This window comes from Sphaeramia orbicularis, chromosome 20 (assembly GCF_902148855.1).
Source record: "Sphaeramia orbicularis chromosome 20, fSphaOr1.1, whole genome shotgun sequence".
Classification (NCBI taxonomy): domain Eukaryota; kingdom Metazoa; phylum Chordata; class Actinopteri; order Kurtiformes; family Apogonidae; genus Sphaeramia; species Sphaeramia orbicularis.
Window position 1 is genome coordinate 40,846,277 of NC_043976.1, and position 72,089 is coordinate 40,918,365.

A 72,089-nucleotide genomic window follows, 5' to 3' on the forward strand; every position below is an offset into this window, starting at 1 on the left:
TGTGTGTTTTTCTGCAGGTTCTAACTGTGTCCGCTAGATGGGGCTGCTGCTGCATTTAATAAACCTGATGTTTGGGTTCCAGCACCTTCACTAAAGATTTATGCAAATAAAAACAAGGAGGAAATAACATGTTTAACAATAAAAAGTTCATGTGCAAAAAAAAAAAAAACCTGTAAAGAGAGGAAGAAGAGAAAGAGGAGGAGAGGAAGAAGAAGAGAAAGAGGAGAAGATGGAGAAGAGGAGGGAAAAGGAGACGAGGAGGAGGAGAGGAAGAGAAAGGAGGAGACGGAGAGGTGGAGGAAGAAGAGGGAGGACGAGGAGGACGGAGAGGAGAGGAGGAGGCAGAGAGGAAGAGGAAGAAGGAGGAGGAGGAGGAGAGGAGGAGAGGAGGAGGAGAAGGAGAGGAAGAAGAGGGAGGAAGAGGAGAGGAGGAGGAGGTGGAGAGGAGGAGGAGGAAAAGGAGAGGAGGAGGAAGAAGGAGGGGGAAGAGGAGAGGAGGAGGAGGCAGAGAGGAGGAGGAAGAAGGAGGAAGAGGAGGAGGAGAGGAGAAGGAAAAGGAGAGGAGGAGGAGGAGAAGGAGAGGAGGAAGAGGGAGGAAGAGGAGGAGGTGGAGAGGAGGAGGAGAGGAGAAATGGAGGAGGTAGAGGAGGAGGTGGAGAGGAGCGGCAGTGATGTGGTCATCTTGATGGTTGTGCAGTTGCTCTGATTTGCTTCGTATGTTTCATGTGTGATGAGTCCAAGACCTGAACCTGAACCTGAACCTGAACCCTAGAACCCTGGTTCTGTTCCTAACCCTAACCTGGTTGTTTTTGTGTCTAACCCAAACCTGTGTGTTTGTCAGACTGACCTTTGACCTGGTGCCTTGTCATGTGATCCGTTGAATGTGTAACGTGGACTCACTTGTGTGTTTGGGTTCAATCTGTAAATGTCGCTGCTTTGTCACATTCACACCCTTTGTTTTCACACAAATATTTAACTCTGTACTAGAGTGAAAACTAAAGTCCACTTCCAAACCCCACTATATAAACAGGTTCACACTGTCTCTGCTTTTTTTCTGATTTTTTCATCGATAACAAATGTTTGGTGTCTGCGGTGTTTTATTTATGTATGTATATATGTATGTATGTATGTATGTATGTATGTATGTATGTATGTATGTATTTATTATCAATCTCAGATGAGTCAGTTTGGTTTTTTATACTTTTTTCTGCATAAATCTATTAAACAACTTCAGTCCTGCTCAAAACTACCAAACATTCAATCATTTAAGGATTTGAACCCTTGAAATGACAGTTTAATTACTGAAGTCACTGAAAAATATACAGAAAAGGACTTCTTTTCTAACATCTACAAACTGTCCTTTAAAAAATGTGAATAACATGAACATCCTGAAATTTCTTTAAAAAATAAATGCAGTTTTACCAATATTCTGCCTCAGTTACACATGTACAGTAAAACGAATACATTAATTTGTTTTATTCATTATTTTGTTCATTTTGATGGTTATTGGGTTCATTTTATTGATTATTTTATTGATTTTAAAGCTTATTCAGTTCATTTTATTGATTACTGAGTTGATTTTTGTCCATTTTTATGTGTATTTAGTTCAATTTATTGATAATTTGGTTCATTTTTATGCTTATTTAGTTAATTTTATAGATTATTTGGTTAATTTTGATGCTTTTTCATTTTATTGATTATTTGATTTATTTTGATGTTGATTAGTTCATTTTATTGATTATTTAGTTCAATTTTATGCTTATTTATTTCATTTTATTGATTATTTGGTTCATGTTGATGTTTATTAGTTCATTTTTATTGATTATTTAGTTTATTTTGATGTATATTTGTTCATTTTGTTGATAATTTGGTTCATTTTTATGTTTATCTGTTCATTTTATTGATTATTTGCTTCATTTTGATGTTTATTAGTTCATTTTATCAAATATTTGGTTCATTTTGAAGTTTATTTGTTCATTTTATTGATTTTTTTAAAATTGATTTTAAAGCTTATTCGGTTCATTTTATTGATTATTGAGTTCATTTTTGTTCAGTTTGATGTTTATTAAGTTAATTTTATAGATTATTTGGTTCATGTTAATGTTTATTAGTTCATTTTATTGATCATTTGTTCCAGGTTGATGCTTACCTTTGTAGTTGTCATTATCTATAGTTTATGATGTTATTATTTTACTCAGTGTGTGTGTGTGTGTGTGTGTGTGTGTGTGTTTCCAGTGGTAAATGTGTAACTGGCAGCAGCTCAGTGTGCGTCTGAATCCATAAACATTAGATTATTTACCGTCCTGATGTTCCCTCCCCTCGTGTCCACAGATGTGACCTCTGTCTGGGATATTTCCCAACAGCCCCTGCTCCGATCACGTGCTCCATCCAATCAATAACTAATGACGATGGCGTCGTACGTCAACGTGACCTTCGCCTTTCGCTCTCACCTCAGACGACATCTCATTGTTCCTGATAAGTCGCAGATTGTGTTTTTATCTGTGGCTTTTATTAACAGCAGCCCAGTATGTGTGATTAGTGATTATACATCTGAGGGGATTTTACATCTTAATGACCTTTGACCTCTGCACTGGCACTGGACAGGACATGTAAACTCCTCATATTGGCAATTTAGTTCATTTTATTGATTATTTTGTCCATTTTGATGCTTATTTAGTTCATTTTTATGCTTACTTTGTTCATTTTATTGATTATTTTGTCAATTTTGATGCTTATTTAGTTCATTTTTATGCTTATTTTGTTCATGTTACTGATTATTTTGTCAATTTTGATTCTTACTAACTAATTTTATTGATTGTTTCGATCATTTTGATGCTTATTTAGTTAATTTCAGTGATTATTTTGTCCATTTTGATGCTTATTTAGTTTATTTTATTGATTATTTTGTTCATTTTGATGCTTGTTTTTTTTTTTTTTTTTTTTTTTTTTTTTGACAATTTTGATTCCGGGGCCCTTTGCTAAGGGCAGTCCGGTCCTTGTATGACCGAAGCAGGAGCCTGGTTCGCATTGCCGGCAGTAAGTCAGACCTGTTCCAGGTGCATGTTGGACTCCGGCAGGGCTGCCCTTTGTCACCGGTTCTGTTCATAATTTTTATGGACAGAATTTCTAGGCGCAGCCAGGGGCCAGAGGGGGTCTGGTTTGGGGACCACAGGATTTCATCTCTGCTTTTTGCAGATGATGTTGTCCTGTTGGCCTCATCGAACCTGGACCTTCAGCGTGCACTGGGGCGGTTTGCAGCCGAGTGTGAAGCGAGCGGGATGAGGATCAGCACCTCCAAATCCGAGGCCATGGTTCTCGACCGGAAAAAGGTGGTCTGCCCTCTCCGGGTCGGTGGGGAGTCTTTGCCCCAAGTGGAGGAGTTTAAGTATCTCGGGGTCTTGTTCACGAGTGAGGGAAGGATGGAGCGTGAGATTGACAGACGGATCGGTGCAGCGTCTGCAGTGATGCAGTCGCTGTACCGGTCGGTTGTGGTGAAGAAGGAGCTGAGCCGAGAGGCGAAGCTCTCGATTTACCGGTCAATCTACGTTCCTACCCTCACCTATGGTCATGAGCTTTGGGTCATGACCGAAAGGACAAGATCCCGGATACAAGCGGTCGAAATGAGTTTCCCCCGTCGGGTGGCGGGGCGCACCCTTAGGGATAGGGTGAGGAGCTCAGTCACCAGGGAGGAGCTCGGAGTAGAGCCGCTGCTCCTCCGCGTTGAGAGGGGCCAGCTGAGGTGGATCAGACATCTGTTTCGGATGCCTCCTGGACGCCTCCCTGGGGAGGTGTTCCGGGCATGTCCCACCGGGAGGAGACCTCGGGGAAGACCCAGGACACCTTGGAGAGACTATGTCTCTTGGCTGGCCTGGGAACGCCTCGGGGTCCCCCCGGAAGAGCTGGAGGAGGAGTCTGAGGAGAGGGAAGTCTGGGCGTCCCTGCTTAGACTGTTACCCCCGCGACCCGGCCCCGGATAAGCGGAAGAGAATGGATGGATGGATGGATGGATGGATGGATGGATGGACAATTTTGATGCTTATTAATTCATTGTATTGATTATTTTGTCCATTTTGATGCATATTTAGTTCATTTCATTAATTATTTTGTTCAGTTTTATGCTTATTTTGTCCATGTTACTGATTATTTTGTCAATTTTGATGCTCACTAATTAATTTTATTGATTGTTTTGATCATTTTGATGCTTATTTAATTAATTTCAGTGATTATTTTGTCCATTTTGATGCTTATTTAGTTCATTTTATTGATTATTTTGTACATTTTTATGCTTGTTTAGTTATTTTTATTTTTTAATTTTTGTCAATTTTGGTGCTTATTAATTCATTTTATTGATTATTTTGTTCATTTTGATGCTTATTTTGTCATTCTGATGTTTTTTTTTGTTGTTGTTGTTTTTTGCATTTTATGGTTCTTTAGATAATTTTTTTTGATTATTTAGTCCATTTGGATTATCATGTAGTTCATTTTATTAATTACTTGGTCAATTTTATGCTTATTAATTTATTCTATTGATCATTTTGTTTTCCATTTTGATGCTTATTTAGTTCATTCTATTGATTTTTTTTTGTTGTTAATTTTGATGCTTACTGATTAATTCTACTGACTATTTTGTCAACTTTGATGCTTATCAGTTTATTTTCTTAATTATTTTGTCCATTTTGATGCTTTTTTTAGTTGATTTTATTGAATATTTTGTTAATTTTTAAGCTTATTTGGTCATTCTGATGCTTATTTTTTGCATTTTTATGCTTCTCCAGTTCATTTTTTATTTAGTCCTTTTTGATGATCATTTAGTTCATTTTATTGATTACTTAGTTCATTTTGATGCTTCTTCCTTTTCATTTTATTGATTATTTTGTCCATTTTGTGTACTTTGCAGCATTAATGACCTTTGACCTTTGTGCTGACACTTTTTAGAAAATGTAAACTAATGCAGGACACAAATCCCTTTGGCCACAGCCTGTGACGTCGTGCTTTATGTTTATTTTTTGCCGGCGGTGCATGTGTGAATGTTCCTTTTCATGGGCGGCGGTTGCGGTCGTGGCCGCTGCATGTGTATGTTCATTCATGGCGGTTGTGTGACTGTGTGTGTGTCCGTGCATGTGCGTTCTCTGCTTTGTCGCTGACTCTGCAGCTTCTACCATAGAACAAAGTTTAAACAGACACGTTGGGCCGCGGCTCGGCCTTTATCTTATGTCTACTGTATATTCCTCCGCTCAACCCCCACCCGTTGACTTCCCATGAGCCTCGGCATCGACAGAGAGACCCCTCCCCCATTTACCACAGGGAGAAACATTAACAGGAAACTCAGCATTTACAGACCTGCTCTGCTGGTTCACAGCTGAAACTAGAACCGAACTGTTGAACCCTCATTCATCACTGTGGACGGTTTAGTCCATTTTAGTCCATTTTAGTCCTCTCCATCTGCATCCTTTAGTCTGTGTTTGTGAATATGACACAATTTATTATAACAAAGTCTGTCTCTGGAAAAAGTTTAGCCCATTAAGACCCAGTGCTACTTTTGTGGCAGTTCTCAAATGAATTTTTGTCTCTATTTAAGCTACCTTAAGTGTTTTATCTCCATTTATTATAACATTATCTTCTTTATTTAGCTTTTTTTTTTCAGTGAAAAATAGGTATTTTCTTATACATAATTTACTGATCATGTAGATGTTCATAAAAGCTAGTTTAATTGATCATTTTGTCAATTTTGATGCTTATCAAGTTCATATTATTGATTATTTTGGTCTTTGTGTTAATTTTGATGCACATTTAGTCCATTTTGGTTCATTTTTGTGCTTATTTTGTTCATTTTTTGTTCAGTCTGATGCTTATTTAGTTCATGTTATTTATTAATTTGTTCATTTAGTTGATTTTGATGTTTGTTTAGTTAATTTATTGAATAATGTGCCCATTTTTGTTCATTTTGATGCTTATTTGGTTCATATTATTGATCATTTTAATGTTAATTAATTAATTTCATTGATGGTTCATTTTGTTGCTTATTTAGTTTGTTTAATTAATTCTTCTGTTCATCTTGATGCTCATTTTGTTCATGATATCAGCTATTTTGCCCATTTTTGTTCATTGTGATGGTTATTTAGTTCACATTATTGATCATTTTGATGCTTATCAATTCATTTTATTGATTTTTTGTTTATTTGGATGCTTATTTTGTTCATTTTAATGATTATTTTGTCCATCTTGATGCTCATTTTGTTCATATTGACTATTTTGCCAATTTTTACCTCTGCCAGGAGGTATTGTGATCGCTTTGCTTTGTGTGTTTGTTTGTTTGTTAGCAAGATAACTCATGTTATGGATGGATTTTCATGAAATTTTTAGGAAATGTTGATACTGGCACAAGGAAGAAATGATTAAATTTTGGTGGTGATTGGGGGGGGGCACATCTGTCTTGGTGGAGGTCGGCGCTCTCCGAGTGCTTTTCTTGTTGTTCATTGTGATGGTTATTTAGTTCATGTTATTGATCAATTTGATGCAAATTAATTCATTTTATTGATTTTCCATTCATTTTGATGCTTATTTAGTTCGTTCTAATGATTATTTTGTCCATCTTGATGCTCATTTTGTTCATTATATTGAAATGTATCCATTTTTGTTTATTTTGATGGTTATTTAGTTCATATTATTGATCATTTTAATGCTAATTAATTAATTAATTTTATTGATGTTTTGTTTGTTTTGATGCTTTAGTTCGTTTTAATGATTATTTTGTCCATCCTCATCCTCATTTTGTTCATATTATTGACTATTTTGCCCATTTTTGTACATTGTGATGGTTATTTAGATTATATTATTGATCATTTTAATGCTAATTAATTCATTTTATGATTTTTGTTCGTTTTGATGCTTATTTAGTTTTTGACTATTTTGTCCATTTTTTTTTTCATGTTGATGCTAATTAAATTCATGTTGTTGATCTTTTTAATTTCTTGTTCTTTTGTCATGTATTTTCTTTGTTCATTCTGTGTTTTATTAAAATCTTTTTCCTCTGAACTCCTCTGTCAGTTTGTCTTCTTTTCATTTCCATCATTGTGTTTTCTGTTATTTCTTGTCATATTCAGTCTGTGTGTTGTGTGTCGGTGTTGGGCCTGGTTCTGCTGGTTCTGCTGGTTCTGCTGGTTCTAAGGGTCTGGAACCTGTTGCGTCACATTCAACCCTTTAACCCTTTCCACTCCGGGTCACGTGACTCGTCTTCCACCGCCCCGTGCATGTGTTTCCGCGCCGCGCTCGTGCTTCCGGGTTGTGGACTTGCATCATCCGGGAGGGGCGGACCCGGGACGGGGTTTAGACCGGATCCAGAGGTACCGGGAGTCCTGGAGAAGTTCGGATTAAAGTCCGTCAAACAGCTCCTCCCCCCGCTCCTCCTCCTCTGGGTCGATGCCGGATCTGTGAGTCTGGACTCTGTGGACTGTGGGGGGGGAAGTGGTCTACGGCGGGTCCGGGTCTCTGTTTACCGCGGAGCAAAGTGCAAAGGTCCGGTCAGACCCAGATATGAGCCTGGATCTGCACTGAAGGACTCTGACATCCACCAGAAGCCGAGCTCACCAGACCAGGACCAGGACTAGACCAGGACCAGGACCACAAATAGACCGGGATGTCCTGCCTGTTGAGGGGAGTTCTGCGGAGGTCAGTCCCACCGGTCCGGGTCCGGATCCGGATCCGGGTCCGAACCGGTCCAGACCTGTACTTATCAAACTTTACCTTAATCTGGGGTTTATTACCTTTAAAACAACAACAACAACAACAACAAAAACTCCAAACTTCACAAAAACTAATGAAAAACTTCACAGATGAATGTTTTTTCTGCATAAATGTTTTATTTTTATGTTCAGTTAATGATATATTTGACTGAAATACTCACTTTTTCTTCAGTTTTCTCAGTTTTTACTTAAAACCTTTGAATTTACTCTGAGCTTTAATGAACATCTACATGATCAGTGAATTAAATATAAGAAAATATATGATTTATACTGAAAAAATGCAAAATTCAGAGGGTAATATGATAATGTAGAAAAAGAAAAGTTTGAAAAATGGCACAAAGATAGTTCTATATAGTTAAGGCTTAAATTAAACTTAAGTCAGTTTGTATGACTTAAAATACATATCTATTAATGTAAATTTAAACTATAATATTGAATACAGAATAAAATCCAGTTTGACAAATGACAGTGGATGGAGACACTTATTTTTACGTTCAGTTAATGATATATGTTACTGGAAAAGTCACTTTTTCTTCAGTTTTCTCAGTTTTTACATAAAATCTCTGAATTTACTCTGAGTTGTAATGAACATCTACATGATCAGTGAATTAAATATAAGAAAATATATGATTTATACTGAAAAAATGCAAAATTCAGAGGGTAATATAATGTAGAAAAAGAAAAGTTTGAAAAATGGCACAAAGATAGTTCTATATAGTTAAGGCTTAAATTAAACTTAAGTCAGTTTGTATGACTTAAAATACATATCTATTAATGTAAATTTAAACTATAATATTGAATACAGAATAAAATCCAGTTTGACAAATGACAGTGGATGGAGACACTTATTTTTACATTCAGTTAATGATATATGTTACTGGAAAAGTCACTTTTTCTTCAGTTTTCTCAGTTTTTACATAAAATCTCTGATTTACTCTGAGTTTTAATGAACATCTACATGATCAGTGAATTAAATATAAGAAAATATATGATTTATACTGAAAAAAATGCAAAATTCAGAGGGTAATATGATAATGTAGAAAAAAAATGTTTGAAAAATGACACAAAAAAAGTTCTATATCAATAAGGCTTAAATTAAACTTAAGTCAGTTTGTTTGACTTGAAATACATATCTATTAATGTAGATTTAAACTATAATATTGATTAAAGAATAAAATCCACAGTTTGACAAATGACAGTGGATGGAGACACTTGTTTTTACATTCAGTTAATGATATGTTTGACTGAAAAAGGCACTTTTTCTTCAGTTTTCTCAGTTTTGACATAAAACCTCTGAATTTTCTCTTTCTCTCAGAGCTTTAATGAACATCTACATCAGGGGTCTCAAACTCATTTTCTTTCAGGGCCCACATTCAGCCCGATTTGATCTGCAGTGGACCGGACCAGTAAAATAATAGCCTAATAACCTATAAATAACGACAACTCCAAATTTTTGTCTTTGTTTTAGTGCAATAAAACCCCCAATTAAATATATGAAAATACTTACTTTTATAAACTCTCCAAACAAAAAAGATATAAATAACCTGAAAAAACTGAAATTTCTTAAGAAAAATAAGTGTAATATTAAAAATATTCTGCCTCAACTCATCATTTTTACATCTACGTTATGGATCGGATCTACAAAGACACTAAACACTTAGTAACAGGCAGAAAATTGTTAAAATTGTGCTTAATTTTCTTAAGACATGTCAGGTTATTCACATTTTATTGTTACAGGATAGTTTGTAAATGTAAATATTTTCATAATTTAATGTTATTTTTTGGACTAAAACAAAGACAAAAATTTGAAGTTGTCATTATTTATAGACATAATGTAATATTTTTTTCACATCAAACCCAGAAGAAAATATGGAGTCATTATTTTTTGTAGGATATTTTACTTGAGATCATATTGGTCTGTATGTGGAACCTGAACTAAAATGAATCTGTGGAATTTTTGCTCTCTGCAAATTCATCCCATGGGCCGGATTGGAACCTTTGGCGGGCCACATTTGGCCCCCGGGCCGCATGTTTGAGACCCCTGATCTACATGATCAGTGAATTAAATATAAGAAAATATATGATTTATACTGAAAAAATGCAAAATTCAGAGGGTAATATAATAATGTAGAGAAAAAATTATGTGAAAAATGTCACAAAAATAGTTCTATATAGTTAAGGCTTAAATTAAACTTAAGTCAGTTTGTATGACTTGAAATACATATCTATTAATGTAGATGTAGTAAAATGTAGTAAAATCAATTTGAAAACTGGCACAAAGTTAAATCAGAGTTAAGTCCGTTTTTCTGACTTGAAACTTTACTTACAACTCATTATGAATGAAAGTTTAAACTAAAATATTAAATAAAGAATAAAATCCACATAGTTTGACAAATGACAGTGGATGGAGACGTTTGTTTTTACGTTCAGTTAATGATATATTTTACTGGAAAAGTAACTTTTTGTTCATTTTTCCTCTGTTTTTATGAAATAAACTTTGAATGTAGTCTGAGTTTTAATGAACAATTACATAATCAGTGAAATAAATATAAGAAAATATACGATTTATACTGAAAATGCTAAATTTAAAGGGTAATATAATAAATGTGGAGAACAAATTTATTTGAAAAACGGCAAGAAAAGTCTTAAATCAGACTTAAGTCAGGTTTTATGATTGAAACTTGACTTAAAATACATGTTTGTGAATGTAAATTTAATTTAATGAACATCTACATGAACAGTAATTATAGGAAAATACCTGATTTGCATTGAAAAACCCAAAATTCAGTGGGTGATATAATAACATAAAGAAAGATGGAGAAACACTGCAAAACTGGTTGTATGTCTATAAAGCTTAAATCAGACTGAAGTCTGTTTTTACCCCTCGTCTAACTCTGACCAGAGGAGTGTTGTATAATCGCTTTGTCGTCTGTCTGTCTGTCTGTCCATTCAATGACGTAATCGCATTATCTGAAGAATGCATTGAGATATCAGTACCAAATTTATCCTGTGGATGCATCGTGTCATAGAGCAGAAGGCTGTTGAAAACAGGTGACCTTGACCTACTTTTTCAAGGTCAAATGACATGTCTTTTCAATTATCTAAGCGCTATATTTGGCCGAGGGGTATTAAAAGTGCACAGCATGTTATGTTTATTACATGTACATTAATACAAATTTAATGTAAAATATTAAATAAATAATATAATCCATATAGTTTGACAAATGACAGTTGATGGAGACATTTGTGTTATGTTTAGTTAATGATATATTTTACTGAAAAAGTCACTTTTTCTTCAGTTTTCCCTGTTTTTACATAATAACCTTTGAACTTACTCTGAGCTTTAATGAACATCTACATTATCAGTCTCCCAAATACAAGTACAATAATGAAGTAGAACATTGTGTGAAGTTGCACAGCTTTATCTGAGGTTTAATGTGTAGGTTTTGTTTGTTTTTAAAGGTTAAAGTCTGTACGTTTAGGTTTAAATGTCAGTTCAGTTGATGTCACTATTGTTATTTAAGAAAAAATACACAAAACATTAATTATTTTCCATTTAACAAATGTTATATTTCTTTGTATTTTTTATAGTCGTTTTTTGGACGTGGATATTTTTGTCCTGAATGACTCTAGAGGGTAGGGTTGGGAATCTTAGTTGTAAGGCCGATACGATACGTATATTGATACGGCATCTCCGATCCGATATATTAAAGGTACGTGTGTGGCACCTTGCAATGTGATACAATACGATTCACACCTAAATCATGACACAGAGCGATTAAGCACATTCTGGTTCAACAGATTCATTCTGGTAAAAAAAAAAAATGCAGCGCAATTCAGTGAGTCCAAAGAGTTTTCTCTCCATGATTTATTTTTTTTAAAGTAGTTTTTGTATCTCTTACATAGTTTTTGCTAAATCTTTTGCAGTAGTTTTTGTGATGTTGCTTTTTGTATGTAAATGTTCGTGTTGTTTTTTCTTCCCCATAGTTTTTATTTTATTTCATCTTTTATGAATTTTTTTGGTCTTATTTTAACTAGTTTTCATGATTGTTGCATCTTTTGTAGTAGTTTTTGTTATATAAAATTTTGAGTATGTGGATGAAATTCACCCTGAACTATTACTAGTGATGAACGGAGTCGGTGACAGGAAACGCAGGAATAACCCGGGGAGCATCATTCCAGCTTCTGACACACCTTCACACTGATGGGCCAATGGGAGGACAGCGGCGACGGCCACGCCCCCACCCCCGCCCCAGGTGGCGGTATCAAAGCGAACATGTGCACACGTGTAGGAGAACAGCGTGTACACACAGGAAACACACCCCGGGTTCTCAGCAAATACAGGCCTGATGAACGGCCTCTGAGGCAGAAACACAAACAGAACGGACAGGACGTGGACACGGCGCCGTCACATGACCCCAAAACGCAGCGGCGTCCACCCAGACCCCAGAGGACGGGTTAATGTCCAACACACATGGACCGGGTCAAAGTCCAAGTAGTTTCAACCGACAGGAAAAATAAAAACTCACTCAAATCAGAGCCTGGCGTTACACCAAACTACTGAAAATAAGGACCCCCCCCCCCCAAAAAAAAAGAACTACATAAAAGATGGAACAAAAATGTCAAAGATGCAAAAGCTACTTCAAAGGCACAAAAAACCCCCAAAAACATTACGACAAAGACTTAATGCAACAAAAACTATGTAGAAGATAGAACAGAGAACACACAACAAAGTGAAAACTACATAAAAAGATGCAACATCATAAAAACTACTTTAACACCCCCCCCCCCCCCCAAAAAAAAGAAAACTACATAAAAGATGGAACAAAATAAAATATATGGGGGAAGATAAGACAACACAAATATTTACATAAAGGATGCAACGTCACCAAAACTACTGAAAAAGATGCAACAAAAACTACTTAAAAGTTTTTAAAAAATCATTACGACAAACATTTCACAAAAACTGTGCAGAATAAATACATAATAAAGATAAAACAACTCAGAAACTACGTAAAAGACGCAACAAAGTGAAAAGTACATAAAATAAGACAAAAAAAAAAAACTCATAAAAGAGGGAATAAAATAAAAACTATGGGAAAAAAAAACAATACAGACATTTACACACAAGATGCAACATCACAAAACTACTGAAAAAGATGCAGCAAAACTATGTAAACGATACAAAAACTACTTAAAAGTAAAAAAAAAAATTACGACAAAGGTTTAATGCAACAAAAACTACATAGATGATAAAACAACACAAAAACTATGTAAACGACACAACAAAGTGAAAACTACTTAAAAAGATGCAACAAAAACTACTTAAAAAGATGCAAAAACACAAAAACTGCTTATAAAAAGCCCCCCCCCCCCCAAAAAAAAAAACAATTATGTCAAAAATTTAACACAAACTATGCAGAATAAATGCATAATAAAGATTAAACAACACAGAAACTATGTCTAAGACACAAAAAAGTGAAAACTACTAAAAAGATGCAACAAAAACTATGTAAAAGATACAAAAACTACTTAAAAAGTTTCTAAAAAATCACTACGACAAAGGTTTAATGCAACAAAAACTACAAAAAAGACACAACAAAGTGAAAACTACTAAAAAGATGCAACAAAAACTATGTAAAAGATACAAAAACTACTTAAAAAGTTTTTTAAAAAATCACTACAACAAAGGTTTAATGCAACAAAAACTACAAAAAAGACACAACAAAGTGAAAACTACTAAAAAGATGCAACATCATGAAAACTACTTAAAAAGACAGAAAAAAATCATTATGACAAAAAGTAAGCAAAAACTATGCAGAATAAATACATAATAACAATAAAAACAACACACATATGCAGCTGCAGTAGCAGGAGGTAATGAAGCCGTTTCTGTGTTTGTTGCCGCTGCGACCATAATGCAGCTGCTCGTAGCTCTGTTTCCCACAATGCACGTCGTCACAAATTTCCGAAAATGCCCGAGTGACCTACCAGCTCCGTTTGTAAACAAATAGTTTGTTTATGGTGGAGTACACTTCGAAATTGTTCACTGTGAGGGAAGAGATTCAGGTGAGTAATCATGGAAAGACTTATAGATTCGTGATACTCAGGCTGTGATTCAGGTTTTACAAATTTGATGAAAAATTGGTGATGAAAGTCAAACACAGCTTTAAGGAGTTTTTGTTTTGTTGCGTCTTTTTTGTGTTTTTAGTCTTTTACACAGTTTTTACGTTGTGTCTTTTAAGTTGGTTTGTGTTGTTTTGTGTCCTTAATGTAGATTTTGTCTTATTGTTTGTTTTGGTTTCATTCTTTCACTCTTTTATATATTTTTTTTGTTATGTCCTTTATGTATTTTTTGTTTTGTTGTGTCTTTTGTGTAGTTTTTGTTAAATTTTTTACTTAATCGTCCTGTGTCTTTTAAAAAGTTTTTTTGTTTCATCTTTTCTCATATTTTGAGTCTTTTATGTAGTTTTTATCTTCCATCTTTAACATTGGTTTGTGTTGTTTTGCATCGTTAATGTAGATTTTTTTCTTCTTGTTTCTTTGACGTACTTTTGGCTTTGGGTCTTCTACGTTGTTTTCATGTTGTTGCATCATGCATAACCATAAATAACCGTCTGGTTTCGTCGTCTTCTTTTAATAATGACATTTATTGTGACACTTATCAGTACTTCTTGTCCAACCACTGACAGTGAAGAAGGCCTAAAACATTCCATTTCTGTGGCATGAAACAGAGGATGCATATGAAAAATAAGACAAAATTGTAGAAAATTGTTATTTTAACTGTCATGTTTGGCTCAGAACTGATGATTTATGTATGTATTTAGAAAATACCTGGGGAAAAAAATGCAAATAAATCCACCCTTTGATTTGATTCAACACATGAACGTCCACGTCTCTGGGTGAAAGTTGAAACGTCAGCACAACGTTTCAGTTTCCTCACCGGTAAAAGCCTGTTCACGTCATGAATTGGAAGCGTGTTGGAGCTCATCAGCGGCGGGGGATGGGAGGCGGACACAAAGGCATCATGGGATGAAAGACCACAGGGGCAACCGGGGTCAAAGGTCATGGAGGTCTGTGTTTCTGAAAGAGGCGTCCTGTTGGAGAGAATGAAGCAGCGAAGGACGTAAACCCTTTGATTCCAGGTTTTAACAAGTAAACAATGGTTAAAAACCATCCTCATGGCGTTAGAGTTAATACCCAGCATGCCTCAGGAGGTTTGGATAATTAAAGACACGACTCATCTCGCCTCATATTAGACTCACAAAGCGGCTTCAGGGTCAAAATCACATGGTATTTTAGTTTAATGTAGTGAGATCATCTTCAGTTCAGGTTCAAGTCCAAAGCCTAAAATATCACAAGATAATATTTAATCATATTAAATATGATTAAATATTAATCATATTAAATATTATCTATGTAGTTTGTATTTAACCTGTTGAATCCTGGTCCGTTTGTTTCCAAAAGGAGTCTGTTCTCATTCAATACTGATCCAGTAAAGTGTCAAATATGAAGAATCTTTCAGACAAAACAATACATTTGCGTAAAAAAACTGTAAAAAGCAAAGCGTGAACAATTCTAATGGATCACATGTAGTTTTCTAATACTAATGGTCCTAATTTAAACCATAAAGTCAAGGTCAAAAAGAAAGTAACTGAAAGAAGATCAGATTTTTTTAGTGTTATTTAAACCCTGGGCCACTTGTTTCCAGTGGGAATCATTTAAATGTAACACAGAACAGTGGAAAATGTAGCTGTAAAGTGGTATATAAGACATAGCAAGTTGAAAAAAATGAGCAAAAATTAACAAAATGATGAACAAAATAAATAGTAAAATGAAGGAAATAGTGAACAAAATGAAGAGAATAATGAAGGAAATTAAGAAAAATAAATTAACAAAATAAGCATTAAAATGAGCAGAAATTAATAAAATAATCAACAAAAATTAACAAAAGTGAATAAAATAATGAACAAAAGAGATTAATTAAGAAAGTGAATAAAATATTTTAAAAAGTAAGAAAATAAACAACAAAATGTATAAAATAATCGACAAAATGATCAAAACCGAATAAAATAATCAAAATGAAGAAAATTGTCAAGGACATGAATATAATGAGGAAAATTATCATCAAAATGAACTAAAATTAAGAAAATAAAGAAGAAACTAAAGAAAATAATGAACAAAAATGATTAAAATAATCAACAAAACGAAGAGAATAACCAAGAAAAATGTGTAAAATAATAAAAGATGGGGAAAATAATCATTAAAATACGCAAAAACTTAGAAAATAGTGAAGAAAATAGACAAGAAAATGAAGAGAATAATGAGCAAAAATAAATAAAATAATTAGCAAAATGAAGAAAATAATCAAGAAATTTAAAATGATTTAAAAAATGGGGAAAATAATCATTAAAATGTGCAAAAATTTTGAAAATCAGAAAGAAATAGCCAAATTAATGAAGAAAATAATCAACAAAATGTATAAAATAATGCAGAAAATTATCAAGGAAATGAATATAATGTGGAAAATTATCTTCAAAATGAGCTAAATCAAGATAATAAAGAAGAAAATAAATAACAAAGCAAAGAAAATCAACAAAAATTAAATAAAATAATCAACAAAATCAAGGGAATAATCAAGAAAATTAATTAAATTGTTAAAAAAAATAGGAAAATAATCATTAAAATGTGCAAAAATGTAGAAAATAATTAAGAGATGACCAAAATAATGAAGAAGATGAGGTGGATCATGTGTAAAAACCAGAGGAAAGTATGTTTTTGGAGCTGTGGGTTTTTTTTTTTGTTTTTTGGGGGTTTTTTTTGTGTGAAGTGTCTGCACAGGTTTTAGTTTCATCCTTTACTTCTACATTTTGCTGTTTTTCCTTCTTCATCCCACAGACTTCCATTGTGTGTGTGTCGGTGTTGTGCGTCCTCAGGTGTGATTGTGTGTTGGTCTCAGCTCTTTGCCCTGTAGTCGTCGCCGTTATCTCGTCGGTGGCCGTGATCCGCTCACTGTCTGTGCACTTTGAACGCCACCGTCCCATTGTGTACAGTTTGTCCTGTAGCGGTACATTCGGCGCAGCCAATCAGGCGACAGTATAACAGTCTTTAACCCATTAAAACCCAGGCGTGATTTTACAGCAGTTCCTGAATGAATTTTCCTCTATATTTAATTTGTCTTAAAGGAGTGATATTTTGCTTTTTTAAATGGAATTCTTCCTTTTCCCACATTTCCCTGTGGTCTCCATAAACTGTAAATGCTCTGCTTGCGTCTGAATTCTTCATTCATTCACCTCCACAGGTCCTTCTTCAACCCTATTTCTGAGTCATGACACCAGAAAGGTGGTTTGGAGCGCTGGCCCTTTAAATGCACATGAGCCACTTCAGGCCCCACCCCCTCCAGGCTGTTGGCTGTGCTGCTCTGTCCTGTTCAACCAACAACTGAACATTTTAGGGAATGGGCTCCAAGTTTGGACATATTTTCAGTTTTTACTACAACTACTGCTGCTGATAAACAATTATGTCGTAGTCGGAGAAATGTTCGTCTGAAGTCTGGACCTGATATGTGCAAATGTCGTGACGTAACTAGTTATAAAATATAACAAATTAAGAAGGAATTAAAACAGGTTGTAGAAATCCACTTGATTTTTGTCCAAATGAATATAAAGATAGTTTTGCAGCAGCTGGAGGGTTCAAATTCAAACTGTCTGAACTATTAGGGTCCAAACACACAAATAAATGAACCACAGACTAAGAAAAGTGGGTTTAGATCAGGGCTCTCAAACTCATTTTCTTTCAGAGACCACATTCAGCCTGATTTGATCTCCAGTGGGCCGGACCAGTAAAATAATAACATAACCTATAAATACTGACAAATCCAAATTTTTGTCTTTGTTTTAGTGCAAACCCCCCCCCATTAAATTATGAAAATACTTTTATAAACTGTCCAAACAAAAAAGATGTGATTAACCTGAAAGAACTGAAATTTCTTAATAAAAAAAAATAAGTGTAATTTTAACAATATTGTGCCTCAACTTATCATTTCTACATGTGCATTATGGATCAGATCTACAAAGACACTAAACACTGAGGAACGGGCAGGAAGTTGTTCAAATTGTGCTTAATTTTCTTTAGTCATTACAGGTTGTTCATATTTGTTCAGGTTATTCACATGTTATTGTTACAGGATAGTGCGTAAATGTAACTATTTTCATAATTTCATGTTATTTTTTGCACAAAGACAAACATTTGAAGTTGTCATTATTTATAGGTATAGTGTAGTATTATTTTTTTCACATCTGTAGGTACATTTGTAGGTTTATATGCTGTTATTTTACTGTGGATCATATTGGTCTGTATGTGGAACCTGATGAGTTCGATAACCTTGACTGTGGAAGTTTTGCACTTTCAAATTTTGCAAATTCATCCCAGGGGCCGGATTGGAACCCTTGGTGGGCAGCATTTGGCCCCCGGGCCACATGTTTGAGACCCCTGGTTTAGATAAATATGAGCCCTTTAAATAAACTACACCAGTTCAATACGAGCTGACATCCCCTTCTACCAGAGGGGACTCCTCAGTAGAGCTGTCTCACATGAAGAAGAAGACGATAGGAATCACCTAAAATAATTCTAGAAAAACATGAATATTTAAACAAATGAGCTATACATGATACAGGCTGAGTACTGTGTCTAATCTGCATTCAAGTGGACTTTAAAATGTTTTTGTTCATTTAATGAGCAGTCAAGTCACATGTTTCCTGTTTGGGGCGCCGCCATGTCCCAGAGAACCCACTTCCTAAGAACGCCAGTCCATCTGTAACTGAACGGCTGATACTTGTGAACATTCCTCCCTGACTTTGTTGTATTTCCACCATCACCTCCCGAATGACTTTCCCTCAAATCACACAAATACCTCACTCCGTTTGATTTCAATACGTTTGTACTATTTACATATTGTTTAGATTTTTAAAATATTTTTCAAAACTGCAACAATTTTCCTTACCTTAACCCACAGAGACCCAGTGCTACTTACGTGGCAGTTCCAAAATAGTTTATTTTTCTCGATATTTAACTTTTCTTAAGTGATTTATCACTATTTATTATAATATTATCCTCTGTATTTTTTGTTTTTACAGTAAAAATCAGGTATTATCCTATATTTTATTCACTGATCATGTATATCACAGGTGTCAAACATGCGGTTTGGGGGCCAAATCCAACCCGCCAAAGGGTCCAGTCCGGCCCTTGGGATGAATTTGTGAAATGCAAAAATTACACTAAGATATTAACAGTCCTTTTAGTTCAGGTTCCACATTCAGACCAATTCAATCTGCAGTGGGCAGGACCAGTAAAATAATAACATAAAAAAAATAATGACAACTCCAAATGTTTCTCTTTGTAAATGTAAATATTTTCATGTGTTTACACTAAAACAAAGTATAATTTTGCACAAAAAAAAAAAAAATGCAAATAACCTGAAATGTCTTAAGAGAAGCAAGTACAATTTTAACAATATTCTGCCTGTTACTAAATGTTTTGTGTGTTTGTAGATCCACTGTGATCTGTAAGTTCTAATGTACATGTGTAAATGATAAACTGAGGCAGAATATTGTTAAAATTACACTTATTTTTTCAGTTTATTCATGTTATTCACATCTTTTAAAAGGATAGTTTGTAGATGTAAACCTTTTCATAATGTAAATTAACTTTTTTTGCTCTAAAACATAGAGAAAAGTTTGGAGTTGACATTATTTATATATTATTATGTTATTATTTTACTGGTTCGGCCCACTGCAGATCCAATTAAGCTGAATCTGGCCCCTGAACTAAAATGAGTTTGACACCCCTGATGAAAGTTGAGGGTTATTATATCAGAAACAGAGAAAACTGAAGAAAACGTGACTTTTTTCAGCAAAGATCATTAATTGAATATAAAAACAAGCATGTCCATCCACTGTCATCGATCCAACTCCATGGGTTTTACTGGTGAATCAATGTTGTTGAAGATGACAGTGTTTCCACGGTAACTACGGAGCCTATGAACATCCAAATGGGTCATATCTGATGACCATTAAAAGATGATAATCTGTATTTTACACCAATTATTGACATGTATTGATAGGATTAGTGGATCAATAGGTATTACACATTGACATGTGTAGATGCTTTCGGTTGTCGGTGGCTGTTTGGGTCTTCGTGGGTTCAAACTGTGGTGCATGTGCTTTGGCGTATCCTAGTGGTGATATGTGGTTATAGCGCAGCTGAAAACTGACTCGGACGCTGCACCACACCAAACAGTTGCTTCACCGGCCGCCACTGCCTTTGACAGTATATTGATGAATCAACCTGAGCAGTGTTACAGTTCATTAGGGGTGTGTATCGGCAAGAATCTGGTGATACGATACAAAACACAATACTAGGAACATGATACGATATATCATACTGTTAAAAAGGCAATTTTTCGTTTGTTTCTTTTTTTTAATGATTATTTCCTGGAGGAATTGAATTACACCAGAAATCTGCACAAATACTAAACACATTTTTTATTTGATCACAACAGGATCTGATGCTATATCACAAAATGTTCCCTTGTTCAAACTTAAATTCTGTTTTACAGACGTTTCAGTTTCAGATCCTGTTCAAATGTTCATATTCTATTAGTTCAGAATTAACATCATAACATTATTTTTGTTCAATCCCAACAAAGGAACGAACATTATTTAATAAAAGAGTGTTAGATAGGCTAATAATAAATAAAATACAAACAAAAAAAGAAAAACAGTAAAACAAAAACGAACCTCTACAACATCTACATTTGAATAAATACCTAAAAATATCGATACAGTACTTTTTAATATTGATACAGTATTGTGAAATGAAATATCGTGATATATTGCAGAACCGATATTTTCTTACACCCCTAGATATGATATATCATGATCTGTGTCAATTCTGTTAAAAAGGCAATTTTTTGTTTGTTTCTTTTTTTTATGATTATTTCCTGGAAGAATAGAATGACACCAGAAATCTGCACAAATACTAAACACAGTTTTATTTGAACACAACAGGATCTGATGCTATATCACAAAATTTTCCTGTGTTCAAACTTAAATTCTGTTTTACAGACATTACAGTTTCAGATCCTGTTCAAATGTTCATATTCTATTAGTTCAGAACTAACATCAGAACAGTATTTTTGTCCCACTGAAGGAACTAACATCTGCCTCTCAGACAGTAAAAGGATGCTTCAAATAACCATTATTTAATAAAACAATGTTAAATAATAAGAAATAAGATACAAACAATAAAGAAAACCAAAAACTAAAAATTAACCTCCGCCATATCTGCATTTGAATAAATACCTAAAAATATTGCTACAGCACATTTCAATATTGATACAGTATTGTGAAATGAAATATTGCGATATATTGCAGAACCGATATTTTCTAACACCGCCACAGTTCATATGGTCTTCCGGTGTGTGCTGTTCAGGTGTGTGTTTGTTATGTTTGCTGTCTTGTGGCGTACTTTTGGTTTGTTTACTCTGTGTTTATTTTTCAAAATGAGGACAAATTCTAATAATGGATGTTTTTGTGGTTAATTTCTCCATAAAAACATTAATGAAGAAAGAAAAAATTGAAAAACCTGTAACAGACGTGGGTTTGCGCCTCCTTTATTGTGTTGCAGACAGGGCGGTGTGGGGGCCACTGTCGGGGTCCGGGCCCTGGCCTCTGTCCCGTCGCTGCCCCCCGCCGTGGCCGAGTTCGTGCAGCGGGCGGTGGATGAGTGTAAGCCCGCCGGCGTGCACGTGGTGACGGGAACGCCGGAGGAGTCATCCAACATCCTGGCAGGTCTGGAGAAGGAAGGGATGGTCAAGAGGCTTCCCAAATACCAGAACTGGTAAGGGGCGGGGTCAGCCGTGGGGGGGTGCAGGTGGTTGGCAGGTGGGAGCGTCGCCTTCACGGTGCCGGTTCTGTGTTTTGGCAGTTGGTTGGCCCGTACAGACCCCAAGGACGTGGCCCGGGTGGAGAGCAAGACGGTGATCGTGACCAAGAACCAGAGGGACACCATCCCCATCCCAGCCGGGGGGGCCAAGAGCCAGCTGGGAAACTGGATGAGTGAGACGGACTGGATGACGGCCCGGAAGGAACGGTTCCCAGGATGCATGGCAGGTATGAGCAAGGCACCAACAGAACCACAGATAGGAGGGACTGGACCCATTTGACTGGACTAGAATAGAACAAAATAGACCATAGAATAGAATAGAATAGAATAGAACAGAACAGAACAGAATAGAACAGAGTTTAGCAACTCTGTTTCTTCTTTCTTTAAAAAAAATCACAGAACAGTTCTACTCAAACATGCGGTGGACGGGTCGTGTGTTTGTATCTACTGTCTAAGTATGTTTTATGATTCCAGACCCATGTTTATTTTCTGTCTGATCAAAACTGTCCCTTTTAGATTCTACAGGATGCCGTAAAATCACAACTCATATTTCAATGTTTTTTAATGTTAGAATAAAGACAAAATTACAGCTTTAAGTAAAGGTGAAAAAAAAGCACAAATACACACAAAAAAAACAGATTTATGTGTTTTTTGTGTCTGTATTTACAGGTCGGACCATGTATGTCATTCCCTTCAGTATGGGACCTGTCGGCTCAGCGTTGACCAAATATGGAGTTCAGGTTCGTGGAAACGCTGATCTGAAAACCAACACTAACAACAATCAGCCTTAATAATTACCACAACTAAGGTCAATTCATTATTCACTTCAACATTATATATATATATATATATATATATATATATATATATATATATATATATATATATATATATATATATATATATATATATATATATTCTGTTTTACTACTACTTTACTACTACTACTACTACTTTATCGTCAGTTATTTGTTCATTTTTGTTCAATTTGTTGATTATTTGGTTCATTTTGTTGATTACTTCATTCATTTTATTCATTTTGTGATTAATTTCCTCATTTTTGTTCGTTTTGTAATTTTTTTGCTTATTTTACAAATTTTTGTTGACTATTTTGTTCATTTTGTTTATTGTATTCGTTTTGTGATTTTGTTCATTTTTGTTGATTTTAGGGGTTTTTTTTGGCTTATGTTGCTCCTTTTTGTTGATTATTTTGTTCATATTGTTAATTATTTTATGCATTTTGTTGATAGTTTCATTCTATTTTAATTATTTCTTCATTTTTTGTTTTTTTTGGTTATTTGTTTCATTTTGTTGTTCATTTTGTTGATTATTTTTATTCATTCTGCAACTAATTTGTTCATTTTTATTAATGTTGTTTACATTTTTGTTCATTTGAATGATTATTTTGGTAATTTTGTTGATTTGTTTATTTTTATTTATTTTGTGTATTTTGGTAATTTTTGATGATTTTATTGTGTATTTTGTTCATTTTGTTGACTATTTTGGTTATTTTTGTTCATTTTGTCAACTATTTTGTTTATTTTTATTTATTTTGTTAATTTTTCTGTTTTTTTTTCATGAATGTGAACATTATAAATTATCAGTACCACAATATAAATTTATATTTCAATGATAGATTCTGCCCATCAGTCCCTGTTTTCACACCAACATTAGAATGTGTTATTGTGCAGTTTTTATTTAATTTACAGTATACGTGTTGTTTATTTTGTCATGGAAGGTGACGGACTCGCCGTACGTGGTGGCCAGTATGGGCATCATGACTCGTATGGGCACCCCCGTCCTCAACAAACTGGCAGAAGGGGTGGAGTTTGTTCGCTGTCAGCACTCTCTGGGTCGGCCTCTACCGCTCACAGGTACGAAGGGTTAACGCCGACCCCAACAAAACCTGTCACCGCTGGGCCACGTGGACGACGACGGGCGTCCTGTAAAGACACAACAATGCAAAAAAAAGATGCATACAAAAAAACTATGATATCAACGTAAAAGATGCAACTAGAAAAACAGAAAAACATATGAGACAGAAATGACTCAAAACTGATATAAAGTATGAGAAAGTATGAGATGATAAACAACATACAAGACACAACAACAGGAAAAAAACGCAAAAACACAAAATAGGAAAATAATTAAATAATAGATGCAGTCAAACAAAAATGACACAAAAAACACAAAAGCACAAAAACTACATACGAAGATTTAAACAATACAGAAAAACACATGTCATTTTATTGATTTTTTTTCAGTTTGATACTTATTTATTTGAATGTATTGATGATTTTTCTCATTTCGGTTAATTTTGATGCTTATCAATTCATTTCATTTATTATTTTGTTCATTTTGTATCATTTGATATTTATTTAGTTTATTTTGTTGATTATTTTTTCAGTTTGATACTCATTTAGTTCCTTTTATTGATTATTTTTTCAGTTTGATACTCATTTAGTTCATTTTATTGATTATTTTTTCAGTTTGATACTCATTTACTCATTTTATTGATTAGTTCTGTTTGTTTTGATACTTATTTAGTTCGTTTTATTTATTTGTTCAATTTGATCCTTATTTAGTACATTTTATTAATAATTTTTTTCAGTTTGATGCTTATTTAGTTCATTTTATTGATCATTTTGTTCATTTTGATGCTTTAGTTGGTACTTGTCATTATTTATAGGTTATTATGATAGTGTTTGATTGGTTTGTTCCACTTTAGATGTTAGTGGTCTATATGTGGAACCTGAACTGAAATGATTTTGACACCACTGATTGTTAATATCTTCAGTGTAATTCATCCCCTGGGTCGGATTGGACCCTTTGGCGGTCCGGTTTTGGCCCATGGGCCGTATGTTGGACACCCCCGCTGTATCCTTTGCTGTACATGTTATTGTTGGGTTTGTGTGCAGCCCCCCTGGTGAACTCGTGGCCCTGTAACCCAGACAAGGTCATCATCTCTCACCTGCCCGACACCAGGCAGATCATGTCGTTCGGCAGCGGTTATGGAGGAAACTCACTGCTGGGGAAGAAGTGCTTCGCTCTGCGCATCGCCTCCCGCATCGCCAAGGACGAAGGCTGGCTGGCCGAACACATGCTGGTGAGGAAAGAAAGAAGTAGACGGACAAAACAGGAAACAATTACAGAGGATGAAGAGATTATGGACAACCAGCCCTATAACCTATAGCAGGGGTGTCAAACTCATTTTCTTCCGGGGGCCACATTCAGCCCAATTTAATCTGAAGTGGGCCGGACCAGTAAAATAATAGCATAATAACCAATAAATAATGACAACTCCAAATTGTTTTAGTGCAAAAAATAACATTCAATCATGCCAATGTTTACATTTACAAATTATCCAAACAAAAAGGATGTGAATTACCTGAAAAAAAGAAATTTGTTAAAAAATAGAAGTACAGTTTTATCAATATTATGCCTCGACTTATCATTTAGACATATGCATTACATATGAGAGCTACAAAGGCACAAAACTTTTAGTAACAGGCAGAAAATTGTTAAAATTCTACTTAATTTTCTTTAGACAATTCAGGTTGTTCATATTTGTTCAGGTTATTCACATTTAATTGTTAAAGGATAGTTTCTTCATGTAAATATTTTCATAATTTAATGTTTTTTGCACTAAATCAAAGAGAAAAAAATTGGTGCTGTCATTATTTATAGGTTATTATGATATTATTTTTGAGTTCGATGCCCTAACTTGCACATTGCAAATTCATCCTGCTGGCCAGATTGGAACCTTTGGCAGGCCAGTTTTGGCCCCCGGGCCACATGTTTGACACCTGTGACCTATAGTGATCAGGAGTCCATTAACTCTGAGGAGTCAGCGCGGTTAACCCTTTAGGCGCCAGAGACTTCTCAAAACATTCTTCATAACATAATTTCAATTTTCATATCAAGATTTCAAAAAGCTGTATCTTGGAGCTAGTTAGAGATGAGGTCATACTGGAAATGAGAAAAATATTGACTCAAAGTTTAGGACGGGAGTAAACTTACACATCTAATTTGCATATTGTGACATCACAGGGTGGCAGCCATATTGGATTGCGTCACTTTTAGTAAAATTGAATTTTGAACATATTTACATGGAAGTTTTCTTAGTGTGTTTTTTTTTTTTTTTTCTTTTTAAATCGTATCCTTAAAATAAACTAGCGCATTGACGTGTGGGGAATTACAGGTTCTAGATGTGGTAGTGGTAGTTTTTATGCTGGGCAGAGCTGATTTTTGGGAAAAGATGTTAGACTATATTTTATAAATACTGACATAAAAATTGTTTGGTAAATCATTCTTTAAAATTTAAACGACAATTAATATATTAATACCTATATCAAGGGACTGAAGTTAGTAAATGTGTCGTTCTTGTTTTTAACTTCATTTCCCATCATGAAGCATGGTACTGCACTTCCCGTCAACCATCATGGGCATAGTAGCGTGATTTTAAGGCTATTGTATTCCAAAATTACTAATATGTCCCAAAATATTGATTATATCAACTTGCCGTTTTCACTAATCTCTTCCTTGACCAAAAATACAGAAGTATGACAAACTGCTGCCGTCAGCTCTGTACGGATTTTGTGTGATGCCCAAGACACACACAAACACACACATACAGAGTCCACTGTATTAAGTCACTGTTGTTATTTATGAAAAACACACAAAAAATGAGTTATTTCCAGATCCTCCTCAGACCCAGCAATGCATTTCTGTCCTCTGTAGGGGCCAAGAGTTTCACAGCTTTACTTATTACTATACTTACTTATTGACTTTGGAGCATTATTAGTTTTTGTATAGAATTAGATTTAACATTTACGAGCGTCTTCATTCATTCATGACAAAATCTCCAAAAACTGGTATAAAAATAGAATAGATTAATATTTTTTCAGCTTTTTTTTGGTCACATATATTGATCAACATAAGTCCAGATAAAAACTATCAAATATTGAATCATTTACAGGATTTTAACCCTTTAAATGCCGGTTCAAAATGTTTTGTGTCTAAGGTGCTTTTTTTTTAATCAGTATTGAATATGTCAAAGGTTATCCAAAATATTGACTTTGGTGTATTATTAGTTTTTTTGTAGCATCAGAATTAACATTTACTACCCTTTTCATTCATTCAGGACAAAAATAACCAAGAACTGCAATAAAAATAGGAACAAATATAACATTTGTTATATGGAAATAACTCATTTATTTGTGTATTTTTCAGTGACTTGAAGTAGTCAAAGTGGAATTTAAAGGGTTAAAATCCTCAAAATGATTGAATGTTGGGTAGATTTGAACAGGACTCAAGTTGTTTAAGAGATTTATGCAGACAAAATATTAATCTATAAAGATTTTATGGGGTATTTTGGAAGTGGACATCTTTAAATAAGATAAGATAAGATAAGATAAGATAAGATAAGATAAGATAAGATATGCCTTTATTCGTCCCACAAGGGGAAATTCCAGGTTTACAGCAGCAAAGTTACAAGAGCACACAAGAGCAAAAGAAGTGCAATACCAAGACAGACACAAAAACAAGAACGCTATATACACTATTTACAACTGAGCACATGCTGATCATGTCACAGGTTTATTGCACAGTTTATTGTACTGTTTATTGTACGGTTATTGCACAGAATTTTTGTCTTGAATGACTCTAGAGGGGGTTATTTTTTTCAGTGTTAGAAAAATGAAAACTAGAAATCTAAACTTTGTCCAGAGTCAGATTTTGTTATAATAAATTGTGTCATATGCGCTAACACAGACTAAATGATGCAGATGAAGAGGAAACATTTACTCAAATGGACTAAAACGTCCTCAGTGATGAATGAGGGTTCAACAGAAGGGCAAAAAAACATTAAAATATTTTCTCCCCCAAGCAGTAAAACTATAAAATAAAAGGATAAAAAAAGCAACATGTGAATGATATAAAAGACCAGTGTAGTCACCAGCGTTGTTGGGATTCCCTGTTGTCCTTCCTCAGATCCTGGGAATCACAAACCCTCAGGGAGTGAAGCGTTACGTGGCGGCGGCGTTTCCCAGCGCCTGTGGTAAAACCAACCTGGCCATGATGAAACCGTCTCTGCCCGGATGGAAGGTGGAGTGTGTGGGCGACGACATTGCATGGATGAAATTCGACAGCCAAGGTGAGGAGGAGGAATAGGAGGAGGAGGAGGAGGAGGAGGAGGAGGAGGAGGAGGAAGAGGAATAGAAGGAGGAGGAGGAGGAATAGAAGGAGGAGGAAGAGGAATAGAAGGAGAAGGAGGAGGAATAGGAGGAGGGGTGTAATACCACTGCCAGCCACTAGAAGCCTCCCATAGACTTCCATTGAACTTCTCCCAAAAGTCAGTTTTTCAACTAGAACACTTACATCATGACTAGGGATGTAACGATAACCAGTATAACGATAAACCACGGTAAAATTCCCGATAGTTAGTATTACCGTTTAAATTCTAATCATCACATAACCGTGTTTGATTACCGCATTTTGAAAGAGAGAGAGAGAGAGAGAGAGAGAGAGAGAGAGAGAGAGAGAGAGAGAGAGAGAGAGAGAGATTAACTATCTGTCTATCTATTCCACAATATTTTTTTCACAATAATGATACTCAAAGTTTCAGCCTTGTCATTCATTGGTCAGTTCTTTATAGTGCAGTTGATTCGATGGAGGTGAATCTGTGGATCACCTTGGCGTCGGGTCAGAGTTTGTGTTCATTCAGTTCCATCTGTTCCTGCAGGGAAACTGAGGGCCATCAACCCAGAGAACGGATTCTTCGGCGTGGCCCCGGGCACTTCGGACAGGACCAACCCGTACGCCATGTCCACCATCGCCAAAAACACCGTGTTCACCAACGTCGGCGAGACCAGCGACGGAGGCGTGTGGTGGGAGGGGCTGGACCCGCCCCCCGCCAGCGTCACCCTCACAGACTGGCACGGAAAAACCTGGACCAAAGGTAAGAACACAATTATAGGTTTAGATGGTAATGTTTGATTGTACTGATGTCATCCTTAATAAAGTTAATTTAAAAAAGGACTAAAGGTTAGAGGACAACTACACATTTTGACCACACTAATTCAGAATTTTTTTTGTAATCAATCTTTTTATTATATTTGGGCAATTTCATATCCACAAACAGATTTTTTTATTTTTTGGAAGTTACTCCACGAAATACGTTAGTATGTATCAAGAAGTCTTTAAATTGGAATAAATACATTGCCTTTAAAAATTCTGTATTGTATGTAATTTATGTATTTCTGTATTTTTTTTATGTTTTGTCTATTGTCCGTTGCCTGTAATGTTTAATTGTATTGTTGTAGATCTTAATAAAGTTCATTTAAAAAAAAAAACACGATTTAAAGGTAATATAACTACACATTTTGACCACACTAATTCTAAAATTTCATTTGTAATCAGTCATTTTATTTTATTTGGGCAATTTAATATTCACAAACAGAATTGGGTTTTTTTGGGGGGAGGAGTTTGTAAGTTACTCCACATTTTATTTTAAAGCTTTATCCCTAATAAACTAAAAAAAAAAGGAATGAAATCCATTAGTATGTATAAAGAATTCTATATATGTGAATAATTACAACACCATTCAAAATTATTATATTTTGTACATTGGTTGTTTATTGCCTGTAATGTTTCATTGTATCATTGTGAATCTTAATAAAGTTAATTTAAGAAAGAACCTGGACTAAAGGTAATAACATAGTGACACATTTTGACAACACTAATGCTAAAATTTCTTTTGTAATTGATCTTATAAAAAAAAAAAAATCATAAAAATTTCATATTCATAACATATTTTTTTTATGTTCCAAATTTAAAAATGTCCATGTAAGTCCATAATTTATTTCAAACCTTGATCCCTAATAAACTAAAAAAACAAAAAAACAAAAAAGGAATGAAATCCATTAGTATGTACCAAGAATTCTTTAAATTGGAATAGTTACACCATGTTTAGAAATGCTAACATTTTGTACATTGTCTGTAATGTTAGATTGTGTTGTTGTGAGTCTTAATAAAGTTCATTAAAACAGAGCCTGGACCAACAGGGGCTTCATCCAGGTGGACACTGGGTTTACTTTTGGGTTTTGACTAAAGTGGTGGTTGTTTGCGTCCACAGGCAGCTCCACGCCGTGCGCCCACCCCAACTCCAGGTTCTGTGCTCCGGCCGCCCAGTGTCCGATCATCGACCCCCAGTGGGAGAGCGAGGAGGGGGTCCCCATCGACGCCATCATCTTCGGAGGCAGAAGGCCGGAGGGTGAGTCCGCATCAGCAGATACTGTTTTTATTTTCAGTTTCAAGTCGTTATTTATCCTTAGGTAAAAATATTCACTTTCAAAAAAAGCAAGTTTTCAGATGAATATTTTTTCTCTGCATAAATCTCTTAAACAACTTCAGTCCAGCTCAAAACGACCAAACATTCAATCATTTTAAGGATTTTAACCATTTCAATGACAGTATGATTATTTCAAGTCACTGAAAAATACACATAAAATTACTTATTTTTCATATCGATGGCCGAAGAACAAATCCTCATATTTGAAAAATGCACTTTTCTGAGAAAACGTAAAATATTTGGAATACCTTGAAATAAGTAATATAGTCCAAAAACAAGTGTGTTTTTCAGATAAGAGGTTTTGTTTTTCAGTCATCGATATAACAAATGTTTAATGTCTGAGGTGCTTTGTTTTTTTTAAATCACCCTTGGATGTGTCAAAGATTATCCAGAATTATGACTTTGGTGCATTATTAGGTTTTTGTAGCATCAGATTTAACATTCACTGCCCTCTTCATTCATTCAAGACAAAAATGTCCCATTAAGTCTCATTATATCCATATTTTTTAATCTCAGTCATTATAAAATATAATCATGCATTCTGTAATGTCATGGTTTCATTTTGCATTAGTCAAAAACCAGACATCTTACTCATCAGACTAAAGTGTTCTCATTCTATTTAGCTAAAGTAAAAATAAAACCAAGCATTTTTTTTTATATGTATATATGTAATAACTCATTTTTGTTTATTTTTTCGTACAAAACGTTAGCATCATGTACTCAAACTGGCATTTAAAGGATTAAAATCCCTATAATTATTTAATATTTGATAGTTTGATTAGAACTGAAGTTGATCAAAATATTTGACCTGAAAACAAAGAAGCAAAAAACAATAACAATCTCTATTATTTTGGATCAGTTTTTGGATATTTTTGTCATGAATGAATGAAGATGATAGTAAATGTTAAAACTGATCCTACACAAAAACTATTAATGGACCAAAGTCAATATTTTGGATAATCTTTGACATATTCAAGACTGACTTCAAAAGAAAACAGAACACCCAGACACCAAACATTTGTTATATGGAAAATAACAAATTTTTTGTTTATTTTTCAGTGACTCCAAGTAGTCAAAATGGAATTTAAAGGGTTAAAATCTTTAAAATAATAGAATGTTTGGTAGTTTTGAGCAAGACTGAAGTTGTTTAAGAGATTTATGCAGAAAAAAAGCAAAAAAAAAAAAAATATCTGTGGACATTTTTGTCTTGAATGACTCTAAAGAAGTGTTAATCTTTTACAGTGTTGTGATGATGTATCAGAAAATTTTAACTTAGAATTGTAAACTTTGTCCAGAGACAGACTTTGGTATAATAAACTGTGTTGTATTCACTGACACAGAAATAAATGATGCCGATGAAGAGGAAACATTTACTGAAACGGACTAAAACGTCCACAGTGATGAATGACAGTTAAACATGTGGAACCTTCCTTTCGGCAGGAGTTCCTCTGGTTTATGAATCTTTCAACTGGAAACATGGAGTTTTCGTTGGAGCCGCCATGAGATCTGAGGCCACGGCAGCTGCTGAGCACAAAGGTGATATAAAAGGAATAATGTGCACAGATTTCTAATGCACACTATTTTATGTTTTATATTCTTTAGTGTATGTCTGTATTTTATTTTGTTGTTTGTTATTTAGGCGTTAGTGTACTTTCACTGGCAGAGACCACCTGCAATTTAGTTGTGTGTAATGACAATAATACCTATTCTATTCTATTCTATTCGATTTGATTCTTTTCTTTTCTATTCTATTCTTTCCTTTTCGATTCTATTCTATTCTTTTCTATTCTATTCTATTCTATTCTATTCGATTCTATTCTTTTCTATTCTATTCTTTCTGATTCTATTCTATTCTTTTCGATTCTATTCTATTCTGTTCTCACAAATCTTTTCACAAAACTTCAGACCTTCAGCGTTTGGGCTGAATTATCTCTTTTTGATATACAACATTGTGTACTGTGTTATGTTCAAGTACCTTAAAAAGGTGAATTTTATGTAACTAGAAAAGCACTTGGAGAGCACAGACCTCCGCCAAGGCAGACCAGTGCCCCCCCCCCAATCACCACCAAAATTTAATCATTTGTTCCTTGTGCCAGTATCAACATTTCCTGTAATTTTCATCCAAATCCGTCCATAACTTTTTGAGTTATCTTGCAAACGGACAGACAGACAGACAAACCAACGCTGGCAAAAACAGAACCTCCTTGGTGGAGGTAAAAATGTATGAATGGAACTCTGAGGGTTTTGAAACTAAGCTGAACCTGTTCTAAACTCACTGACGTTCATGTCTTCATTTCCAGGTAAGGTGATCATGCACGACCCCTTCGCCATGCGCCCGTTCTTCGGGTACAACTTCGGAGACTACCTCGCTCACTGGCTGAGCATGGAGTCCCGCAAGGCGCCCACTCAGCTGCCCAAGATTTTCCACGTCAACTGGTTCAGGAAGGACCCCGCCACCGGCAGCTTCCTCTGGCCCGGCTTCGGTGAAAACGCCCGCGTCCTGGAGTGGATCTTCAAGCGCTGCAGCCGCCAGAGCGAGGACGAGGCGGCCAAGAAGAGCATCATCGGTTGGCTCCCCGAGAACGGCGCCATCGACACCAGCGGGCTGGGCGGCCAGGTGGACATGGGCGCCCTGTTCGACGTGCCCAAGGGCTTCTGGCAGAACGAGACCAAGGAGCTGAGGGGCTACTTCAGCCAGCAGGTCGGCGCCGATCTGCCCGCCCAGGTGGAGGCGGAGCTGAAGGCGCTGGAGGACCGGGTTCACAACTGAAACCCTCATGATCCAGATGTTTATGGTGTAACCAGAGCCGCTGAGTTTACGTACACACAGAAACAAGCTGTTAACTTATCACCTGGTTGGTGTAGAGCAGGGGTGTCAAACATACGGCCCCTGGACCAAAACCGGCCCACCACAGGGTCCAATCCCACCCATGGATGAATCTGTAATGTGCAAAAATTACACTGACGATATTAACAATAAAGGAGGTTAAACTTATTTTAGTTCAGGTTCCACATACAGACCAGTATGACCTCAAGTGGGTCAGATCAGTCAAATAACAGCATAAAAACTAAACATTTTCACTAGATTTTCAAGTGAAACAAGTCCGATTTTATTATGAAAATATTTGCATCTACAAACTATCTTTAAAGAAAAATGTGAATAACCTGAAACAACTTGAGATTTCTGTAGAAAAATAAGTGTAATTTACCAATATTCCATTAATATCCATTAATATTCCAATATCTGTAGATCCACTGTGATCTGTAAGTTGTAATGCACATGTGTAAATGATAAACTGAGGCATTTTAGTTCAATCAATCAATCAAACAAACCATCAAATTTTATTTATATATCACCGAGTCATAACAAAAGTTTATCTCATGACTCTTTACATATAGAGCTGGAATAAACCAGACTCTGAAGCCAATTTACAGAAACCAACAAATCCTCCAGGAGCAAACACTTGGTGACAGTGGAAGGAAAAACTACCTTTAACAGCAGAAACCTGGAGCAGACCCCGACTCCTGGAGGAGGGACGTCTGACAGGACCAGTAAGGGTTAAAGAAAGAGAGTAAAGGAAGAGAGAGGGGGGGGGAGATATGGATGCACAGCAAACTGAACTAGAACTGTTAAAGAGTAGAACAGCAGGTGCTAGTATAATTATCAATAACTAAAACAAATGTCTGGGTGGCACGATGCTGCAGTGGGTTCCATTCCAACACCAGTCGACGGGGGGTGGGACCTTTCTGTGTGGAGTTTGCATGTGTCTGTGTGGGTTCTCTCTGGTACTCCAGCTCCTCCCACCATCCAAAGACCTGCACTGAGAGGTTAATTGGTTATTCTAAATTGCCCATAGGTGTGAATGTGAGAGTGATTGTTTGTCTCTATATGTTCAGCCCTGTGATGAACTGGAGAAATGTCCAGGGTGTACCCCGCCTTCTCCCATGAGTAGCTGGGATAGGCTCCAAGAGACCCCCATGACCCTAGTGAGGATAAAGCGGGTTCAGAAAATGAATGAATGAAAACAAATGTTCATAACTGTGAATATGGATACTACTGTTAATACTGCTACTACAAATACAAGTATTAACAGTAAATATACTACTGTATTTATACTACTACTGTAACTGTTAGTACCAGTAATAGAAACCACTACCATCTATGTAACTATATAATAAACACTATCACAGCTGTATGTATAAATGAGTGATGACGATGAAGTTCAGGTTCCACATTCAGCCGAGGATGATCTTAAGTGGTTCGAACCAGAAAAACAAACAAACAAACAAACAAAAAAATAGCATAATAACTACAGAACTTTCCTCTTTGCTTCCATTATGAAAATGTTCAAATCTACAAACTGTCCTAACCTGAACATGGCATTTCTTAAGAAAAATAAGTACAGTTTGAACAATATTTTGCCTCAGTTTAGAATTTACACATGTGCATTATTATTTACAGATCTTACACAGTGGATCTACAGACACTCAGAACATTTAGTAACAGGCATCTGGAACTTTATGATCAACACATCTTGACAAGACTCAGTGACACCTTTGACTGTTAATGTCTTCTGTGTAATTTTTCTTCTGTGGGCTGGGTTGAACTCTTCACAGGGCCACTTTTGACCCACGGTCCATATGTTTGTCACCCCTGGTATAGAGAGATGAAGCCCCGCCCCCTCCCGTTGAGCCCCATATTCCAGCCAATAATGAGAGACGAGGCCTTTTTCGGTTGCGTTCGACTTATTCCATCATTTCCACATGTGATGTTTGTTAGTTTAAGGAGAATTTTCAAAGTGAATAAAGTGTGAGTTGATAAAGTATAAAGACTACACACCTTTAAGACTTTTTTTTTTTTAACACCTCGATCTAGAAGAACGAGGTGAAATATGTCGAGGTAACGGCCTTTTTGTTTTTAGAGACTGAACCAGATGTAAAATGATCTTTAACCTTTTACATTAATGAACATCATCTGTATAAATGATGACACAAGTCACTTCACTTCAGTTTATTTCAAATATACAACAAAACAAACTAAATAATCTTACCTTAGTGCCGAGAAATAAAAAAGATTTCAAGAAAACATAAAAATTTATACCTTTGCATATTTGAATGGATCTGAAAAACATTATTCTCCGCATCGACCGCCGCTAATATTTTATCCAATGTCAGTTCCCATGAGGTGCTGCAGAAAGGGGCGGGGCTTCAGCTCTTCATTAAAACACCTTTAAACCTCAGAAACACTGTATGAGCGTGTTTCTCTGTGTATGAAAACCTCCTCATCGGAATGAAACGTGAATAACTCAACACTCGACACACTTGAAACTTTGACTGATATCATGAAGGTTTATTTCTACTCACAGCACATGAACGTGGTACTGAATCACAATCTGAACGTCCCGGTAGTGTCTTAAGACGTTCATTTGTAGCATCTGAGCTGCTAACGTTTACCGGCTAAAGACCAAAGACACCAGCTCTTTTAACCCAAGTGCCCTTTACTTTAGAATGAGCTTGAAATCCAACCAGATATTTATATAAACTACTCAGAAACATTTTATCAGGGCGGAGGACGACTATGCATAATTAATTTTTCCACTTTTTTAACGTTTGTGATTAACTTGTGTAATTTCAGATGATGTTTACACACGATATGTGAAATTTTGGACCAATAAATGCAACTGAGTTTAGGTATTTGTGGAAATTGTGAAAATTCAAAGTTTTTATTACAGTGCAATTAATAAATACCTTTGAATGGTGAAACAAGGTCTTGTGTTACTTCATTTATGTAGATATCAACAGGAAGTGAGGAAAAATGAGGGTAAAAGGTAAAAAAAAAAATGAAACAAATTTGGGGGAAAAAAAGATGAACAATGAAAAAGAAACAACCAAAAAAATAAATCAGTAAAAACAAACCCCAGTACAGTAATCAGGGAAAATAACAAAATGGTCAAGAAAAAGAACAAAAAGGTGCAAAATGTTAAACAAAATGAGTTAAAAAAAAAAACACACAAAATAAATGAAAAAATTAACCAAAAATCTCATGTAAACATAACCAAAATCAGAAAATAATCAACAGGAAGTGAGGAAAATGGGGGGGGGGGGGGGGGTGACAATTGTTTAAACAAATTTGGAAAAAAAAGATAAACAATAAAAAAAAAAAAAAAAAAAACATAACCAAAAAAATAAATAAATCAGTAAAAACAAACCCTAGTACAGTAATCAGGAAAAATAACAAAATGGTCAAGAAAAAGAACAAAAAGGGGAAAAAAAAGTGCACAATATTTAATAAAGTTATTTAAAAAAAAAAAATCTCATGTAGACATAATCAAAAATTACAAAATAATGAAGAAATTTAACAAAATGATCATTAGAATCAACAAAAATGAGTGTAATGAACAAAACAAACAACTGAATGAACAAAAAGGAACAAAATAAACAACTGAACGAACAAAATAAACAACGGAATAAAGAATTACCAAAATAAACAAGAAAAATAACAGAAAAGAATTAATGAAATAGCAACAAAGAACAAAATAATCAGTAAAGAGTACAAAATGAATATGAAGGCAGTGAAATAATGGAATGAACTGACAGAAATGAACAAAAATAAACAAATATGTCAACAAAATGATGAAAAGCAGTCAAACAGTTTAACAAACTGAAAGAGATTAACCAAAATAATCAACAAAATAGCAAAAAAAAAAAAATTAATACAAAAATGGACAAAATAAAAAACCCAATAAAATAGCAAAGAAATTTAAGTAAAAAATTGACAACATCAAAAAAATCAACAAAATAACAAAGACATTAATGCAAAAATGTCAAAATAATTTTAAAATCAACAAAATATTAAAGGAATTAGTATAAATAATGGACACAACCATTTAAAAAACTGACAAAATAGCAAAGAGATTAGGACAAGAAATTGACAAAATAAAAAAAATCAACAAAATAAACATCCTCCATCTTGTTTTCACTCGAGTTAAACTTGATGAGCTGGAAGGGATTGGACTTTAGAGCTGAGGCCAGAGAACAACAGACAAACAAACAAACAAACCACAGCTGCTCAATAATCTGAATAAATGTGGCAGATTAAAATCAGATGTGATTAGGTATTGAATGTGCAGCTGGACTTTGCTATATCCTAATCAATTACCGATAAATATAATTAGTCACAGAGTTTGTCTTTGTGTTTTTGAATAAAATAAAATGCAATGAGTTTGTAATTACTGAAGCCTATCCCAGCCACATCTGGGCGAAGGTGGGGTACCAAGTTACCTGTACAGTATTTTTTATTTTTTTATTTTTTATTTTTTTAAACTCAGTGTTGTCCGGGGGTTCTCCATGTGGTTCTAACAGGTCCAGATGAATGCTGGGTCTGGATCTGGTGTGGTGTGGTCTGCAGTCTACAAAAACATGAGCTAAATAATCGTCACACTGAAAAAAAATTATCAAAATTAGAATTCAATCATGAAAAATAACAAGAAAATTTATTTAAAAAAAAAAAGTCAAATACCTGCATTCCACAAATAATTCCTCTGCCTTTGAGGATTGAAGTATGGCTGGAAAATGGTTGTTTGCCATTAAAACTGAGTGAACACAGTTTCCTCAGGTCCTCCAGGTGTCCGAACACGTTTCTTCACCATTCTACCTTTAATGAAAAAGGACAGATGTGCTCATTTTAGTTGTCCACCTTAAATACATGTGGATTGGAAAACAGTGGCAAAGGATGGTTTTTACTGTTGCATTTTGTGACATCAGTATAAAATACATGTTATCACTGACTAAAACGTTCTAAGTTTGTTCATAACTTTTTTTAAAAACAGCTCTGGTGGACATAGAACTTCCTGATTTGGATCATCAGTGACACCTGTAAAGACAGCAGCTCCTCTGTTGGACATAGAACATGTGGACCAGGGAACACTTCCATACCATGGAATCACAAAGTTCTGTGTCCATTTTTAACTTCTTATATCTGTAAACCTATGGAGATTTAGAACATGTTAATAATATGTTTAGGGCACCTTCCACAGTCAACACTATTCCACACGAAAAGATGATTGAGAACTCTCCAAATATCACAGATCAGACAGGTGACGTTTTCAAACTCCATTTTCTCAAAATGAGGAAAAGTGGACATAGAACCAGCTGATTCTCAAGGGATGATATGTAGTGAAAATGTTTAATGTGCATTTTCCTGGGGTTTTCTGGATCTTTTTTTTTTTTTTTTTTTTTTAATTTGAACAATTTACATTGAACAGTAAATATACATAATAGTATACATCAACAAGGGTAGAAAGTTCCATAATTCACAAAATCTTTTACATTATATAGAGAAATACATGTAAGTAAAAACATTTGGAAAGGAAAAAAAACAAACAAACAAACAAACAAATAAAAAAAAATAAAAAAAAATGTAACAAACATAAAAAATTGCTCGAGGAATAAATAGAAATTATACAAACTGAATAAGATTATACATTTGACATATTTTTTTTGTTTTATTTGCTTTAGAATTTATACTGTTTGTCAAATTGTCTACGTAATTGGAAAAAAGGGCTTTGAAAACAGTGATGTTTGGACGTTGATGTGCTAATTTGGAACAATGAATGTGAAATTTGGCAAAAATAATCCAAAAGTTGATAATATATCTTTTTTCTGGAGTTATTTTATCAGTGTGTGATTGGCCAAATAAAATGTGTTGAAAATTCAATTTACACGAAGAGTCAGTTTTTGTGTTTATAAAATTATTTAAATCAATACAAAATATATGTGTGTAAGTGCAATCCCAAAATAAATGACATATTGTTTCCTCTGCGATGCTGCAAAAAGAACAAAGAGTATCAATATTTCTTTTCTATTTAATCATATAGGTCTTTACTGGATAACATCTATGGATCAATTTAAAAGTAACTTCTCGTACCTTATTAGTAATAATACATTTCTTTGACAGGATCCAAGTGTTTTTCCAGTCTATGTCAGAGTAAATATTATTCCAATAAAAAACAGCTGCAGGTTTGGAAACAATTTGAATAATTTCTCTAATACATTGGTTAGTGGCTTTATCACTCAGTAAAGGACAGATATTACCAATATATATGTTAACAGGATTTAGTTCTGGGATAACGTTGGCTTTTCTGGATCATCTGAGGCCGAAGAATCCAGGTGACGCAGCCACGACTCCACCCACACCTTCCTGACGTCATTGGGGGGCGTGGCCACGACAACGGAAAGAATAAACTACTGTAAATGCGGAAGAAGAAGAAGACGAGACTATTGTCTAATTATTTTACCGATTAAAGTGTGTGAAAAAAAAAGCGCATCTGTCAAACTTCAGGTATGAAAAGTTCAGTTCAGTCGTTTATTTCAGTTTAGTTTTAAACATTTTCACGAGTGCATTAATAGTTTTAGTTCCATTTTCACCGTCATGAACAGACCAGTTCTGTTTGGTTTGAGTCTGTTGTGAGTTTTTCAGGGAAAACAGTGATTTACAGAAACTGAGAGCATGAGTGAAAAGAGTGAAGGACATACAAAGAACTTCTAATACTTTAGAAGTGCTCATTGTCAAATAAAAGTCATTTCATTGTTGTTGTTTTTTTTATTATTATTATTCTTGTTCGTCATTGAGGGAAAATGGAAACTCCCTGTACCCACAGTTTATTTATTTATTTATTTTTTTAAGCTTTTGAAGATTCAGTTGCACTTGTCTTTTCTTTTAATTTTTTACATTTTAACTTTTTCCTATATATTTTTTTTTCCTATTTTGTTTTACCGTATTTATTTATTTATTTATTTTATTTTATTTTATTTTATTTTATTTTATTTTTTTTAACTTTGGTAACTTCCTGCTGTCCTGTTTCATGGTTTTACTCTTTTATGCCTCATGTTCTATATTTATTTTCTGAGCTATTTTATTTTATTTGCCTCAACACCATTGAAAATGATGGTTTAAATGGTTGAATGTGGGAATGTTTCTGAAAACTGTCATTTCTACTATAACTTCTGGGGGGGTTTTTGGAGCATTTTCTCACTGCTGGATGTAGTGTTAGTCTTCATAAATTATAATAATCCTGCTGTGTTTAAGGTTCAAGGTTATTCATGCATGTTGAAATTTGTGACTCTTTTCAAGCAGTGTGACACAGATAATAAATACACTCTTATCTCTAGTGTGGAAAAAGATCAAGAACTGAACTGAAGATGGACAAAACTGGACAAAGTAAGACTGTAATTCTGTCTGACAACATGTCTGCTCACTTATTATGTTTAATTTCAAGTCACATTTTTGTAGTATTAGATAGATCTACATTTCCATGCGTATGTTCTCATCAAACAAGGTTAGAAAAATACAGAACTGCAAAAAAAAAAAAAAAAAAAGATAAGTTGTCAATGGGTATCATTATAAGAAAAATCTCATCATTATGAAACACTAATATTTATGTGACTATAAAGTTTGAACACATCCTGATCTCATCATCATCTTTACATAACTTGTTTTTGAAAAAAAAAAAAAAAAAACTGCACTGCAAAAAGCAATTAAATCTATACTAAGGTTTTAAATGATTTTATTCAAATACTAAACCAGGGGTGCCAAACTCATTTTAGTTCAGGGGCCACATTAAGCCAAATTGGATCTGAAGTGGGCCAGACCAGTGAAATAGTAACATAATAATATATTAATAATGTCAACTCCAAACTTTCCTCTGTGTTTTAGAGCGAAAAAAGTAAAATTATGCGATTCAAATGTTTACATCTACCAACTATCCTTTAAAACAATGGAAATAACATGAACAAACTGAAATTTCTTAAGAAAACTAAGTGCAGTTTTTATAATATTATGTTTCAGTTTATCATTTACACATGTACATTACAACTTCCAGATCACAGTGGATCTACAAATACACAAAACATTAAATAACAGGCAGAATATTGGTAAAACTGCACTTCAGACATTTCAAAATGTTCATATTTCTTCAGGTTATTTGCGCTTTTGTGAAATGATAGTTTGTTTGAGTGTAAGTACAGGAAAATGACATGAGAATGTTTGCATTTACAAAGAGAAAAATATGGAGTTGTGAGTATTTATAGGTTATTATGATAATATTTTACTGATCCGACCCACTTGAGATGAAATTGGTCTGTATGTGGAACCTGAAATAAAATGATTCATATTTTCAGTGTCATTTTTGCATTTCACAAATTCATCCCAGGGGCCAGACTGGACCCGTTGGTGGACCACATTTGGCTCCCAGTCCGCATGTTTGAGACCTCTGCACTAAACTGTAAAAAAATATTTCATTGCACTTTTTATAGAGCTGTCCAAGGCATCTGACATTATTGATGCCTCACTTTTTAATCAATACTTTTCTCCAGACTGGCATCTCAAACCAAGCTACCAACCAGTTTTGTAGATTATTTATGTGAATATAAAGTCCGAACAGGATATTTAATCTAAATTAAATCTTGTCAATCTAAATCTTGTCATACAGATCCAGAGAAGCAGCTTGTCTGTGCAGAGGCTCAGGCTGGAGCGTCCAACTGGGAGGTACACAAACACAAACGTCAACCATTTGGACAAACGACGGTAAAGTCACAAATGAAAACTAAACAGTGCATGTGGACGTAACGAAACCTTTGTAAATTACAGGAGTTCACACCTGAAGTAACACAGGGGTTTGGATTCATTGCATACAAGTAAGAAAATGGAAAATAAATATTAATACAGAAAGTTATTGTTTTATTCTTTGCACTTCACATTCTTTCAACTAAACTCACCAGACTGTTGAAAATCCCAGAGCTCTACTGCAGGTTCCTTTTTAACTCTGAGTATTTGACGTTGTCTCTTGGGGCTTAATGTCATCGTTTGTTTGTGTTCTCTAAACCTCAGCAGATGTTTATGTTCATTGGACTGGGTTAAGGTTTGTACTGAACATCATTTATAACATATGTCCATGTAAATAAATGAAATGATTCATTACCTGATCAAAAAGAATCTTTAGTTTTTAGAAATGAATGTGTCCTTGTGTTTCCAGACTCGTACTATTCTTTAAATATCTGCGATAAAAATGAGCCGGTTTACTTTATTCATTTATGTTTAGCCCAGTTCGTAGTGTTCAGGATTTTCTACAGGGCCAAATAACTTCTACGTACGATAGAACTGAATTAAATGAATGAATGTTCCTTTAGGTTTCTTGGACGTTCAGTAAAAATTTCAACCCAATCTAGTGAAAAATGTGAAACTTGAAATATTCTGAGCTAAAGCAGATTCTGAGCAGAGCCTTTGGATTTTCCCAGGTCCCATCTCTAGGTGGTAAACGGAGTTCTGCTGCTTTCAGTACGAACATTAACACATTTTCCCATGTAATTCAGACAGCAGCTATTGATGCTGCTTGTCCACTGTGTTTGTCATTCAGCTCTGTGTTTCCACTGGCTCAGTCCTTCTCTTCTGGTTTTACTCACACGTTCCATCAGCAGCTTCCATCTCTAGAGGAGAAACAACCTGTGTTTATGCTCCAACTCATGAAACAGCACAAATCACGTACAGCTACCAGACGTGTTAGACACACTTGACTTCCTGTGGACATTAAACCTGCAGCTGGAACACATGGACCTAAGGCCTAAATCTTACTTTTGTGCTGTGTTTTACAGGTTCAGCTGTCCCCGTCCGGGTTCGTTCCATTGTAGTCAGACTGGATTGGTGTTTGTTGTGGATGGAGAGGCGACCCTTCAGTACAGGACTGTCTATTGGGATGTGAACCTCCTGGAGTCATCTGGTTCGGGGGCTGCAGGGCCATTGTTGAATATCGAGTGTCCAGAAGACGCTGTTCGTCAGCTCCACTTCCCACACTGTGAGACAGAACCCGGTAAGGATGGTATCCAGTTCATCTGTCCTGATGTTCTTACAGCTGTCGTAGCAAAGTTGATCCTGAAGGTGGAGCTGGAGGACAGTCAGATGGATGGTTGTGCAGAACAGTGGTTTACAAACCCTTTACACCCAAGACCCACAGGGCAGGTCCACAGACGGTCTGTAAATAGTGACAGAACCCTCTGTGACGTCAGTCATTGGTTTGTGAACTGCATTTATAAAAGCTAAAGGTAGACGACACGGCCTCCACCACGCTGCCTTCATGGAAACAAGTGGGTGGAGTTGGAGAGACACTGAAAACCCCACCCACATCCACTAACAGTGTCATAATAAACCCCACCCACATCCACTAACAATATCATAATAAACCCCACCCACATCCACTAACAATATCATAATAAACCCCACCCACATCCACTAACAGTATCATAATAAACCCCACCCACATCCACTAACAGTATCATAATAAACCCCACCCACATCCACTAACAGTATCATAACAAACCCCACCCACATCTACTAACAGTATCATAATAAACCCCACCCACATCTACTAACTGTATCATAATAAACCCCACACTCATCCACTAACTATATCATAATAAACCCCACCCACATCCACTAACAGTGTCTTAATAAACCCCACCCACATCCGCTAACAGTGTCATAGTAAACCCCACCCACATCCGCTAACAGTGTCATAATAAACCCCACCCTCATCCGCTAACAGTATCATAATAAACCCCACCCACATCCACTAACTGTATCATAATAAACCCCACCCACATCCGCTGACAGTGTCATAATAAACCCCACCCACATCCACTAACAGTATCATAATAAACCCCACCCACATCCACTAACTGTATCATAATAAATCCCACCCACATCCACTGACAGTGTCATAATAAATCCCACCCACATCCGCTAACAGTGTCATAATAAACCCCACCCACATCTGCTAACACTGTCATAGTAAACCCCACCCACATCCGCTAAGAGTGTCATAATAAACCCCACCCACATCCGCTAACAGTGTCACAGTAAACCCCACCCACATCCGCTAACAGTATCATAATAAACCCCACCCACATCCACTAACAGTGTCATAATAAACCCCACCCACATCCACTAACAGTGTCATAATAAACCCCACCCACATCCACTAACAATATCATAATAAACTCCACCCACATCCACTAACTGTATCATAATAAACCCCACCCACATCCACTAACAGTATCATAATGAGTCGTTTCAGGTCCTTAATAAATGTTAGCCCCAACCATTGAATGTTCATCAGCCCTATGATGAACTGGTGACATGTCCAGGGTGTACCCCACCTTCGCCCATAAGTAGCTGGGATAGGCTCCAGCGACCCCCATGACCTTAGTGAGGATAAAGCAGGTTCAGAAATTGAATGAATGAACGTTGTGTTCATAACAGTATAAATGTACAAACACATTGATAAGAGTTACCTGAGCTAATTAGCAGGCTAGCTAACAGACCATTGAATTCAATGCATATTAATGCTGCCATCAGCTAACGCAGCTAAGGTTTATGCTTGGACAGGTCGAGGCCTTACCTGTATTTATATTCATGCACCGTACTTTTAAGTAATCAATCAATCAAATTGTATTTATATAGCAGTGCATCATAACAAAAGTTATTTCATGACACTTTACATTTAGAGAGAGAGAGAGAGAAAGAGAGAGAGAGAGAGTAAATGATAACTATACTGTACTACAGCTGTTAGAACCAACAACAGAAACCTCTATCATCTGTGTAACTTTATAATAAACACTATCACAACAATATGGATAAATGAATAATGAGGCTGGAGCCGGACAGAAGCAGGACCACAGCAGCAGCTCCAGAGATGATCCAGGGAAAACCTGTGAGGACAGAAAACACAAAGACTCCAAGGAAGAACTCAGCTGGGGCGTGAATAGAGGAGGAGCAGAGGGGAGGTCAGAGAGGATGAGGAGCAGAGAGGAGGTCAGAGAGGAGGAGGAGAAGAGAGGAGGTCAGAGAGGAGGAGGAGCAGAGGGGAAGTCAGAGAGGATGAGGAGCAGAGAGGAGGTCAGAGAGGAGGAGGAGAAGAGAGGAGGTCAGAGAGGAGGAGGAGCAGAGGGGAAGTCAGAGAGGAGGAGGAGAAGAGAGGAGGTCAGAGAAGAGGTCAGAGAGAAGGAGGAGCAGAGGGGAGAGCAGAGAGGATGAGGAGCAGAGGGGAGAGCAGAGAGGATGAGGAGCAGAGAGGAGGTCAGAGAGGAGGAGGAGAAGAGAGGAGGTCAGAGAGGAGGAGGAGCAGAGGGGAAGTCAGAGAGGATGAGGAGCAGAGAGGAGGTCAGAGAGGAGGAGGAGAAGAGAGGAGGTCAGAGAGGAGGAGGAGCAGAGGGGAAGTCAGAGAGGAGGAGGAGAAGAGAGGAGGTCAGAGAGGAGGAGGAGCAGAGGGGAAGTCAGAGAGGAGGAGGAGAAGAGAGGAGGTCAGAGAAGAGGTCAGAGAGAAGGAGGAGCAGAGTGGAGCTCAGTGTGTCATCAGTCTTCCCTAACTCTAACCCTATGGTGTTTTCACACAGTGTAATGTAATGTAACTCATCAAACAGATCTTAAATGTCTTTTAATGCCTATAGCCCATAGGTAAGAGCAGTCTGAGCCACCCTGACTATAAGCTTTATAAAAAAGGAAAGTTTTCTTCCTCCTCTTAAACGTACAGAGGGTGTCTGTTTCCTGTTCAGAGGCGGGAGGTGGTTCCACAGTAGAGGAGTTTGATAGCTGAAGGTTCTAGCTCCTGTTCTATTTTTGGAGATTGTAGGAACCACCAAAAAAACTGCATGTTCAGAGTGTATGGAACTAAAAGCTCTTTCAGATCAGTGGATGCCTGGAAATGAAGGGCTTTGTAAGTGAGGAGGAGTATTTTAAAGTCTGTCTGAGCTTTTACAGGGCAGCGCAGAGAAGCCAACACAGGACAAATATGGAGTATACTCTGTAATAGAGGCGTAGGAGCCGGGAGTAGGACGTTAAGTTGAAAGTTAAGTTTCACTTTTGTGTTAGTTATGGACTGTACCCCCACGGCTATAAACAACCCCCCCGGCAAATCGGTAAGATACTGAATTTCATAAAGGGCCCACATCGTTTAGCTTTCATGGGGCACACAACTGCTAGCGGCGCCCCAGTATAAATGCACATAAACCAGTATAAATGTGTAATAACACTTTATCATATACCTTGAAAACATCAACAAACCAGCACTTTGGTCATTTGTTTTCCAGTTAATCTTATTAACATACGTAACATTTTGCACATTTAATCTCTGAAGCCGATAGTTTCTAAAAAAAGAAAAGTAGACCAGTGTTATTAAAGAGGCTGTGATGAAATGAAATAAATGAAATGACATTGAATGCTAATGTGTGATCGTCACAGAAACCCACTGAGCGCGTGGATCTACGAGCGTCATGATGCCACATAAAGCAGCAAAAATGAACTCATTCACTGCATTGTGTTGAATGTAAAACGATATGATACAATACACAGACTTGTGTATTTTGTGAAAATGTCTGACGTCTGTGTTTTCCAGTTCAACGCTCTAAGAAGTGGCTGTGTGTCGTCAACATCACCGACGATGGAATGAGTTTCATTAAGCCGCTAGACATCACCAGTTCTCATGTGGTCATCAACGTCTGCAGTCTGTCTAAGTATGGTCTTCTGGAGAGGAGTATTCAGTACACCAGATCAGTCAGATGCCGAGTCCTGCTGCTCCTCGCACCAGTCAACTACAGAACGCGGTCGCAGAACCTGTTCGTGTTAATGCTGCCGTGTAACGTCGTTCTGGATGCGGTAAAGATTTTTTTTTTTTTAAGCCCAAAATTCCTTATTAAAAACTGTGATGACAATTCAACAGAAGCAAAAGCCCATATATTCAGTATTTAGAACAGGGGACTCAAACTCATTGTCTTTCAGGGGCCACATTCAGCCCCATTTGATCTCAAGTGGGCCAGACCAGTAAAACAATAGCATAATAACCTTTAAATAATGACAACTCCAAATTTTTTTCTTAATTTTAGTGCAAAAAACCCCCCATTAAATTATGAAAATGTTATAACCTTTATTTAACCAGGAAAAAAAGCTCATGGACATTAAAAATCTCTTTTTCAAGAATGTCCAGGCCAAGACAGCAGCAGCAGAAGTTACACGAAATGGAAATCCACACTAAAAATATACATAAACACAATGAAAATCAGTACTAAAAGCAAGCTTAAAACTGATAAGAACATACATACAAAACATCACCAGTATTTTAAAAGATTCTAAAAGTATAACAACAATGTTCTTTAAAAGCATCTCAAAGCCGAACCCAATTCAATCAATTAGAAAAACATCTACACCCACATTTATCCTTTTCCGTTTGATTTAAAATGACTTTGAATGGATTAAAAGAGACCAGTTCCTTCAGTTTAATGTCCTTCAGAAGGTTTTTCCAGGCAGTGGGAGCAGAATATTTAAAAGCTTTCTTTCCCAGTTCTGTTTTGACTTTTGGAACCCGTAAAGATAACAGATCCTGGGACTGGAGACTGTAATTATTCAAGTCATTCCAACAAATGTAGACCACCACATAGGATGGAAGCAGACCTAGGATACATTTATAAGTAATAGAATACTGGTGTTTCAGTCTGCGTGCAAAAAGATCTGTCCATCCAACTCGGGCGTATAAAAGACAAGGATGAGTCCTGGCTCTGAGGCCTGTGATAAACCTCAGAGCACCATGACAAACAGTATCGAGGGCATTTAAGCTCATATAAATAATGTCCCCATAATCGAGCACAGACATAAAAGTGGCAGCAACAAGTCTGTTCTTAGCTTTAAACAAAGGGCAAGATTTTATCCTGAAATAAAAACCCAATTTTAGTTTCAGTCTTATACTGAAATACTTACTTTTATAAACTATCCAAACCAAAAAGATGTGAATAACCTGACAAAAGTGAAATTTCCTAAGAAAAATAAGTGCACTTTTAACAATATTAAGCCTCAACTTATCATTTCTACATGTGCATTATGGATCGGACCTACAAAGACACTAAACATTTAGTAACAGGCAGAAAATTGTCAAAATTGTGCTTAATTTTCTTGGTTGTTCGTATTTGTTCAGGTTATTCACATTTTCTTGTTACAGGATAGTTTGTAAATGTAAACATTTTCATAATTTTATGTTATTTTTTGCACAAAAACAAAGACAAAAATTTCAAGTTGTCATTATTTAATAAGCAAAATGTGTTTGTTTGTTTTTTTCACAGCAAACCGAGAAGAAAATAGGGAGCCATTATTTTTTGTAGGCTATTATGCTGTTATTTCACTGTAGATCATATTGATCTACAGTCAGATAATCTGCACTTTGCAAATTCATCACACAGGCCGGATTGGAACCTTTGGCGGACCACATTTGGCCCCCTAGCCGCATGTTTGAGACCCCTGATGTACGAAGAAGCCTGTTGTTTTCCAGTAATTTCATGTAAAGCAGGGACTAGTTTCAATGACCCGATCGCTACAAAACTCCCACCGTTCTGGAAACATTTGTATGATGTCAGTGGAATTTGTTTCAGAAATATTTCCATTGTCCATGTAAGAGATCCATGTAATCTGTGGAGAATGTCTTACCTTTACCTCATAGATCTGAAGTAGGTGAGGTGGATTTACAAAGTCCAGTTTTCCTCCAGTGTCACATCTGAACTCTAATCTTTGGGGTTTAAGAAAATATTTCAGTTGTATTTTATAAGTAAATACAGTGTGAGAAACTAGTAATTACATTTGCAGACTTTTTTTTAAAAAATCAAACCAAACCCTAATACCAGTTATCGCAGACTTTGGGCATTAGATTCTGTTCTAAGTAGTCTTAAAAAGGTCTTGAGAAGTCTTAAATTTAACTGGTAGAAACCTGTAGGAGCCCTGTTTCAGCCTCTTGTGACCCATACGTTGTCGGAAGATAATCACCTGCTCCTGTCGTGTCAGCAGGTGGTAAGAGTCATGTTGAGGGTCCTGAACGTTCCACCACTGAACCATTAAAATAACTCACACTGATCTTGTACAAGGACCCAGAAGTCTGTGTTACTGCCGTATTAAACCAACCTGTTGCCTTATGAGTTGCTCATAAAACGCTGTAATGTCTCTGTAGGTGAAATCTCAACATATGACTGACATAGTCATTGAAACCCCCACCCCATTAGATCTGATCCGAGAGCGGAAGTACAACGTTCTGTGTCCTGAAGGCAATTTGATCCAGCCTCAGGTGAGGAGAAGGTACACGTTACAATGGGATCGAACCACTGTTACTTCTACTTCACTTTGTTGATGCTAATTGTTCTGCAGGAAGACGATTTCGACTTGGACTTTGGGCCAAATTATCACCCGATGTTTCAAGTCCGCCTGGTACCAAACACTGAAAGAGTGACTTTAACCATCCAAGAGGAAAAAAAGAAGAATGTGTGGGAGCAGACAATAGATCTGACTGGTAAGACTGTATCCTGCAGTCCACAACAGAAGGATGGACGCCTACTGGTCAACACATTCTGTTTTTCTTTGTTCAACCTCAGATCATTGTTCCGTATTTATCGCACAGTCGACGTGTATTAAAACAGTTTTAGACCTAAACAATAAGAACAACAGATACTGACCCACAATGCCCTCTGCCAATGAACTGAATCACACAAAGTGGGTGTAAATGCATCATAATCAAAATACTTTATGTAACGTTCTATATGACGTTCAGGAGTTTAATGGGTACGTTATTGCATCTTATTGACTTTTATGGAAGGTTAACGCCTTTAACAGACAAGTACAAGGGGTGTGAGAAAATACTGGTTCTGCAATATATCGCAATATTTAATTTCACAATACTATATTGATATTTATATGTCAGCCCTGCGGTGAACTGGCGAAATGTCCAGGGTGTACCCCGCCTTCGCCCCTATGTAGCTGGGATAGGCTCCAAGCGACCCCCATGACCCTAGTGAGGATAAAGCGGGTTCTGATAATGAATGAATGAATATTTTGATATTAAAATGTACTTTATTTATATTTTTTTAAGGTAGTTATTCAAATGCAGACACGGCAGAGGTTCATTTTAGTTTTTTGGTTTTCTTTTTTGTTATATTTTTGGGAATCCTGCAAGCTCTTTTATTTCTATTTTGACATGGGTATTTTACTGTTTTATTTCTATATTCACATGGGTATTTTACGCTTTTATTAACATATTCACATGGGTATTGTACACTTTTATTTACATATTCACATGGGTATTTTACGCTTTTATTAACATATTCACATGGGTATTGTACACTTTTATTTACATATTCACATGGGTATTTTACTGTTTTATTTATATATTCACATGAGTATTTTACACTTTTATTTACATATTCACATGGGTATTTTACTCTTTTATTTCTATATTCACATGGGTATTTTACACTTTTATTTACATATTCACATGGGTATTGTGCTCTTTTATTTTTATATTCTCATGGGTATTTTACACTTTTATTTCTATATTCACATGGGAATTTTACACTTTTATTTACATATTCACATGGGTTTTTTACTCTTTTATTTCTATATTCACATGGGTATTGTACTCTGTGTGTGTGTGTGTTTGTTTTGAAAGATGGATGTTTAAACTACCCAAACAGAGGAAAGTTTTATGATATAGCATTAAATCCTTTTCTAATCGATCAAAAACTTATTTAGTGTCTGTGCAAATTTCTGGTTGAATGCAATTTTTCGAGGAAATAATCTTAAAAAAAAAAAAAAAGAATCAAAACATAAAAAATATTGCCTTGTTAATACTATTACAACATACTGTATATTATCGTGATCCTAGTTTTGTGATTTGTATCGTATTGCCAGATTCTTGCTAATACACAGCCTTACCCAAGTACGTAATGTTTCTTGTGTTTGTAAAACCAAGGTGTTCAGACTCCGCCTCCTCTCCACTCAGCGAATGAGGGAGAGAGAACGGTGGTCAAGAGAGCAATAGACTGAATGAAGAGAACGAGTGGTGTGGTGAGAAAAAAAGCAGTGAAATAGAAAAATAAAATGTCTTTTCCTGATTCTGTCATAGCAGTTATGTTCTAAAAGACAAATAAACACACCCACATCTCCTCAAAAGTTAGCTTGCAATTTGGCCGTGACCATGTTGGCACCTTTTTGGAGCCAGAATGGACAATATTTAGACAAATCATCATTGTCATAACCCGGCTCTAGGCCATGACAAAAAGATGGGAGAAATACACAGTGCTAACTTAATGCAAAATATTTATTAAAGCATAACGCAAAATAACCAAAGTTTACAATAAATATGAGGTGTGTAAGTCAGTAATGTCAGTGGTGTGCATGTGGATGTGTGGATAGTATAAGTGTAAGGTTGTGTGGCTGAAAGAAACAAAAAGTAAATCAAATAAAAGGTGCTGGTCGGCGGGAGAGAGAGAGAGAGAGAGAGAGAGAGAGAGTGAAGCGCCACGCTGGATCTGGCACTTTTATGGTCCTTAGGAACACCGGGCCCAGGTGCTCCCAGTCACTGTGATGTCTCAGCTGATCACCTCAAGAGAGAACACAGAATGACATCACCACCAAGCACACTCTCAGACACCTAAGCAGGGGCCGTCACATCATTTAAAGCTAAACCTTTTCTCCTCTGGTCCTGCAGGTTCTGGTCTGTTGTAAAGTCCAGAGAAGAAGCTGGAGTAAAGGCCAGTTCAGCCATGATCGCTGCTGTCAGCTGAAGCTGTTGTGACTCCAGATGTCCAACACACTCGGTCCAACACACAAATGAAAATAATCAAGAAAACACACCCTGATCAGTCTGTCTCATATTTTTTAGCCAGATTAATTTTGAAATGATTCTGATTTTTTTTAAATCTCTTTTGTATTCATATTTTTTTTATTGAGTGAAGCTTCCAAAGCTTTTCAGAATAAAGGTTGTTGTGACGATATACTACAATTTAATACACTGTAGCCGGTAAGTACCACCTTAAATATTAGGCATCAGATATCATATGCTTGTGCTAATACTTGTAGAGACTCTACTTTTCTTTACATTCAGACTGTTTTTTTCCAGGTGCTTTAAAATTGATGTACAAATTAGTGAGTTGTTACATAAAAGAATAAATAAAAACATAAGTGTTTTTGTAAATGTCATGTGATTATTGACCAATGCAAGTTGGTCTGCAAATAAAATGAAACAAAGTAAAACCACATGATGAAGCTACACCAACGAAATATAAAAATCAACACTAAAATTAGTTTGTTCAGCCTTCGTTTCACCGTTTTTGCCACAAATATTGGGCAAAAAATAAGAGCAAAAAAAAGTTCCTTAGTTTGGTAGGAAACTGATGTGACCATGTTCTGTGTTTTACAAATATGAAACATACAGTGAAGAGTCTATTCTGAAACATGAGGTTTAAGAGAGAATTAAATACAAATATGTTTTATCAGTCTTTATTTTGCCAAAGGTTGAAAGTAGTATTAGTAGTAGATGTAGTAATAATAGATCTAGAACTTTGGTTCCAGTGTGTGTACATGTGGGCGGAGTAGTCGATGGAGAGGACCTTCTCTGGGTCCAGGATCTTCTCTGGGTCCAGGATCTTTTTTGGGTCCAGGATCTTCTCTGGGTCCAGGACCTTCTCTATGTCCAGGACCTTCTCCAGGTGCAGGATCTTCTCCGAGTCCAGGACCTTCTCTTGGTCCAGGATCTTCTCCGGGTCCAGGATCTTCTCCGAGTCCAGGACCTTCTCTTGGTCCAGGATCTTCTCCGGGTCCAGGATCTTCTCTGAGTCCAGGACCTTTTTTGGGTCCAGGATCTTTTCTGGGTCCAGCCCTTAGAATCATCCTGATGGTGGAGGAGTTTCTCAGTCATGGAGGTTGTGGATCTTGTTAAACCTCTACGTTTGTCTCTGAAACTGAAAAGCCTGAGTCCACCATCAGATGAGTGGTTTTGTCAGGTTCTAATGATGACATGTGCTTTTCTCAGCCTCCACATAAAGATACAATCAGAACATACAGGAAATACAGGATGAAAAACACAAGAATCACAATAAAACACTTTATGCAGGTACAAGATTCAGGGTGTTGAACTGTTTTTTTCAAGCAGGATGAGTTTTCTGACTAAGATGGGTCCAAAGAAAGAGAATTGATCCAAAATAGTAAAATACCTCCACACTTCAAAAATAAATACACAAATAAAATAAATAAAGTAAATACCATTCTAAGGTTGAACATTCACTTATAATTATTTAGCGTATAATTACATCACTATATAAACTAATAGAAACAGAAAATGAAGATTATGTTAAGAACACCTCATTAAAACCTGCACAGAACTATCACAATGTACAATATTATTTTTGGGTCCAAAAAATAAAGAGAATAAAGGCCATAAAAGAATAAATGAAGAAGTGTTTCTGAGTTTTGTTTACAGAATGTACACGTATTTTCAATATCTGAATATTTTCAACAATACACGCTGGTGGGATATATGTTGTGAAAATGTATAAATATGTCTATATGTTCTGTTCATCTGAGGCCAAACAGTTCAGGTGACAGAACCTCCACTTCACCCACACTCCTCTGACGTCATTGGAGGCGTGGCCACGATAACGGAAAACGCGGAAGAGGAGGAAGAGCTTTATCGTCGTCATGTGATTATTTTAACGATAAAAGTGTGGAAAACGCGTATCCTCAGGTATGAAAAGTTCGGTCATGATTTCGGTTTCGTTTTAAACATTTTCACGAGTGCATCGATAGTTTTTGTTCCATTTTTACCGCAATGAATGACGAGTTCCAGTAGTTTCAGTGTGAGTTATGTAGGTGTTTTTCAGGGCTTTCTTCCTATAAGTTTTTTATAGCTTACTTATAGCTATAACCCTGGTAATTTTTTTTTTGCAGTTCTTTCCATGTATTGTTTCATGGTTCAACTTGTTTATGCCTCACGTTCTGTATTCATTTTATTTTTATTTTATTCACCTCGGCACCACTGAAAAATAACGGTTTCCCTCAGTGTGTTTTAAAGGCCTGTATATGACTGACTGAATGAATGTTTCTGAAAACGGTCATTTCTACTTTAATTTCAGTTTTTGGAGCATTTTCTCACTGTTGGATGTAGTGTTAGTTTTCATTAACTATAATAAACCTCCTGTGTTCAAGGTTCAACTTTATTCATACATGAATTTCAGGTTCATCTGTGTAACATATTCTTGGCTGGTTAACATGTTTGGTTTTATTCTGTATATATTTACACTTTTCTTTTAAACTGTTTTGCACTATGCACCACAAGAGAGTTGCCTCTTTTCGTTGTACATACCAATGTATTAAAGGCATTCTGTTCTATTCAATATAGAAAAATGCCTGGAATAAGTCATTTTTAATGTCTGTTTTCAGACATTAGAACTCCCTTTTGCTCAGATGGGTGCAACAGCCATTGCCCCTCCCATCAGAAGGGCATAGGGTTAGAAACAACTTAAAACCTGAGATTCATAACAGCTTAATTATTATTCAGATATGAGTATAATTCAAGTTTGGGTTTGTGTTATTTTACTCTTTTCATATTTTCTTTTCACACTGACGATTAAAAAATCTGTTAATTTCAGTAGAAAATCATAATATTACAAAAATCAAAATGTCCACATGAAATAAGGAAATGATAACATTAAAATAACATAATGAAGAACAGACCTAAGGAGCTTTTGTGTTGTGTTTTATTGTAGACCTTTACAAACTCAAGTGACAGCAAAGCCTTCAGTGAAACTGAGTCCAATCACAAATGTTAGTTAATGAATTGATCAGATGGTTAAATAAAATGATGATTAAACACTTTGTTTAAAACTGACTTTATGATTTTTATGCATTTCTTTACCATGTTGGTCATGATACCTGAAATCTTGTTTAATAATGTGTTGTTTGACTTCAAAAAAAAAAAAAAAGATTTTTTACTAAAATCATATCAAATTTAACCTGCATTTTTGTTTTCAAGTTTAATGCATTTTTTTCTGCTGTATTTGGTTTGTTCTCTATGTGGTGTGTAGGATTTTCTGTAAAGGATCACATCTGAATAAGTTTAAGATTTAAGACGAAGCTTAAGTTTAAGAAGCTTCGGGGTGTAACTAGATCCAGTTCCATGTGGCTTTTCATTAATGATGAAGACCCACTAATGTTCTTCATTCTAAATGTGTTCATGTCCTCAGAAAGAGGAGGAGGAGTCCTGGTCCTGAGGTGGACCCACAGTCCTGTTCTTTGTGCCTGAAGGTCCTGACTGATCCAGTCTGGACCAGCTGTGGACACTGGTTCTGCAGAGAGTGCATCAGTTCATACTGGGACCAGTCTGGTCCATCAGGAGACTCCTCCTGTCCCCAGTGTGGAAAAAGATTCAGAACCAGAGTCAGAACTGGAACCGGAACTGGACTGCAGATGGACAGAACTGTACAAGGTAAGACTGTAATTCTGTCTAAAGATGTCATGAGTCCTGAAAACATGTCTACTCACTGACTATGTTTCAGTTGAAGTCACTTTTTTGTAGCATTAGAAAGATCTACATTTTCATGTGTATGTTCTCATTAAACTGCATAAAAGGAGGAAACATCAAAGGGTTTGATTATAAGAAAAATCTCATCATTATGAAACAGTAATATTTATGTGAATATAAAGTCTGAACTAAGGCTGTCAAAATTAACGCATTAATGCGGATTAATCCATCATAATTAATGTGATTAAAAATTTTAACTCCATTTACCCATCTGCAGCAGAATGACTCTGAACATCTCTGGCGACACATTTGGGTCAGTTTGTCCAAGTAGAGTTAACGTTAACATGCATGAAAAAATGGTCAGTTGAGCCGATAGTGACAGACAGAAGAACCAACCCATAAAGATGGAGGACGTTAAACAGCATGTTGGCCCTCTGGATGGAAACATGAGGACAAAAAAACCCCAAGATGAAACAGTCGACTGACATAAAGTATTATACACAGTATGCAAAGTATTCTGCTAGCACTTTGGCTAACACGTTGGCCAGCTTACGACAAACACGTTAAGAGTATATATATTCCTGTCTTTCTTGAGTCTCTTTGCTCATGCAAAATGAAACATGATTAATATAGATTAAAAATGAATGAAATTTAATCGTGATTAATCAAAATTATTCCACAGCATCCCTGTGATTAAAAAGATTAAAAAATTTTAATCGTTTGACAGCACTGGTCTGAACACATCCTGATCTCATCATTGTCTTTATAGAACATGTGCTTCTGAAAAATAAATAAAACTACAATGCAAAAAGTAATCAAATCCAATATAAAGAGGTGGGTCCAGTTCAAATATTAAACTGATAGTATGGATGTATATGGAATGTATCAGATATCATCACTACACTGGACGAGTACGACGGCACTTTATTCAGTTTGCTTTTTGTTTTCCTTCTGTTTGACATTAATGTTTGTGTTGGAGCCAAAATACAGTTTTGTTTGTTTATTCCTCTTTTTTATTTTGACCTTAATTTAATTATTGTTTAGAGGGTGTGGCTGTGATGATTGCCACAGGTGTAACTCATCATGGGTGTTGGTATGGGTGTGTCAAACTTACATATACCTGCTGTGTGAGGTGGGCGTGGTGTGTGAGGACAGCCCCAAACAATTTTCAGACCGTGAAAGTGTGAAACTGTGAGATTGAGTTGGTCGGCGTTTAGAAGGTTTTCTTTTGTGTTAAGAAGCCTATTTTGTTTATATGTAGAAAGTATATGGAAAGACAGTTGTGAAGTATGATGAACTCTTTGACTTTATGTTGGAGAATAAATGGATTGGCATATCGAAACACAAAGAAACCCAGCCGGACATTCATTCATTCACGCGTTGAAAATACAACAGGTTGAACCCTTCCACACTGTTGTAGTGGCTAAAGGTAAAGCCACTACAGTTTGAATGGAAACATCAGCAGCGTTTTCAATAGATTCCATTTGACTAGACTTAACTTTTCTATTCTGAGATACCAACTCACAGTCATGGACTAATATGTGTTATTCTGTTTGTCTTTGTGAATAAAATGTGTTTTCACGTAAATTTACTCTAATTCTTTGTGATTTAATTGTATAACGTCAGGTCAAGACATTCACATAGTGTCACAGCTTTTATCACTTTTATAGTTTTTTTGGGTGAAATACTGTAGAATTCCAGCCTGTTTTAAACCCGACCTGGTGAGTGTTGTTCCCTCAGTGGTTCATTCAGGGTTAGACTTTGTGTTTGTTGTCACTGTCAGGGAGCTGAAGGGATGAAAATGGTGCCACTGTCCAAATACTTCATGATCCAACTGTGTTTATTTAAAGTGTTTGTATTTTGTGTTTTCAGATGAACATAAGCTCAGTCTGAGGAGCAGATGTGAACGTGTGACTGAAGGAACTGATGAAGAAGGAAGTGGAACCCAACTAAAGCAGATCTTCACTGAGCTCTACATCACAGAGGGACAGAGTGAAGACGTTAATACCCAACATGAGGTGAAGACGCTGGAGACAGCTTCCAAGAAGAAGACCATCCAAGACAAAAGAATCAGATGTCAGGACATCTTCAAAGCCCTACCTGACCAGCAGAACCCCATCAGAGTGGTTCTGACCAACGGCGTCGCTGGAGTTGGAAAAACCTTCTCGGTGCTGAAGTTCACTCTGGACTGGGCAGAGGGTTTAGAAAACCAGGACGTCAGTCTGGTGGTTCTGCTGTCCTTCAGAGAGCTGAACCTGGTCAGAGATGAGCAGTACAGTCTGCTGACACTGCTCCGTGTTTTCCATCCAACATTACAGAAGGTCACAGCAGAGCAGATCAGCGTCTGCAAACTTCTGTTCATCTTCGACGGCCTGGATGAAAGCAGACTTTCACTGGACTTCCACGACTGTGAGGTGGTTTCAGACGTCACTCAGAAGAAACCAGTCAACGTGCTGTTGACCAACCTCATCAAGGGGAACCTGCTTCCATCAGCTCTCATCTGGATAACTTCCAGACCTGCAGCAGCCAATCAGATCCCTCCTTCATGTGTGGACAGGGTAACAGAAGTCCGAGGCTTCACCACCGACGTCCAGAAGGAGGAGTACTTCAGGAGGAGATCCAGTAATGAAGATCTGTGCAACACAATCATCTCACACATCAAGACATCCAGGAGCCTCCACCTCATGTGTCAAATCCCAGTCTTCTGCTGGATCAGTTCTATGGTTCTGGAGCACATGTTGACTTCAGACCAGAGAGAAGAGCTGCCCAAGACCCTGACCAACCTGTACTCACACTTCATCATGGTCCAGACAAAGAGGAAGAAGAACAAGTATGAAAAAGGAGGTGAGATGGAGCTGACGGAGGCTGACAGGGAAGTTCTTCTGAAGCTGGGGAGGCTGGCATTTGAACAACTGGAGAAAGGAAACGTCATGTTCTACCAAGAAGACCTGGAGCAGTGTGGTCTGGACGTCACAGATGCCTTGGTGAAGTCAGGAGTTTGTACCGAGATCTTCAAAAGAGAGAGTGGACTCTTCCAGAAACCACTGTACACCTTTGTACATCTGAGTGTTCAGGAGTTTCTGGCAGCAGTTTACATCTACCACTGTTTGACCAACAACACAGAAGTAGTGATGAGGTTTCTGAGGAGAGAAGAAGAAGAAGAAGAAGATGAAGAAGAAGAAGATGAAGATGAAGAGGAAGAAGAAGAAGAGGAAGAAGAAGAGGTTTTTTCATAATTTTATTTTATTGATTTTATAAACAAAGTCTATTAAATTGTATCTATTTAAATCATAGTGTTAAAAATTAAACTTATTTTTAATTATTTTATTGATCTTATCTTAATATTTTCAACATTATGTTTTTATATTCTTTTTGTCTTTTAGGAGTATGACCATAATTCAACATTCGATGTCCTCCTCAGCTTGGTCATGGTAAAATCCCTCTCCAGTAAAAATGGCCACCTGGATCTGTTTGTTCGTTTCCTTCATGGTCTTTGTCTGGAGTCCAACCACAGACTTTTTGGAGATCTGCTGGGTCAAACAGAGATCAGCTCAGAAACCATAGAGGAAGTCATCAACAACCTGAAGGAGATGAATACTGAGTATATCTCTCCTGACAGAAGCATCAACATCTTCCACTGTCTGATGGAGATGAACGACCACTCAGTCCAACAGGAGGTCCAAGAGTTCCTGAAGTCAGAGAACAGGTCAGTGAAGACACTCTCTGAGATCCAGTGTTCAGCTCTGGCCTACGTACTGCAGATGTCTGAGGAGGTTCTGGATGAGTTGGATCTGAATAAGTACAACACATCAGACGAAGGACGACTGAGACTGATTCCAGCTGTGAGGAACTGCAGAAAGGCTGAGTAAGTACTGATGTGAATATTAACATTATTCACCTGTGTAGTGATTCATCACCCTGATGAGGAATCAATCACGGAACCATGGAGAAGGAAAAATAAATTTTCTATCACATCTACTTTTTCAGTCTCTCTGGGTGTGATCTCTCAGACATTCACTTTGAAGTCGTGGCCTCAGCTCTGAAGTCCAGTCCTTCCCATCTCACAGAACTGAACCTGAGTGATAATTCCATGGAGGATCCAGAAGTGGAGGTTCTAAGTTCTGGACTGGAGAGTCCAAACTGCAGACTGGAGACTCTGAGGTCAGTCCAATGTGTGTCTGCTGATGAGATCTTTTGTCTTTTTCTGTTTAAATCCTGACGTTCACTGTTCTCCATTTGTCTGAGCCGTTGTAAATGTTAAACATGTCATTTTATTATTTCAATAGAAGATTCAGTTGTGTTTGTCCATAATTCATACATTACTGAGGCTGACATCTATAAAAACCAACAGATTGTTTATCATCTAATTGTTTAAGAGTAAAACACTGAGTAAACAGACCTGAATGATTGAGGAATGGAGCTGCTTCCTCTTGGACTGCAGAGTCCAAACTGCAAACAGGACTCAGTTCACAGATTCTCCACTCAGGTTCTACAGCTTCATCTGGTTAAATCAGTAACTTTGCTGTTTTCTGGGTTTGAGGTAAATCTTTGTTGTCGTAAATGATTAAACAGTATTTTCTTCATTTTTTGAGCAGTGACACTGGGATGAATTTAATTTGTTCATAATATAATTAGTACAGGGATGAATCTAGAGCTGCAACTGATTAATCGATTAGGTGTTTGAAGCCAGTGCAAAACTTCATGATTCGATTAATCAACTCAAATTGATTGAAGGGAAATATTCTAGTTCAGTTTTCCTGAATTGAAGGTTCTTTGTGCGTCACAATATGCGTCCGTGTGAAGCACAACAGTGGAACCAATGTTTAACAGCAGAGAAATGAAGGAAACAAAGCTTTGATTCAGGAGAATTTTGGTTGAATGATTTTTTTTTGGATCACTTTGAGTCGATTAATCAGTTGCAGCTCTAGTTGAATCTGAAATCTGTAAAACCAAACCAAAACAACATCCCCTTTTGTAATTGATCAAACTTTAACTTTTACTGTTATTTCTTTGGTTTCAGCTCATTTCAGTGTTTTCAAAGAACAGAAAAAGAATCAAGGATGAGTAATATTTGTATGGCATATGTTTGAAGAAGGGTTCTGATCTGGTTCTGCTTGTTAACTCATTTAAATGATAATTAAAGTGTAACTTTGGCCGTTAGCGTTCTGAGTCGACCTCTACCTTCGATGTGACTCCGATGGAAAGACGATGAGACGGAGGTGATGAGGGTGTGAATGTCCAGGTGTAGATGTGGGACTGAAGTAGTTCAGGGACATCCCAGTGAGTGGGATCCAGTCTGGTGGTGTTGAACAGAGCCATAGAACCACTTCAGTTCCCTGTTGGAAAACCAGCAGGATTTGTCTCATTTCAACTGAAAGACAAGACAAGACAAGTTGACTGAACAGCTGTGATTTTTATTACCTCCGCCAAGGAGGTTATGTTTTTGCCAGGATTTGTTTGTTTGTCTGTCCGTTAGTGTGCAACATAACTCAAAAAGTTATGGACAGATTTTGATGAAATTTTCAGGGTTTGTTGGAAATGGGATAAGGAAGAAATGATTAAATTTTGGTGGTGATGGGGGGGGGGGGGGGGGGCAGACCAGAAAATTTCATCAAAATCTGTCCATAACTTTTTGAGTTATGTTGCACACTAACGGACAGACAAACAAACAAACAGACAGACAAACAAACCCTGGCAAAAACATAACCTCCTTGGCGTGGGGGGGCCCACGGGGGGGGGCCACTGATCAGCCTTGGCGGAGGTCTGCGCTCTCCGAGTGCTTCTAGTTATTAATGTAAATATCCTTACGTGGAGTCATACTAAATGTTCTCCTGTTTCATCATCAAGGTGTGAAGACTCACGGTTTTAAAACAGAAAATGTTGAGTTACTTTCACCAACAAAATGCACAATATTATAGATTTGTAGATTTCTGTGTGTATTTTTTACCAGCGTTGGTTTTATTTCTTTACAGTTCAATCATAGAAATCAGTTTATTCCTTTGAAAATACATGTGTTGGTGTAAAATATAACTGAAATGTAATGGACCAGACTGAAAATAACAAAAGTGACTGAGACACAAGAATGTGATGGAATAAACAAAGTGATTAGGGGTGTGTATCAGCGAGAATTGGCGATACGATACAAATCACAACACTGGGATCACGATACATTATATCGCAATATCTCGATACTGTTAAGATGATATTTTTTTGTTTTTTGTGGGGTTTTTTTTAAACAGTATTTTCTGGAAAAACTGAATTACACCAGAAATATGCACAAATACTAAACACATTTATTTGATCAGAACAGGATCTAATGCTATATCATAAAACAAAGAAACAAAAACAAAAGACAGTTACGTTATTAATTTTAATATGAAGCATATTAAATCAGACATAATAGTGTTTATCTGTACATTTTTTTTTGTTTTCATTTTAGTTTTATAAATCTAGTACTATCAAAACAAGTTGTCTTTTTTTCTGTTTCCTAGGAGACTGGTAAACAAATACAAAGACATGTTTTATTTTCATAGATGTCACTCATTTATTTAAACCCCATTAAAGCATGTTCAATCATATATCATATCATCTCATCTCATCCAACTGTATCTTTCTATCCATATATAGATGCTATAGAATCACTATCCACAGACTGAAATAATCCATTAGCTCAACAACATTAATGCTAACAGCTCATAATCCAACACTGTTAAATACTATTCATACACTGATAATCACACCAGAGGTCGCGTTAACCGAAAATATTCCGTCATTGACAGATTTTTTTGTTAAAATGACGGAAAATTCTGAAGGCCGTCCGTCATTTTGACAGATTCAAATACTGAGGGTAATCTACTGTTAACCTCTCCTGCTCGGCTCGTCCGACCGTAGTCAGCGAGCACAGGGCAGATGTCCTCCAGGGCCGATGTCGGGTTAACTCCCTTGCCAGTAGTGGAAGACAGCAGCTTTTATTTATGCACAGTATATCGATGTTTGTACACTTTTTCCTTCTGTCCTCTGACACACTCATACTCAAAACTGCCGCTCCCTCACCTTGCTCGACCACTCACACCATACGCACACGCACGCGCCACACACCGCTCTCGCACTTAAAGGAACACACACACACACACACACACACACACACACACACACACACACACACACACACACACACACACCAGTCTCATACTACCAAAGAAAGTTTTCACACAACACTGTGAACAGAACCTGTTTGCAGAATCGCTGGTCTGTCTGTCTCTTAACAAGGCATCAAACATTCCATAACAGCATCCACCTGTACAGAACCAACATCCACCTGTATAGAACCAACATCCACCTGTACAGAACCAACATCCACCTGTACAGAACCAACATCCACCTGTATAGAACCAACATCCACCTGTACAGAACCAACATCCACCTGTATAGAACCAACATCCACCTGTATAGAACCAACATCCACCTGTATAGAACCAACAGCACCACTGTTCACAACTACACTGAATACAACAGCAGTACTGCAGTCACATGACTCACCCTTAGTCCACCTGTAGTAGACCCCCTGTCCAGTTAGTCCACCTGTAGTAGACCCCCTGTCCAGTTAGTCCACCTGTAGTAGACCCCCTGTCCAGTTAGTCCACCTGTAGTAGACCCCCTGTCCAGTTAGTCCACCTGTAGTAGACCCTCTGTCCAGTTAGTCCACCTGTAGTAGACCCCCTGTCCAGTTAGTCCACCTGTAGTAGACCCCCTGTCCAGTTAGTCCACCTGTAGTAGACCCCCTGTCCAGTTAGTCCACCTGTAGTAGACCCCTGTCCAGTTAGTCCACCTGTAGTAGACCCCCTGTCCAGTTAGTCCACCTGTAGTAGACCCTGTCCAGTTAGTCCACCTGTAGTAGACCCTCTGTCCAGTTAGTCCACCTGTAGTAGACCCCCTGTCCAGTTAGTCCACCTGTAGTAGACCCTGTCCAGTTAGTCCACCTGTAGTAGACCCCCTGTCCAGTTAGTCCACCTGTAGTAGACCCCCTGTCCAATTGGTGCCAGTGTGAACATTAATCAGTCAGTGTCCAGTCTTGGGTCGTTGTTTAGCTGACTTTAGCCAAAATTAGATGCTACTTTTCTTGCGCAAACTGTGAAGACAGCCGAGTCTCCTTAGTTATCTTAGAAAGCCCAGTTAAATCCGATGTCATTAATAAACGCGGTGAAAAAAGAGGGACGGATGCGGTGGAGGATGACGGAAAAGCAAGGAATACGCCAGTGGCATTTGGTGTGCTATATGTACGCATTTTCTACCTTTCATGTGTTATTTGATGGCATGTCAATTTGTGCGTAGATCTCTGGTTCATATAACCTGAACCCTAACCCTCAGTGCAAAACACACCAATTAAAAGTGGCGTATATAATTATGCGAGTCGTGATATCACGTTGGTTTATCAGCCAGCAGCAACTACAGTTGCTGCATCATTGAAATGTTTTTGAACATTAAATACTACTAAATATATCTCTTTATCATTAAAAAATAAAAAATTGAAATGACGGATAATAATATGTTATGACGGAATTTTTACGACCCTGTCCGTCAAAATGACGGACAATAAAAATGTCTAGCGCAACCTCTGAATCACACAATATAAAATGAATGGAAACTAAACAGGAAAGTTTTCACAGCGCTTTTATTTAATGTCAGGATCTTTACAGTCTGTCTGAAAAGGAGGTCATAAACCAAATGAAGATGGATCATGATCATATAGAATATCATTATATTGTTGAAAAAATGAAATCAAAGATACTTAAGAGTAAATTACACTAAACTGACATGTGCATTATATGAACTGTATTTAATTTATATTTATTAAACTCATAAAGTAGAAATATTCATTAGTTTTATTTGAATTATAAAGTATCTTTAGATTAATTGCAGGTCAAACTCATTGATTAGGACATAGTAATGTTGGACTGAACATTTAAAACCTGAACACATCTGACTGGATTATGAACAGATTTGAATCTATTTCATTTATTCTTTATTCAGATTGAAGGACTGCGGTTTGTCAGATGTCAGCTGTTCTTCTCTGGCCTCAGCTCTGAAGTCCAATCCATTCCATCTGACGGAACTTGATCTGGGAGGAAACGACCTGAAGGATTCAGGAGTGAAGCTGTTGTGTGATTTTCTTCAGAGTCCAGACTGTAAACTACAGATTCTGAGGTTGGTTCACTGTTGTTTTAACAAAATGGTTCAATGTTCCATTTTTAATCCACAGCCCCAATATTTTTTTTTAAAAAGACATTGTTTTAAACATAATTCCAAACAGAATCCAATGTAAACCTTCTGAACCCACATTTTATTCACAATCGAACATAGAAAACAAATGTTTAAAGTGAGAAAATGAAGCATTTTAAGGAAAAAGTTCCAAATGTAATATTGACCTTGATGTCAGTCAGACGTGTGTGTAAAGTTGTTCCAGGTCCATGTTTCCCACTGTGGACCATCTCCTCTTCTTTAACAACAGTCTGTAACTGAGGACACCAGTGGATGGAGTTTGGGGACATGAATGTTGTCCCATTCTGCTCTGATATAGTGTTATAGCAGCTGTGTTGTGTGTCTTTGTGTATTTGAAGATATTTTTGTCTTTAACATTGTGTTACTTTCATGCTTTTTCAGTTATTTATTTTACGTCATTCGATCTTATTACATCATTATTATTATATTTCTATTTTTATTAATTATTTTAAACCACAAATAACCATCAAGTTTCTTCATTTTTAACTCAGGACCAAAAATCGTACTTTAAACTGGGAATGAATAAGGATTTGACATTTATCATAATAATCATGTGTGTAACTTGATTTGTAAATGTTTATCATTTGTAATATTTTTGGTCATATTACCCAGACCTACATGGACAACATCAAGCAAAACCAAATCCAGTCTGATTGTGGTTTTTCTAAAGTCATTGGGTTTGTCTCATTAACACTGAAGTCAAATGAAATCCGACAAAAAATAATGTCTGAATTTGAGCGTCCACTCCTTCCTCGCCCTCTCCTCTCAGTCCAAATCTAAAGACTGTAATTGTAGATATAGATGAACCTGCTGCTGTTCATAGTGTTGTAGAAAAGTGAAGCCACTGTAGATGAAGTCTGATGTCCTCTCAGACCACTTTACTGACAATGAGCTTCAAGTCAGTCTGTTTTTTTGAGCCAGTAACGTTAAAAACCATCAAGAACTGAAGCTTCACCATAGACAGTTGGAGAGTGACCTGAGAGGTAATGGAAATGAAGTGTAAAGCACAGCAGAAGAAAAACCAACATCAGTGAATGTCCTTTCTATGAATAACAGCCACATAATGTGGAGCAGAGTTTTCAAACTCATTTTAGTTCAGTTCCACATTCAGCCCAATATGATCTCAAGTGGACCAGACCAGTACAAGAAGAAGAGTGAAAACAGTCCAATTACATGATGAAAATGTTCACATCTACAACGTATCCTTGAAAATAATGTCAATAAAATCAACAACCACAAACAACCTGAAATGTATGAAGAAAAATAAGTTCAATTTTCCCAATATTGTGTCTGAGTTGGTCATTTCCACATGTGCATTACAACTTCCAGATCACAGTGGATCTACAAAGACACAAAACATGTATTAATAGGAATAATATTGTAAAAATTGCACTTCAAACATTTCAGGTGCATTTTTTTTAGGTTATTCACATTTTTGTGAAAGGATAGTTTGTACATGAAACATTTTCATGTCATTAAAATTTTTGAGAAATGAAACAAACAGTCAAATTGGAGGTTGTCCTTATTTTTCTGTTATTCTGATAGTATTTTACTGGTCTGACCCACTTTAGACTGAATCTGTTTGTATGTGACCCCTGAACCAAAAGGATTTGAACATCCTTGATTCTTTATATGTTCAGTGTCATTTTTATATTTCATAAATTGATGCCATGGCCTGAATGGGACCCTTTGGTGGGCTGGTTTTGGCCCACGGGCCGTATGTTTGACCCCCCTGATCTCTCCCTAATCTTATCAGTGGGCAGGCGAAGTCCTAACCTAAATATAATGTATGTATTTTCACATCACTAGCCTCTACGTGGAATGTTTACAGGTGTATATAAGAATTGAATTCAGCTCCGAATACACAAAAGTTGATGAAACCTGGAATTTGCTGATAATGTGATTGATTCCATGGGTTGAATTCCTTTGTGTGTCTGTGATGCAGGACTTTGAGTGACTCCAGGAATCCTGGTAATAACCAAACACAATGATTGGATTCATCAAGCACACAATGAAAGTGGTTCAGTAATGACAGACTGAAGTGTGTGGTGGTTGGCCTTAGTTACTGGTTTTATGTCCAACATAAAGGAGGGACCTCCACCTGTTTGAAAAGGAAAAACAACCTTAATAAAGATGAAATGAATCCTAAAGATTCAGTGTAAACTGGTCCAAAGCGGTCTTTGAAATGACTAGTTTAAAAAAAAAAAAAAAAGGGACCAATGGCCCTCTAGCTTACCGGCTAATTAAAAGCTTTGGGAAATGTATCAGATGTCATTTATTATCACCCAGTTCTGTATATTTATTATATTACAGAAATAGCCCATGTTTTGGTCATATTCCAATCAGATCTGTAAAAAAAAATGAAATTCCAACTTGATATCATTGTAATGGCGTTAGTACAGACACAGAATCCAAATGCAGAACTCAGAGGCGGAATATATAGTTCAAAGGATTTATTAGTCACAAACAGATATAAGATTGTTATGAGTGACACAATCTTGAGGATAATAGGTGGAGACTTCCTCTTCGGATTCGTCCTCCGGGCTGAGGACGTTAATCCCTTTCTCCGTACGGTTAACAGGGCCTTTTTCCCGACTAGGGAAAAGCAGAGGGAGGTCAGGGACGGAAACAGGTCATACACAGGAAAGCTATCAATCAGGCGACAGGACATAAGGGTTAGGCAAAAACTCACGTACCAGAAGTCAGGCAAGGCGATCAGAACCAGGTATCAGATGAGGCAGACAAAACCGACAGGGAGCAGGCAGTAGGCAAAAACCGGGTAAGCAAAACGGGTCAAAAACAGGAATGAAAACAGACAGACAAGATCAGAACGCTGGTAAGAACTACAAGAGTTACAAACTGGCATCTGACCAGGGCAAGAGACTGACTTTAAATACACAAAAGGGAGGGAAGACAACTAGACACAGGTGGCACAAATCAGGGCAGAGACAGGTAATCAGGGGAAAGGTGAACACAATCCAGAAAGGGAAGTAAAGACGACAGACAAGACACATGAGGGGAAACTTAACAAAATAAAACAGGAAATGACAAACAAAACATGAAGGACAGACAAAACCAGACTAGCGTCTGGCTGCAGGTATGAGAATCATTGATACTGATTTATTGGATCAATCCACTTCCTATCTCTTATAATAGGAAAATTTTTCAAAGTTGCACCAAATCCAGAATCAGATCCGGATCGATATAATTTCAGTACCTTGTGTTGACATCATCATACAGAAGCTGTATACCAAGTTTGAAGTCAATCAGAACTGGAGTTTCGGAGAAAAAGATGATTGAAATTTTTTCCCCATAAGAGCCCATGTGAAATTTTCTGTCAGTTCCAGATCCAGAAGCAGATCCTGATCAGCATGTGGACATTATGTTTGGGTCATCTCCCCATCAGGGCTGGACTGTAGAAATTTACACTGGATATCATTTATATTTACTGAGTTATTGCATCCATCAGCTTCCTATCTCTTATAATGGGGAAATTTTTCAAAGTCGCACCAAATCCAGAATCAGATCCGGATCCAAATAATTTCACTAACTTTTGTTGACATCATCATAAAGAAGCTGTATACCAAGTTTGAAGTCAATCAGAATTGTAGTTTCGGAGAAGAAGACGATTGAAATTTTTGTGACAGACGACGCATGACGACAATAGCTTACGGCCTGTTAGCCAGTAAGCAAAAAACTAGTAGAAGGAGTTCACTTCTATTAATTATCAGTTCACTCTCCAACTGTTTGTCTGAAATGTGTTCAATTTCAAAATGTGTCCAGTTTTAGTTTTTGAACTCCAAATGACAGTAAAATTCTTGGTTGATTCCCAGATCCTGGGTTCAGTACAGCGGCGGCTGCTTGTCTTTCAGGGAGGGGAAGCTCATTGTCGGCTTACATCAAAAAAATGTTCAAGTTATTTAAACATAAATTCGGCCCTCCATTCCTTTTTAGCTTACAGGCCGACAGGCCGTAAGCTATTGTCGTCATGCGTCGTCTGTCGTCGTCTGTCGTCGTCTGTCGTCGTCTGTCGTCGTCTGTCGTCGTCTGTCGTCGTCTGTCGTCGTCTGTCGTCGTCTGTCGTCCGTTACAAAACTTTCAATCGTCTTCTTCTCCCAAACTCCAGTTCTGATTGACTTCAAACTTGGTATACAGCTTCTTTATGATTATGTCAACAAAAGTTAGTGAAATTATTTCAGTCCAGATCTGATTCTGGATTTGGTGTGACTTTGAAAAATTTTCCCTTTATAAGAGATAGGAAGTGGATTGATCCAATAAATCGGTATCAATGATACCAAGCTGGATTTTGAATTTTTTACAGATCTGATTGGAATATGACCAAAACATGGGTTATTTCTGTCACATACTAAATACACAGAACTGGGTGATAATAAATGGCATCTGGATACATTTCCTACAGCTTTTAATTTGGCCGGTAAACTACAGGGCCAATGGTCCTATTTTTATTAAGAAAATGGTCAGTGACCTTATCGTACCAAGTAGGCGTCTTTTCCAGGGACTGGACCAGTGTCCTCTCAATGTCCAGCAGAGCTAGGCTGCTTAGATGGCCTTGGCCCATTGTGTTGCGGATGTAGGACTTCAGCCTTTTTAAACAAGAGAAGCTGCTTCTACACCTGCTGATGTCGCTCCAATTGTTGCCACCAGTGGCAACAGTTTGTGTAGCTGAGGCATTGCACTGTCCAATTCCATATCTTTTAGAAAAATCAAGAAATCACACAGTTTTCCCCTGTTACCCTGTACATCCTCATTCGAATACAGAACTTGAAGCTCAGACCTCAGTCTAACTGAATCCAAATATACACCATAACTTTTCAGAAGACTCTGGAATGCCTCTTCTGGAAACACATCTCTCATGTCAGCAAACTTCTCTGGATTGACTAACTCTAAGAACCGCAAACTCGAGCAAGAAATGATTAAATTATGTAACTGAAACAAGAAAACGATGAAATTATGTTAAATTGAAACAAGGAAGTACAATGAGTGTGTTTTATTTACAGTGCAAGAAATGAACAAGTAATTTCGTAGTGGTTTCTCTCTCGATTTCACAGCAGAACGTGCGACGGTATAAAACTGAACTGTGTCAGTGAAGGAGTAGATCTGAAAACAGCTGTCAGTCAAATGGGATTCAGCCTTTTGACTGATCCTCCAATCAGCACGTGGAAGCCCAGCGTCCAGCCCAGCAGAGCTCCGCCCACAGCTCCATTCACCCCCAGAGACGCTGAGCGTCCAGGGGCGGGACAACATTGTGGCATTTATCCAATTACTGTCCAGTTTTGAGACAATGAAAAAAACTGTTCCACTCAGTCCCATTGAAGTGCATGGACGCTGAGCGTCTACGGACAAATGAACTGAGCAGAGATCGAATGAGAAAACAGTGCAACGGGAATGGAGGAGAAGTGAACAACATCGAGTCTGCTGATCTGTGATAAAGCTGATTCTGAACGAACTCGTCTTTGAGATGAACGTGTTCTAACACATTTGTAGTCAATGAAATGTCAACACAACCGAACAGATTTAACCATTTAATTTGAGTCATTTTAGGGGAAGCCGAGCTTCCACTGCAGTCTATGAGAAATCACCTCTGGTTTCTAACCTACTGTAATTTGACATGTAATGTAGTTCCATATGACATGAAATTCCTGAGGAACAGGGTTGTTTGTTTTCTACCAGTAACGGTTCCCTCCAGGTCGGTCCACTAGTGTCACATGACAACACCAAATGTGGTTGTTATCCATTGGACCTGTTTGGATGTTTATGTTCTGACAGATGGCACCCATGAAAATAGAATATTTGTGTATTATTATTTTATTTACATGTTATGAATCTACATTCATTCATCCACATGACATTCTAAACCTTTCTCATCTCATCCAACTGTATCTTTCTATCCATATATAGATGCTATAGAATCACTATCCACAGACTGAAATAATCCATTAGCTCAACAACATTAATGCTAACAGCTCATAATCCAACACTGTTAAATACTATTCATACACTGATAATCACACAATATAAAATGAATGGAAACTAAACAGGAAAGTTTTCACAGCGCTGTTATTTAATGACAGGATCTTTACAGTCTGTCTGAAAAGGAGATCATAAACCAAATGAAGATGGATCATGATCATATAGAATATCATTATATTGTTGAAAAAATGAAATCAAAGATACTTAAGAGTAAATTACACTAAACTGACATGTGCATTATATGAACTGGATTTAATTTATATTTATTAAACTTACAATGTAGAAATATTCATTAGATTTATTTGAATTATAAAGTATCTTTAGATTAATTGCAGGTCAAACTCATTGATTAGGACGTAGAAATGTTGGACTGAACATTTAAAACCTGAACACATCTGACTGGATTATGAACAGATTTGAATCTATTTCATTTATTCTTCATTCAGATTGGATTACTGCGGTTTGTCAGATGTCAGCTGTTCTTCTCTGGCCTCAGCTCTGAAGTCCAATCCATTCCATCTGATGGAACTTGATCTGAGTGAAAACGACCTGGAGGATTCAGGAGTGAAGCTGTTGTGTGATTTTCTTCAGAGTCCAGACTGTAAACTACAGATTCTGAGGTTGGTTCACTGTTGTTTTAACAAAATGGTTCAATGTTCCATTTTTAATCCACAGCCCCAATATTTTTTTTTTTTAAAAAGACATTGTTTTAAACATAATTCCAAACAGAATCCAATGTAAACCTTCTGAACCCACATTTTATTCACAATCGAACATAGAAAACAAATGTTTAAAGTGAGAAAATGAAGCATTTTAAGGAAAAAGTTCCAAATGTAATATTGACCTTGATGTCAGTCAGACGTGTGTGTAAAGTTGTTCCAGGTCCATGTTTCCCACTGTGGACCATCTCCTCTTCTTTAACAACAGTCTGTAACTGAGGACACCAGTGGATGGAGTTTGGGGACATGAATGTTGTCCCATTCTGCTCTGATATAGTGTTATAGCAGCTGTGTTGTGTGTCTTTGTGTATTTGAAGATATTTATGTCTCTAACGTTGTGTTACTTTCATGTTTTTTCAGTTATTTATTTTATGCCGTTTTATTTTATTGCATCACTTTTATTACATTTCTATTTTTATTCATTATTTAAAACCACAAATAACCATCAAGTGTGTTCATTTTTAACTCAGGACCAAAAATCATACTTTAAACTGGGAATGAATAAGGATTTGACATTTATCATAATAATCATGTGTGTAACTTGATTTGTAAATGTTTATCATTTGTAATATTTTTGGTCATATTACCCAGACCTACATGGACAACATCAAGCAAAACCAAAACCAGTCTGATTGTGGTTTTTCTAAAGTCATTGGGTTTGTCTCATTAACACTGAAGTCAAATGAAATCCGAC

The 72,089-nt window shown here is 36.6% G+C and overlaps 3 protein-coding genes across 3 annotated transcripts in view; all 3 read left to right on the plus strand.

The window, feature by feature from the left end:
• Positions 1 to 7,309: 7,309 nt before the first annotated feature.
• pck2 (phosphoenolpyruvate carboxykinase 2 (mitochondrial)) lies at positions 7,310 to 33,548 on the plus strand. The gene is made up of 11 exons (XM_030123402.1): positions 7,310 to 7,668; positions 21,429 to 21,641; positions 21,729 to 21,913; positions 22,356 to 22,426; positions 23,425 to 23,560; positions 24,605 to 24,792; positions 27,678 to 27,840; positions 28,429 to 28,644; positions 29,821 to 29,958; positions 31,477 to 31,572; positions 32,337 to 33,548. Exons 1-11 carry the CDS (start codon positions 7,637 to 7,639, stop codon positions 32,804 to 32,806), a joined length of 1,908 nt encoding a protein of 635 aa, XP_029979262.1. The 5' UTR covers positions 7,310 to 7,636; the 3' UTR covers positions 32,807 to 33,548.
• Positions 33,549 to 39,263: 5,715 nt separating this feature from the next.
• Positions 39,264 to 52,074, plus strand: LOC115411318 (NACHT, LRR and PYD domains-containing protein 1-like). The gene is made up of 9 exons (XM_030123420.1): positions 39,264 to 39,376; positions 40,207 to 40,255; positions 41,526 to 41,581; positions 41,684 to 41,730; positions 42,685 to 42,899; positions 46,479 to 46,738; positions 49,068 to 49,181; positions 49,262 to 49,403; positions 51,597 to 52,074. The coding sequence occupies exons 2-9, from the start codon at positions 40,237 to 40,239 to the stop codon at positions 51,611 to 51,613; spliced, it is 870 nt and encodes a 289-aa protein (XP_029979280.1). The 5' UTR covers positions 39,264 to 39,376; positions 40,207 to 40,236; the 3' UTR covers positions 51,614 to 52,074.
• A 1,484-nt stretch (positions 52,075 to 53,558) lies between these two features.
• The window catches only part of LOC115411288 (protein NLRC5-like), a 92,026-nt gene continuing 73,495 nt past the window's right edge, over positions 53,559 to 72,089 (plus strand). The window contains exons 1-7 of the mRNA XM_030123364.1: positions 53,559 to 53,630; positions 55,129 to 55,370; positions 57,279 to 58,630; positions 58,790 to 59,271; positions 59,394 to 59,567; positions 64,437 to 64,610; positions 71,123 to 71,296. Coding sequence (XP_029979224.1) covers positions 55,352 to 55,370; positions 57,279 to 58,630; positions 58,790 to 59,271; positions 59,394 to 59,567; positions 64,437 to 64,610; positions 71,123 to 71,296 — 2,375 coding nt within the window. The 5' untranslated portion in view covers positions 53,559 to 53,630; positions 55,129 to 55,351. The remainder of the gene's footprint in view (positions 53,631 to 55,128; positions 55,371 to 57,278; positions 58,631 to 58,789; positions 59,272 to 59,393; positions 59,568 to 64,436; positions 64,611 to 71,122; positions 71,297 to 72,089) is intronic.

What these genes read in the sequence shown, in the direction of transcription:
- LOC115411318 (XM_030123420.1), top strand. An exon ending in ACACTGTGAGACAGAACCCG is followed by an intron (nt 42,900 to 46,478) that starts GTAAGGATGGTA and finishes TGTGTTTTCCAG; the next exon opens with TTCAACGCTCTAAGAAGTGG. An exon ending in GTAACGTCGTTCTGGATGCG is followed by an intron (nt 46,739 to 49,067) that starts GTAAAGATTTTT and finishes ATGTCTCTGTAG; the next exon opens with GTGAAATCTCAACATATGAC.
- pck2 (XM_030123402.1), top strand. Translation starts at nt 7,637, where the DNA reads ATGTCCTGCCTGTTGAGGGGAGTTCTGCGGAG. An exon ending in TTGAGGGGAGTTCTGCGGAG is followed by an intron (nt 7,669 to 21,428) that starts GTCAGTCCCACC and finishes ATTGTGTTGCAG; the next exon opens with ACAGGGCGGTGTGGGGGCCA. An exon ending in CGGAGGCAGAAGGCCGGAGG is followed by an intron (nt 29,959 to 31,476) that starts GTGAGTCCGCAT and finishes TCCTTTCGGCAG; the next exon opens with GAGTTCCTCTGGTTTATGAA.